The sequence below is a fragment of the Canis lupus genome, chromosome 10 (genome assembly GCF_048164855.1).
Source record: "Canis lupus baileyi chromosome 10, mCanLup2.hap1, whole genome shotgun sequence".
Lineage (NCBI taxonomy): Eukaryota > Metazoa > Chordata > Mammalia > Carnivora > Canidae > Canis > Canis lupus.
In genome coordinates, this window is record NC_132847.1 from 58,156,117 (window position 1) to 58,228,205 (window position 72,089).

At 44.5% G+C, this 72,089-nt stretch overlaps 2 long non-coding RNA genes across 4 annotated transcripts in view; one reads left to right on the forward strand and one right to left on the reverse strand.

Annotated features, from left to right (window-relative positions):
* The window catches only part of LOC140641753 (uncharacterized), an 11,085-nt gene extending 10,105 nt beyond the window's left edge, over nucleotides 1-980 (forward strand). For both annotated transcript variants that reach the window (XR_012038350.1, XR_012038348.1), the window contains exons 3-4: nucleotides 435-662; nucleotides 780-980. This is a non-coding gene — a long non-coding RNA (uncharacterized lncRNA). The remainder of the gene's footprint in view (nucleotides 1-434; nucleotides 663-779) is intronic.
* A 7,372-nt stretch (nucleotides 981-8,352) lies between these two features.
* LOC140641754 (uncharacterized) lies at nucleotides 8,353-40,469 on the reverse strand. 2 transcript variants are annotated; one of them, XR_012038352.1, is made up of 4 exons: nucleotides 39,979-40,469; nucleotides 39,023-39,560; nucleotides 23,105-23,169; nucleotides 8,353-20,660 (listed from the first exon to the last, which is right to left on the reverse strand). It is a non-coding gene; the product is annotated as an uncharacterized lncRNA (long non-coding RNA). The 2 variants fall into 2 exon arrangements; XR_012038351.1 differs by lacking the exon at nucleotides 39,023-39,560 and having other exon boundaries at nucleotides 39,979-40,465.
* Between the last annotated feature and the right edge of the window lie 31,620 nt (nucleotides 40,470-72,089).

Consider the following 72,089-nt stretch of genomic DNA (forward strand, 5'->3'; position numbering starts at 1 on the left):
TTTGAATTGCCTAGCCTGCTTCACAGAGTTCAGATAACATAGAATTTGTTTCATTTTGTTGTTGTTAGGGTTTGGGTTTGGTTTGATTTTCCTAAAAACTTATACAAACAAGCAAATCCAACCCTCCAGAGGGAAAATTAAAAAGCCAACCAGATGACCAAAGACAAGTAGACACTTTTGACAGAAAGTTAACAATTACATTTTCTAAAGTATTATTTATAAGAAAATAATCAAGTTCTTACTATAGGTAAATGAACAAAGGCCATAAGCATATTTTGCTCAATAAAAATATAACAAATGACATAACAAATGGATGGTCACCCTGACTAGTGAACAAAACCATCACAATATACACACAACTATGAGAAGTCCCAAATTCCAAGAATAGTTGTGAAACTGGTCAACTTCTGACAGCCTTGCTGGTATCTCTCTAGCGATACCCATCGAGAGACATCACTACTACTGTGACCCTTTCAGTTGTCTCCATTGGGGAAGTCAGCTGTGAAGATAACTCAGCAGAAGCAAAGGCTAAAGGAAAACAAAGACTAATTCCAGTATTTTCTCTGAGTGTAAGGAAAAAAGACCTGAAAAAAACCCAATGACTGACCGAGTAGGAATGAATGGAAAGTAAGTTCTGGCACTCCAGCTTCATGGAATGCAAGGTAATGATTTAATCACAATTATGAGGACCACATCAAACTATGAGATATATTAATCATAAGATACCAAATGTAAAAGGATATGTAATCCTATTTCTGCTATGATTGTTGTGATTTCAGGGTAAAATAATACGTGCCTATGATCAGGGATGGAAGGGAAGAGAGAATGACAGCAATTGCATCTTGGTGAGGTGATAAATGATCCTCCTCCTTTCTTAAGCCTTTAAAAATATATACATTGTTTTGAGTGTGTGTTTCAATGAAAAGAAAGAAGATTTACATTTCTGCTCATCTCCATAAATAAAAATCTTCTAAATGTGAGATCCTGTGAAATTTGAGTTGATTTAATTCTGGTTTAGAAATAAAAAATGATTAAAAAATGACTGTGATCGGTTAATTAAATAAATATTTGTTGAGATTTGTGTTTGTTGTCTATGGCCGTGGTTTAGAAATCACCACAAACTGAGGGGCTTAAAACAACGCCTATGCATTATTTTATGGTACTGTAGGTCAAGAGTCACACATGGGCTCCCTGGCCTAAGATCAAGGTGCCAGCAGGGCTGTGTTCTTTCTGGACTCTCTGGGGGAGAATCCGTTTCCTTGCCTTTCCCAGTATCAAGGGGCTGCCTGCACTTCTTGGCTCGTAGCCCCTTCTGCCATTTTCACAGGCAGGTTGAGTCACATTACATCACTCTGACCCTCTCCTCTGCCTCTTCTTCTACCTTTAAGCACTCATGTGACTAGACTGGGCCCACCATGATAATCTCCCTATCTCCAGGTCAGCCAACTAGAACCCTCATTGTATCTGAAACCTCAATTCTGTTTTGCCAAGTGAGGTCACCTATGAATTGTTACTCTACCCAACAGAAGGTCCTATTCAGTTCTAGAGGTGGTGCTGGCAGATGTTGGGAAAGTGGGGAGAGGGTCCAAAAATGAAGCTCATGGTTAGGAGTTGAGAGTAGCCATGTAAAAGCAGAGCCTACAATACCCCTTGGGCAGTGATTAGGGTCGTGGTAAATTAGCACACAGACACTTGCGAGGGGAACTGGGTCTCGAGGGAGGTGTGTGGTGGTCTAATATTTGGGCTGAGCCTTGGAGAAAAGGGATTTGATACAGAAAGATGGCAGAAGAAGCCAATGGTATTTCAAGTAATAGATATTGAATCAAAGCCAATGAAATAGCCATTTTCGTAAGGGAAACATAGTCAAATATTGACTTTCTAGTTCAACCTCATACATCAAAGCCAAAGGCATGGAGGCAAAAGGCAGCAGTATGTGTCACAGGAAACATTCAAAAGGCCTCTTCCACCTCCTGTCTAACTAACTTGGTCAGAACTTCTTGTTCACTTATTTGTTTTATCAGCTGTTCATACTCTTATTTTTCCTTACACAGCTTCCAAGGTGCCAGTTATGTAGTTCCGTTCCGAGAAAAGTAGCCTCTTAGCAATTTTTTATGGCTTACAGAGCTTTAGGCTTTGAGCAGAACAACTTCTGCTGTTTTGATTGGACCAGATGGAGCTGAAGGCTGCCTACCAGAGAAAACTTCTATTTGGATGCCTATGATCCAGCCCTGTCGCATGGTACCTGCTGAGGGCAGTTGAGCAGGAAAGACCAAGAGAAAGCAGACACTGTAGGGGAGAGGCGGTGGGAGGTGAAGGAGGGAGGGAAGGAGAGAGAATTGCTATTGCAGTGTCCTTCCAATATGCTTCCATTATTGAAGGTTTTCTGAGCATGTATCTGTGTCTTGAAGTCAATGAAAATAGTGTTTGGGATGTTTTATGGGGGAATCACTTGGCCTCACCAAACCTCTGAGTCTGTTGTGCCTGTAGGTTATTTTGGTTATTAAGATTTCCAAGTTGATTTGATTATCTGTGAGCTGAAGACAGTCCTTCGGGTAGCCAGGTGCTTCTCTTTTGTACCTTATCACTTGTAGCTCTTCTTTACTGATTTTCAGATAATTAAATTACCCATAGAGTTTTTTTTCCTTCTGGATAGATTCTGTATCATATCACATCATATCACTTTATTGGTCTGGACTCTCAAGGGTGAGGATGCTCTTGTACCCCCATGTCTCAAATCCAAAGAAGATAGCACCTAGCGGATGGTGATATAGCCATGGACTCAGCCTCAATAATCAACTCTCTATGGCAAAAATGGAAAGATATGGTTAGAATGAATTACAAGCCTCTGCATTCACATTTGTCGCGTTTTTTTCCTCTCCAAAAATAGAATGCTATTAAAATTCAAAGCAGAGGAGGAGTCATGAGGGCCGCTGAGTTACAAGGCAGGCAAACCCCTAAAGAAAGAAAATAGTAGACTAGTTAATAAATTAATTCAGGAAAGGAAAAAAAAGGTGATTAAATGAAAACAGACACCTCCAGATGGTATTATTAGTAATTACTGTGATAAGATGGAATAAAATGGAAGAAAACAGGAAGGATAGAGAAAAGAAATGATTCACAAAGCATGTCTCAGAAATTCAGAAACAGGGAGATTTTGGATCAACCCCTTTTTATAATCACAAGCTTCAAGGAATTATAAAAAGGACATCAGAAACAATAACCAGCAAACTGGAAATTATTACCAGCCAACAGGAAGAAAAATTAGGTTCACAGAAAAGAGGGTCAAGACAGCCAGAGCCAAGAAATTCCACAGCCTGGCTTTCAAACAAGTGAGGGCCTTGAGGATTGGCAGAGGAGAGATGTTCCCCAAGGCATAGGTAAACTTGAAGGAAGTGAAAAAAGAAATAAGAAGAAAACACAGAAAAATTCCTGTAATACGGTTCCCAAAGAACTACAGTAGAAACAACTCAAGAATGTCTGCAAAAGGAAACCTCAAAAATAAAGATGCCCCCAGATAATTAGTGGCCGAAAATTCCTGAAGTCTGCGTGGAAAGAAAAGATCTTAACAACATATGGAAGAAGAAAAAAATGTCATCCTGTACAGCTCAATATAATAAAAATATGCCATAGTTAGCAACAGCCACTCCCGGAGAAAGCAAAATGTATGATTCCCGAGTATATACACCCTGGTAATACATCAGCCCAAATAAGAGCCCAGCCCCAGGTCTGGTTTCCAGCCAAAATACGTCGTCCCATTTAAAGAGATTTTCACACAGCTAGAAAGTCCACAAAAATTAATCAGTCTTGGTGCTGAAAGAAAACATTCAAAGCTCAGAAAAACATGTTATTCTCTTATTCCTGCCGGGGGCGGGAGGGGGGTGTTGTCAAGGCATGGACTGTGCTAGGTAAGGTCATCAACCATCCCGGTTAGGCTGGGACAGCAAGTTTCCTGAGATGTGGGACGGTGGGTTCTCCCCAGGTCTAGTCTCTTCCACATGACAACCCAGGTGAGCTAGTTGGGCTCAAATGGTCAGTAAAATTAAGATAGAGAATTGTCTAAACTCTTGCAGTACTGCAGTTTGGAATTTGTTGTTTTTCTCCTGCCTTCTAGGAAAATGTTCCTAAAAGATTCAGCATTTGGTGGTTCATTCACTCATCCAGTTAAATATTGATTGTGTGCTTTTGCATGCCTTGGGCTGGGTATGGAGTTACAATGACAAACAAGCCCCTGCCTTCATGGGGCTCAGAGGCAAAGTGGAGGGCAGGGTATGAGGGAAACAAACAGCTATGCATGTAATTGGAAATGTGATAGGTGGACTGAAGGAGAAAGACAGAGTTAATATGCTTGAGAATGCCATAGAACATGTAATTTCAACCCAAGGAGGGGAGTTCTAGTCAGGAAAGCCCCTCTGAGGAAGTGGTCTGAGAGCAGAGACCTGAAGGATGGGAGCGGGGGAGCCAGAGGAGGAGTCGGGCTGCAGTGGGGAAATGTGTGAGTGTGTGGAGATGGAGGGCAGAATGTTCCAGGTGGAAGCAGAACATGCAAAGGCCCTGAGGCAGGAAGGAGCCCGATGAGTTGATGGGGTTGAGGGAAGGCTGGAGTTTCTCTTCTGTTAAGGGGAAAGAGAAATGCTTTACCCTTCAGCTGGAAGAGCCAGGAGTACCGGGAATGATGGTGATAACAGTGGGCCAAGCAAAATTGGCAAGAGAGAGACAGAGACAGACAGAAGGGATGGGGGAGAGACCCAAAAAACAAAGCCTAAATATCAGTAGATGGTGACTTTGTGTGTGTGTGTGTGTGTCTGAACTCTTCTTATAACATCTAAAGAAATCAATATAACTGCCCTGGGGTCTCTCTGATGAACACACAGTATAAAAAGCTTTGGGACACAGATGGGAGCAGAAGCTCTGAAACAGAGCTGAAAACAAGAAATGACAGAGACTTAGGAGGATGAGTTGTGGAGGATAAAACCCTACTTAATCTGAGATTTGCAAAAAAAACAAGGAGAAAAAAAATTACAAAGGCTGTTTCTAGTTATGCTAAGCGCCAGAAGAAGGGGTATTAAAATATGAGCAACATTTTGTCTAGCAGATGGTCTCGTGCCAAGAAGACCCAGAAATGCCTAAATATTGCTTCACGGTCACCCTAAGAGGCCCCCAAATGAGAGACACCTGAGGGACTCTGACACAGGAAGGCGATTTCTTGCAGAGCTGCTTCTTCTGCTCCTCCTCCTCCTCCTCCTCCTTCTTCTTCTTCTTTTTAAAAAGCACAAAGGAATCCATAACTTGTTAATTACTCAGGCTGAACCTGTAGGGCGGATTTTTCTATGCTTCTAAACTCCATCTTTCGACCTATTGAATGTTCCAAGTAAAATCCCTGTGAAAATGTTGAAAATGCGTTTTACAGTTTTGAAGATGAAACAAAAGTGGGAGTCCTGTCTGCAATACTGGATTACAGAAATTCATAATCACATTGACAGGCTGGGAGGATGGGGTTTAGGGATGATAGGAGGAGCCAATGCAACCAAGAGGTGCTGGAAGGGACTTTTCTGGGCAAGAGCCCGGGCTCTGGCTGGTGGTGGGGCTGCCCAGGACCAGAGGGGCAGCCAAGGTGTGGGCGCAGACGTGGCCTCTGCCTGGGAGACGGTGTCCTGCAGTCCTCCAGCAGCCACTCCTCTACGTGAGGCTCATGTGTGTGCTCCCTGGGGCTGCAGGCCCGGGGCTTGGGGTGTAGGCGCTACTCCAGGTACTCATCCTTGTCTCTTCTGCTTCCAGAAGGTGCCACACAAGGTTCCATAAAATAATGACGAGAAACTCTCATTTCTGCCATTAACCGAATCTCTGGGTGTCTATGTGCCAAACAGCACGGGGAAACATTTAAAGGAAATGCCAGTTTCTAAACAGAAAAATTTCAGAAATGCTTTTAAGCCCAAGGAAGTCAATATATGGTGTGGGTTTTACAATGTAAGTTGAATGATATGGGAGTTTTTTTAAAATCCCAATTCTTGCCATAAAATTCCCACTAGGTTTTTAAATTTTATGTGCTTGAAAGAAATGTCATTTCTTGTGGTTTTATGTGGCAAGGAGGAATAAACAGAAAGCCACTGATGAAGTCAAAGACCAGAGAGGGGTGAGATTTGTCAGCATTATTGAAAAGCAGCCTGGGTCACATGGTGTTAATGTTAAATAGAGCAGAGCACACAGACTTTGGAGTTAGAAAGACCTGAGTTTATTTAATTTTTTTAAAGATTTTATTTATTCATGAGACACACACACACACACACAGAGAAAGAGAGAGAGAGAGAGAGAGGCAGAGACACAGGCAGAGGGAGAAGCAGGCTCCATGCAGGGAGCCCGATGCGGGACTCGATCCCAGGACTCCAGGATCAGGCCCTGGGCTGAAGATGGCACTAAACCGTTGAGCCACCAGGGCTACCCCAGAAAGACCTGAGTTTAAAGCACACTCTGTCACCTAGTGTCCTGGTTGGTGTTGTCATATGATAAAGGGGTTAGTGATACTTATTTTAGGAGGATTAAATGAGATGATGAATGCAGAGCATTTAGCACAGGGTCAGGCATATAATGAATCCTCAAATTTATGATTATTGCTGTTATTATTATTGCTATAATTTTAGGATGCATGAAATCATGGTGAGAATCCTCACTATCAACTGATTAAAAAAATCACTTTAATAATAGACCCAACAGGCAACCAAGCCGTTAAATTCACAGGCCTGGTAAATATCTTGAGAAGCCAGCCAATGAAGTAGCATCTAGTCAAATCATCTTTGTAAGTCCAGAGATGATTTCAGCATCAAACTAAAGTGTTATGGACTGAATCTTCGTGTCCCTGCCCTCCTCACCCCATGCGCATGTTGAAATCCTAACTCCCGATGTGATAGTACTGGGAGGTAAGGTGAGAGGTTCTACCCTCATGAATGGGAAGAGTGTCCTTATAAGGAGAGATGGGACACAGCTTGCTTCTCTCTCTCTGCTCTCTGCCAGGTGAGGATACAGTGAAAAGACAGCCCATCAACAAACCGGGAAGTGGGTCCTCACCAGACACTAGATCTGCCAACGCCTTGATCTTGGACTTCCCAGCCTCCAGAACTGTGAGAAGAAAATGTCATTTAAGCACCAGGTCTGCAGTAATTTCTTATAGTAGGCTGAACTGACAAAGACACTAAGACAGTAGGAATCTGAAAAATAAGAAGACAACAATACTGGCCCAGTTGCTTAGAGGTGATAAATTTATGCAGTATTTAAGTATGTAAGAAACAACACTAGATAATATCACCTACTTAGAATATGCAAAGCTAGAATGTCTCTGCCAAAAGGCAGACAACGACGAGGTTTTAATGAAAAGAACAAATGGGATAAGATGACAACAAGGAAAAAGAAAAAGCTAATAATAGATTAAGAATTAATCTCAAAAAAGATGATGTTCACATAAAAATAAGCTAAAAAATGCACACTATTTTCACGACCAGAGAAATTAAAATAATTTATTAAAAATATCGATAGCATCTAAAATCCTCCATGCCAGCAGAAGACATGCATGGGAGTATTGACAAGATTATACTTTTGAGAGATTTTTTTAAAGCCATTAACAAATAATAATAATAATAAACACAGAAACAATGTGACTAATAAGAATGGCAATCTCAAAAAAAAAAAAAAGAATGGCAATCTCGAATGTGTGGAAATAGGTCAGAAATGCACACAAATAACAGACATAACACAGCATATGTACCCATTTCTTTTTCTGTTTTGTTTTTTATACGTACTCATTTCCTAAGATGTACTTTTGTAGGAATTATGAATCCCAGAATTCAAGACAGAAATATAAAACCAAGAAAATGGATAACATTTGCAACAAGTTGGGTGGTGGTCTCTTTGGATTCATGACTTAATAAATTGCAGGCATTTTATCCTTTTGTTTGTTTTCTTTTGTTTTAAAGACTGCAAGACAATGACATAGAAATCTCAATATAAGATTTATATTGAGAGACTTGCTCACCTTTCCATTTGAAATCTGAAAGCTCTCCAGTGGATGCAGAAGAAAGTTTAAACTCTGAGGTTCACTGCTCGTCTCTGGCTAAGAGCAGATGCTCTGAATCAGGTTGCCTGGATTGAAATCCAGGCTTCATCACCAATGAATGCTAGTTGTGAGAACTGGAAAAAGTTACTCTTTAATCCTTAGTTGATTAATCTATGACGTGAGGACAGTTGTGTGTGATGACACAGTGCTTGGTGCATGGTGGTTGCACAGTCACTACCGATATCATGCGGTCCTCTCTCTGTGTGTTCAGTCTTCTTCCTGTATCCTTCTTTTAAAAATCTTTTAAACCATTTTATTTTTTATTTGATGGGGGGCAGAAGAAGGGAAACAATCTCAAGCAGATGCCATGCTGAACAAAGAGCCAGACATTGGGCTCAGTCCCAAACCTGAGCAGAAATCGAGTCAGACGCTCAACTAACTTACAGAGCCACCCAGATGCCCCTCTTCCTGTATCCTTCTTCCGGAAGAATAGCCATTTTCTGAAAACACTCTATCATCTTGCACCTCTGTCTTTAATCTGATGTATGTATGTATGTATGTATGTATGTATGTATTTTTAAAGATTTTATTTATTTATTTGAGATAGAGCGAACGGGAGAGAGAGAGCATGAGCAGAAGGGTGGGGGAGTGGCAGAGGGAGAGGGAGAAGCAGGCTCTCCCCTGAGCAGGGAGCCCCATGTGGGGCTGGATCCCAGGACCCTGGGGTCATGACCTGAGCTGGAGGCAGACGCTCAACCGACTGAGCCATCCAGGCCCTACTAATCTAATATTTTTAAAGGAAACTAAGGCTTTATAGGATCCCAAATACAGTAAGTATCAAAACCTGGATTTGAACTCAACTGTGTTGGATAGCTGACTCCTGCTTTACACCACTTCATATGCTCTTATACTCACTTCCACTTTGATGGGCAAGCTTGTATCACAACAATCCTCTTCCAAGAAAACTAGGGGAAAATACCTATTTAAAATTGTTGACAAGCTACCAAGAAACCAGGATTTGAAGTGTCAACGCCCTTGAAAGAAGGAAGACTCATTGAGATGAGCCTGTCATTCCACATTGCTTTTTCTCTTGAAGCATTTGCTGCTTCGTAAGAGAAACTAAGCAAGTGGAAGCCTATTCCACATTCATGGATTAGGAGACTCAATATTATCATTTCTCCACAAATTAGTTTATAGATTATTATAAGCCTAATCAAAATGTCAGCAGATGTGTGTGTGTGTGTGTGTGTGTCTGTGTGTATGGAAATTAACAAGCTACTTCCAAAATTTATATGAAGATACAAAGCACAGAAAATACCTAAGAATACCTAAGGCAATCTTGAAGAATGGAATTAGAAGATTTACATTTCCAGCTAAAACTATAGTAATTGCAAGTGTGTAATATTGGTAAAAGATATATAAACACACCAGTAGTATAGAATAGAAAATCCAGAGACAGACCAACACTCGTTGTCACCTGATTGATGACAACAAGAAAAAAATTATCTTCGATAAATGGTTCTGGAAGAATATTCATATGGAAGAAATTTGAATCTTGTTACCCACTTTACACTTTATACAAAAATTACCTCCATGTGCATTATAGCTACAAATGTGACAGTTAAAATTATAAAGCTTCTAGAAGTATGACATAGGAGATTATACTAATGACTTTGGAGTAGACAAAGAGTTCTTAAATATTAGGGCTGAAGCAGCACTAAACAAAAAGGAAAACATTAGAAAATTGGACTATAAGAAAACCAAGAACTTCTGTTCCTCAAATATACTATCTAGAAAGTGAAAAGCAAACCATCAAATGGGAGAAGACATTTGCAATAAATGTATTGACAAGGAACTTGTGTCCAGAATATAAAAGCAACATGCATAGGCAGTCCGAAAAAGAGAATTCAATGTTTTAAAAATGCAAGAAACCTTGAGTAGAACTTAAAAAAAAAAGATATGCAAATAGCCCAATAAGAATATGAAAAAGGTTCAGGATTATTAGTCATCATGAAAGTGGAAATTAAAATGAAAGAGAAAGAACACTGCACACTCACTAAACTGGCTAAATCGAAAATACTGATAATATCACACTTTGGGGAGGATGTGGAGCAACTGGAACTCTCACACGTTGCTGGTAGAGGTGTAAATTGGAGGTGGAGCCATTGAAATTACTACTATTCAGCTTTCATTTGCAAAAACTATAATTTCCTTGGGTTCGAGTAAATACAACCACTTTGGAAAACTGCTTATCAGTGATTGCTAAAGCTGAATATACACAGTTTGTGACCCAGTGGCAGTTTCTCTCTTAGGTATAAATCCAACAGAAATGTGTACATGTGGGTATTGGAAAACATGACCAGGAATGTTCACAGTAGCATTATCTGTAGTAGCCCAAACCCACAAACCACTCAAATACCTATCGTCATTTGAACAATGACCACCAAAAAAAAAAAAAAAAAAAAAAGTAGAGAAATTGTGACATTGATTCACTAGAATACTCTCCAACAATTAAAATAAACTATAGATATGGGTGACAACAGAAATGAATAGAACATACATAATATTGAGTGAAAGAAACCAGACACAAAAGAATGATGTTGAATAAAGTTCAAAAACAGGCCAAACTAATGCATGGCACTAGAAGACACAAGAGTGGTTACCTCTGTGAAGGGGTTCTGGGGTGCTAGGAATGGCCCATTTCCGGATCTGTGTAGATATGAAAATCCATCCAACTGTGCGTTTGTGCTTTGTGCATTCAAAAAATGAATTAAATTAATATTATTTAATTACAAATCAGGGCTGACAGAGAGCCTAGATAAGGCTGTAGCCCCAGAACAGTGGGGGTGGGGACGGGTGCTCCAGTCATGGTCAGGGCCTCTGGAAGAAAATGGCCCTATGGTTATTTTGAGCCCCACAGGTCCACTATAGAAGAGTAGATGTGGACGCAGGGCGAGTTTAGGCAGAGAGGACTGGAGGAAGCAGTGCACCGTCCCTTCCAGCTCTCCATGCCTGCGTGTCCTTTGGAGGAAAGGACATGTGCCCCTGAGCTCCAGTGGAGGATTCAGAGCTGCCAGAAAAAGCCACGTTACTTCCTGTTCTTACTCGCATCCTGCATTCTATCTGCTCAGGTGGATGCTAAAAACTGAGACCTCTCAACAAACAACCAACCAAACAACTGAGCCCTCTAAGATTCGGCTCTTTTGAACCCATACATTTTTCTCCTCCACCCAAATCTTTGCTTTTGTAAGTGAAATTCCTGATTCTCCAGTTTTAAGATCCTAATTTGGGAGTTAAAGGTTGAACTAACATCTTTTCTATTTGCATTCCAGCTTTCACAATCCTTATCCTCCTCAAGGCAATGGCCCTCCGGTTGAAAAGGACAAATCTGATGTACAAGGATGTGGGGAAAAGCAAAGCACAGTAAAACACTTTACAGCATTGTGTTGGCACGTTAACTTTCATTTTCATCCAATAATAAGCGGTGATAAAATAAATTATAAAATAATTTTTTTAAACAGCTATTTCGGAAAGTCAACAAGACAACATAAATAGGTGACATTGAGGATTGTGTTGTCCAGAACGAGGAAGATCATCTACTGTTTTTCCATTGTTCTGTGGCCAGATTTTGGGTTCATACTCTAAGTGGATCATTTATGATCCTGAGAGGTTCAGGTACAAAGAATAGATAGATATTGTGTTAGTCTGTTCGGGCTGCTATAACAAAAATACCATTGACTGGGTTTCTTAAACAACAAATAGTTATTTCTCATAGTTCTGGAGGCTGGGAAATCCAAGATCAAGACCCTGGTAGATTTGACATCTGGTGAAGACCAGCTTCCTGCTTGGTACATGGTGGCAAGGGGAAGGGAGCTTTCTAGGGTCTCTTTTATTAGGGTAGTAATCCCTTTCATGAGCCTCCACCCTCGTGATCTAATAACCTCCCAGACAGCACCTCCAAATACCATCACATTGGAGGTTAGGCTTTCAACATATGAATTTTCGAGGGACACAAACATTCAGTCCATAACAGGTAGTGACACCACAATGTGTGGGGTATGGTTAATAAAGCTGTGTGTTTAGTTAAAACAAAACAAAACAAAACAAAACACCCAATACCAATAAAACCCAAAACCTCGGGAGATTTTATCAGTTGACTTCAAATATCTACAAGGCTTTCTTTTCTCAGTATTTTAAATTACACTTCACATGTGTTTTGGGTTGTATTACTTCATGTACATTTTTGGATAAGGATGGATAGTAATACATTTCTAAGCAAATACAGTTCAGTTCTTTATGTTGATCAGATTGACCTGTTCAACAAAGTCCTTTAAGTTACAAATTTGTATATTTCATTTCCAAATAAAATTTCAAATCAAATAGAAACAGAAGCTCATTTTATTAAGGCAACTATATGTGTATTGCTGAAGAATTTATTGCTGAAAAGCAGATTACAAAAGCTTGTTTGCTTCTTTAAATGACTTTCCATAATAGTGGTTTTCTGCCCAGCACAGAAAATACATCCTTAAAATTTAATATGTAGAATTGGAGACCATTCACAGTCCATATTTGCTTCAATCAACTTTGGAAAATAAAATATCCACATTGAATTTTTTTGATGAAGTTGCAAAGTGGATTGGGATAAAAAGACAATAAAAGTCCATGAAAATGTGCATTTATATGATAAAAATAAAACCTTTATCTATCTGAATCATGGAAAAAAAGAATTATGGTTCTTTTATATGGAAATAATCTCCCTCTTATAGAAAGAAATGTGTATTGGTTACTTGCATTTGTCTGGCTAGTGCTTTCCCTCATAAAATTGACCAGGTATAGATCAAATTCTCCAAGTGATCACAAGTTCAAGGATAGGACAGAGACCAACTTTGGTGCATGTTCAGTTGAAGTTATTAAAACTTAAAACATCTTTAAGTTTGGCTTCACAGACTTTGCACAAGAACATTATGTGAATCTCCATTTAGCTACTTAAATAACACCCACCCTGATGTCCAATTATTTGCAGCAAAATTTCTAATCAATACTTTAGTAGATCACTCAAAAATACCTGTAACACTTTCTTACAAAATTCTTATGTTTGAGAGACAGAAGACACACGATGCTTTTAAGATGTCATCTGAGCATAAAGTCTTGGCATTTGATGTTTTTATCATTATTTAGCACAGGTGTCCCAGTTCCATTCTGTCTGTCCCATTCCATCTCATCCCATTCCAACCCTCTCTACTTTGTCCTATTTGTTCCATTAAGAGTCACTGATCTCTGGCCCTCTACCGTGCACATTGACATTTCAGCATGGAGTGTCCCTCTTCAATAGGGAATTATGGGTCAGAGCAGTGGCAGTGCTGGTGGTCAACGTTTCTGAAACTATTTCATCAGGAGTAGTGTTCTCTCTACTGGAAACAGTTTTATGGCTTATCATTCAAACTTCAGTCTATTTGATTTCAGGTAAGAAGACGAGTCTCATTTAGGGAAGATAAATCTGTTTCTTGTCAAAACTCATTCACTCACACAGCCACACATTTTAAAGTTTAGTCTTTTATTTTAGAGACTAATATAATTCTGAGATCTGGAAGGTCTCTGGGTATCTTGGTAGCAGTGGCTTTAGAAAGAGGCTTTGAGCATGACATTCTTTCATTCACTCATCAATACGCTATTATATGAGTATTTATTGTGCATCGGACACAGTGCTAGATGTGAGGGAAATGGTGGTAAGACACAAGATCTCTGACCTCTTCACCATCCTTTGGGTGCTAAGAACATTTCCTTCCACTTTCCTCCTTTTTCTTTTGTTTTGTTTTCAGCCCATTTGTAGTTTTCCCCAATTATCAGCTCTTAACAAATGAGTAGAGGCCCAGATTCCAATTCCGTGCAAAGCACATACATTGGGTGAGACTAGCCATATGCCTCAATTGGCACATACTCCTTTTTTTTTCAAGAAAGAATTTTGTTATGTCTTTAATAAAGATTTAAAAAATAGATGCAGTTTTTATTCTATCACACAATGGAAATATTTCTGCAGTTCATTAGGGAAAATTAACATGGGCCATTTGACACTGAGTTGGGGCATAGGGATGCCAGATGAAATATAGTATTTGGGACATACTTATTAAAAATTTGTCGTTTATCTGAAATTAAAATTTAACTGGGCATTTCCCCTCCTAAACCTAGCCATATTATTTGGGCATCCTAAATTTTATAAAGCGAGTCAGGTCCACAGTTCATCTTTCAGTAAAATCCAGTCCAAACACTGTTAAATAGAATTGGACATAAAAAAAGGGCTGGAGATCCTTTAGTATCTAAGAAAATTCTGTTCTGACCTTACCAAAAAGTTACCAAGATTATGTCAAGATTAGCAGACTCTAACAAGAGTCCTTAAATGGAGAGTAACACAGGCTTTAGAAATGAGGTAAAATGGCCAAGAACCAGGGGCCTTCTGAAGGCCTTCCTACATGCGATGCTAGAAAGGAATTCATAGATGTGAAGCTGCTCTGTAGAGGGCATGATAGTACTTCAGGTGAATCCCTGGGTTCACGGCATAAACACTCCTTTACATAATGTTTATCTCAGAGACTAGAACAGTTCCAAAAGAACTTCTCTCACTTGCCAAGAAAGATCTATTTTTAAAAACCCTTATTATAAAAAAAACCCTATTTAAATATCATGGCAATAATCCCTGAGGAAAGGTGTAGTATTATAAAGAAAATTGTAAGATAAAAAGATTTCGGAAGGAACTCTTAGGGAAAATTCTCTCTTCCCAGCAGAGACTTTCTGAACTCACATACCCGAATAACTCCAAATAGATTTGCTACTCAGTATTTTTAAGTTATTTGTACATGAATATTTTATAGTGATTTTAAAGAACAGATGTTCTTGTATTTTCCCCTCTTACAAATTTTGAAAATAATCTTTTAAAATGTCTTCAATATTCCAAAGTGCTTAACCTTTGCTCTGAGGTAATTACAGGTAAACATCTTGTTACCCAGTAGGTGGGTTTTTCAAGGATTTCCTAAATCATCTATGAGTTGTGTTCAAATGTTTCTGGCACCTGGTAGAGTCTACCAAAGAGTAGGGTGAGGATCAACACAAATGTCCAGCATTGTCACTGACAATAGTTGATACTTCTTTCCTAATTCCCTCATGACCCAGCTGCGCACTAGAAATAAATTGAAATCAGCCATAGATGAAAGAGAAGAATTGTGGGACGGCTAGGCTGCAAAAGACAGAAGACAAGAAAGCTTCATCTAGGCTCTGAAATGCTATCAAGAGGAAGAGATTAGGTTGGTTGTGTGTGGCCCTGGAGGCTAGAGCTAGGATCCCTAGGAGAAACTGAGGGAAGGTAGATTTCTCATCTGTGCTGTAGAAGAACTTCTAATGATGAGAGCTTCCACTTCTTTGCTCCATCAGAGGGGACTGAAATGTTAGCAGGATTTCTAGATGAAGGTCTCCTTTTCGATTCTATGATTCTGGGGTGGGTCACAAAAGTCAGCAACAGTGAAGCCAGAATGTGCTCCTTCAAATCTGTACATTGGGGAATCTTCTTTGAATCTGAATCTCAGCTCTAGCTGAGTGACCTTGGGTAAGCTGCTTAGAATCTCTATCTACTGCAAAACATTGTGGGAATTGAACAGCATATGAATAATACCTGGCATATACCAGGCACACTGTAAAATGCCCAGTTTTTAAAACAACAACAACAACAACAACCCCACATCCCTAAACAGCTACATCAATAAGATGGTTTCACCTGGGCTGGGCTTTTTCTGAGGTCTGGGTCTTTTTTGATGAACTCACAAACACCGATGGGAGAAAAGAGTGGACTATCCCCAAAGTTTAGTGGGGTTGAAAAGGTAAGTAGCCTGGCCCTTGGTGGGTTCCTTGGAAGAAGCTTGCAGTTTTCACAAGTTTTCACAACCTAGGTAGATGCCTGAACCATCATGACCTCCTTTCAAAGGGCCATTTTGGCCTGCAGAGCACTGGGCAAGTAAGACTTTTCTGCAGGAAATAGCAGCCCACAGATGGTGGGATACCTGGTATGGATGGTGGAGATACTGGATGGATTGGAGGGGACACCGGGTAGATGGTAGGGGCCACTGGGCAGATAGTGGGGATACTGGATGGATGGTGGGGATCACTGGATAGATGGTGGGGATCACTGGATAGATAGTGAGGGTTACTAAATGGAGGTGGAGGACACTGAACAGATGGTAGGGAGCACTGGATGGATGGTGGGAGACACTGGGTGGATGGTGAGAGACATTGGGTGAATGATGGAGGACACTGAACGAATGATAAGGAGCATTAATTAGATGGATGGTAGGGAACACTGGACAGATGGTAGGGGATTAGTTCCAATATCCGTGCAAAGGGTTTCTTTCCTGTTCAACAAGAGTTTCTAAATGTATGAGTCCTTGGAGTTTTCATACAATCTAGGGGAGGGGAGGGAGCCATGAGGATAAGACACTGGACCTTCTGCTTTTGGTAGACAGGGCCATGAAACATCTCTAATTTAATCTTCAGAATAAATTAACATGCCCTTCCTTGCATCCTTAGTGAGTGGAGCACCCCTGCTTTTCCCTGGTGCTTTCCCATATCAGTGCCCAGTCCATGCCTTACTCAGTCTGGAGTCTCTCAGAACACTCTCTTCAGACTGCAAGCATCTACCTTGGGGCTACATTTCTGTACTATTTTTCCCTTTGTTTTTTCAATGTTAGAGTTATGGAGACATCAGGGAGGAGATTTCTTGTTTATAATACTGACTGTTTGTCTTTACATAGTTCAAAAAAGTAAACTGAGTAAAGCACTTTGCCTGCTATCTTCTTGAAATGCAGGGGTCAGAATCTGTAAGATTTTTCCTAGTTCAAAAGTCCTGCAATCTTTGATAGAGTTGGGAAGTTCTATTCGGTCATATTTGCAGTAACAGAGACAAAAACAGAACTGCTATGATACATTTGGGTATTTCCATTTCTGTGGCTACCACTCCCATGTCCATACTGACTGTGGGAAACGGGCGTGTTGTCCTTGGAGAGACACAGGCTCCATTCTCATACTCAGAAGCACCTCTGGAGAAACTGGTTTCTAACCTCAAAACGCCTAAACACAGAAGTTCAATGTTAGCCCTTACCTCTCAGTATGCACTTTCTTGGAAGCCTTATTCAAAGGCAAATATTAAAACATTTTGACTTAAGAAGTAATCATCAACAGTGTAATCACTCTAAAAATACTCCTATGGTCCCTTCCATTTTCTACCAGAATCCTCCACATCTTTCTGCATAAAATCGAGGTGATTGCTTGTGTGATTAATTGAGACAAGGTGTAAATGGTGCCTTCCGTGGTTGCTGTGAACAGAGAGGTTCTTGAGTACAGTCAGTGGCAGTCCTAATAGAAGGTATTGATTGCTCTTATATTTGGGCTCTTACGTTCGCCATTTCATTCACACCACTGAGAGGTCAGGACTTCATTTTTGCTCCTATTGCTCTGGAAGGATCCTGAAAGTATCTTTTATGAGGAATCAGATTTTCCAGCTGTGAACACAACAAATCCAGGGGAATTGTCAATCTAGTGATCCATCTCTTTGGAACTCTACTTGCATGATTTTCCATATTTAATGACATTCCACCAGCAGGATAAACATACATGCAAGGTTGAATCATTGTTTCTTTCCCCTTGGATCAGGAATCCAGGAAAACAGGTGCAGAAAGCAGGTGGAAACTCTGGTGAGCAGGCTGCTTCTGCCATTCTTATGCTGTTCAATGGCCCCATGGGGGATGTGGGTGGAGGGAGTGAGAGGACTCTTTGGCTGACTAGGGGTTCACCTCTGTAAAATATGGCAGATCTGCACAGAAGGGGCAGGGTGTGGGGATGTCCAAAAGTGGTTCTCCTAGAAGCCCTTTCAAACAAGACTAGAAAGAGGCAGTTTTCATGGCAGTGGTTGCGAGAGTTTCGATGGGAACCACATCACTCTGGAGGTTTGTTTAAAGATCTAGGGCATAAGGCCTGGCCATGAAGGAAGAGAACTAATTGTGTCTCTGATGAGTGCCATTTGCTCTCCTGGCTAGAGGAAAAGAGAAAGGCTTCAAAAAGTATCTCTTTTTGACCTCATTTAGAGAATAGAAGAGTTTCCAGATTGGATGAGAGAAATGACAGAAGAGAAAATGAAAAATGAAAATACTTCCAAAGAGATGAACAGACATCAAAGTTTAGAGGGACAAGTGGAAGAAGGAGGCATTTTAAAATTTACATGTGTATTCCTCACCTTATTCCACAGCAGGCTTGAAGCAATTTGCAGGACACAGAACACAGAAGGGTAAGAACTAAATGAAAGGATTTGGGCTTCCAAAGGTGAATTCTGGTGAAAGGTGGTAACATAAAGGCATTGTTAGTTCCCCTCCTTTCCTAGACACCCACTGAAAATGAGTAAAAAAGGGGGGGGGGTGGGGAGAAGGAAACCCATCATCTTATATAAAACAAGGAAAAAGCCACAAATTGTGATGCCTACCTACCAAATACTGTGAAATCTGGAGGAAAATGGGAGAGGATTGGAAACCACCTCAGGACTTGACCAAGCAGGAGGCTTCCTAAATGTGAGGATTCCCACCCTGACAGCAAACTGTGATTAGAATGGCATGGCCTAGGTTGGATGAGTCATCAGATTAATTGGAATGTCTCTGTAGAGGACAACCTGCCTCCCTGAGAGCAACTGCAAAATTGGTGCTGAAGGCAGAAATCACAGACTTCCTCATACCCATTGTCTGAGACCGACTCCTGGTCCAGGAGTCAACTGGCTGAGGTGAGGTGAGGTGCGGGGAAAGAGGTTGAGGAAACTGCTTTTGCTATTTGCCAGACAGCCTATGGCTTAAAAGTCTTTGTTGTGAACAGTGCAGGCCAAAATATGAAAGGAAAGAAGCATCCAAATGCAAAGAAAATAATGGATTTGATGAAGGGAGGTTTTGAGACCAGAATCCCAAACCCAAGTTTCAGACCTCGCCAGCTCACTTCCCCTGCCCTTCTCCAAAGGAAATTCCAATAAACAGCTGATCTCCAGAAGAGTCAGTAAGGAGCATAAAAGAACCCACAGATAACTTACATATAGATCCTGCAAAGAAAGAAGACATATGACTAATAAAGAGAGGCAAAAGCATAAGAGACATCTTGATTATGTTTGAAATATCCAAGATTATTCACTCTGGTGTGTCTGGTGATGCCAAATTAAAGTATTATTTCTGTTGTGAAAAAAATAGACTTGGTCGTGGACTTGAGTTAGCCAAGTAAATATTTTCTTGGCAGTGTACAACATCAGTGCAAAATGCCTATTTATGCATAGACTATAATTATAGCATTCAATTAACATTCTTAAGTGATTCTTATTTCTGGCCTCCTGGTGGTTGGGACTTGGGAGATAGAAGTTCTGCCTGGCATCTTCGCCTGGAAACCACCGACTGATACTTGAGTTTGGAGATTTGAAGTGGACATACTTGCATGGAGGATAGAGGGGGACGTATGAGCTGGGCCACGTTCACATCTCAACTTGTTGCAACTTGGTGTCCAATCTTTGGAGTGAAATGGATCTTACTAAGGTGAGAAAAAAGGCCCAGTTTCCAATCCAATAGACACTTTTAAATATTAGTTTACTTGACTTACTTCCAGGGTACGCAGCATGTCCATCATCCTTTTCCCAAGGATTAGAAAGGCAGCAGAGAATACATTATGCCTCCCCTGTACACAGGAGGCCAGTGGTTTATTGAGTGCCTATTATGAGCAATCTGCAATTATTTCTCAAGTTTACAGTCACCCTGAGTAGAAAATGGCATTGTTCCCACTTTACAGATGAGAACACTGATTTGGAGACATCAAGTCATCGGTTCAAACTCACGCAGGCAGTAGTTGGAGGAGCGGAGATTCAAACCCAATGGTGAGAGAATAAGTATTCGCTTCAAAAGGATCATGGTAATGAGCATTCCCCAGTCAGAAATGTTTCTTAAAAGAAACCTACCTAACTTAAAAACTTTGGTGGGATATAAGATGGAATACAAATATATGCATTTTGCACCCCTCTCATGCAAAATGTCATTAAAAGTCCAAAGGAATGTAGTGTGACGGGAAATGTGCAGGAAAATGGGGAAGGATCTTTCCATTTGCCAAAGACCACAGGTCCTTTCTGCAGGATTCAGCGGAGCCATACATGTCTGGACCCAGCAGGGTGGTGCTGGGGGCTGATCAGGAACACTGGGTCACATTTCAATACCATCTTCTGGCTCAGTGCTGGGCTGGAGATGGGAGTGGACCATGGAGCTTCCAGAAGTTTATTAGAGCAAGAAGGCTACCCAGATGCATTCTCCAGCCTCACTTGACCTTTGTGGTGACCGGGCAAGGCGAAGATTCTATTTTTCACCAGCTTCTAATGCAGGCTGTACCTGACCCCGGCAAGTGGCAGAGTCAGGGCTTGAATCTTCTCTGGGATTCAGCACATTTACACTTGCGAGGCTGTTTGTCCAGTGGGCGCTGGGGACACTGAGATGAATTCAGTAAGTCCTTATCTTCCACGAGTCACAATCTTTTGTGGGATGCAGAGTACACTGAGCTATGACAAATGACAGGGAAACTCCTAAGGGCAGAGAAGGGAGAAACCGTGATTGGAAAGGGGCTTCCTTGCAAAAGATGACACTGAGGTAGACTTCAGGGTTGATGAAGTAATTTTTAATCTAAGGTGAAGGCATCTCTGAATGAATGGAAGTATATGAGGAGGAAATGACCGCATGGAACAGTGATAGCAAATCTTGGGAAAATGGAAGAGATTGGCCAAAACACCCACACTCCCGCGCACCTCTAGGGGGCCCACTTCCAGGCCTATGAGGAAAGTTTGCAGAGAGGTGCCTAAGCAGGAGAGTGGGCAGGGCTTTGGAAGGTTCTGTAATAGTCCTGTGTGCTCTGGCAGGGATCCCCATGGGGGTAGTTCAGAGAAGAGGTAGGGATTGCTGCTCTTTATGGCGGAAGGAGACTTCCTACCAGAGCGGGGAATAACATGACTTTGTACTTGTATCTAAGGTAGAGCATTTGATTATGGCACATCTCTGGGTCTCAACAAATAGGACTGAGAAGCAAAATAGTCACACTAGTATTGATACTCACTGAGCATCAGTGTCCCCATCTGTAACCGGGGACATGTAATAATTCCTCCTTCATTCTTCTCTGTGTAACTGAGCCTGCCACATGCAGTATAAGCTCTGGAAGCTTAAATGCAATCATTATTTTTCAGAGTTATTCCTGTTCCAAATCCAACACTTCTCCTAGTCAACAATGGCCTCTTATGGAAAGCAAACAAGCAGAGAAGGAAGCACATTTAAATTTCATTTGTAGAACATCTTAAAATTTGCCAGTTTCCTTCTTTCTATGTCTTTGGCCATGCTTTTTTCATGCCATCTCAGTCCATGGCTCTGCACACGTTGTTCCTTCAGTCTGAAGCATCCTTCCTTGTTATTTCCCCAACTGACTTACTCTTCAACACTCAGCTCAGCCATCGCTTCTGCCCCTGCCTCTACTCTACGTGTCCCTCCTATGACACACCTCTCTCATGGTGTACCTTCAATCCAGATTACAACCACCTGGACGTTTGTCTTCCTTGATAGACAGTGTGGTCCTGAGGACAGGGGCTGTTTTAGTTCTCCTTACCTAACACCTAGCTATGTAGTAAGCCTGACTAAATGTTTGTTGAAAGATTGTCTTGAAGCAGCATCCATAAAATATTGGAGGAAAATGCATTTTTTAACCACTTGGCATTGAGTTATTGTGTGTGTGTGTGTGTGTGTGTGTGTGTGTGTGAAAGAGAGAGAGAGAGGGGGGAAGAGAGAGGGAGAGGGAGAGAGAGAAGTTGTAAAATTAGATAAACTCTCATGATTCATTAATTTAAACAATTTTTCCTCGAGGACTCCTCTATCTGGCATTGTTCCAGGCTCTAGGATACAAAGGTGAGTAAGAGAGTCAGTTTCTGCACCCACACTGAGTATGATGTCAGAGCTCCACATCAGGTATTCCGGAGGTGGAGCCAAGGATGTCTCAGCACGGTGGGGTGCTGGGATTGTAAGCTGCTACCTGACACCTGTAGCTGTCCTCTGGTGCTCTATTAAAAACAGTTGGTCTAGTAATGAGATAAGGAAGCATGGAGCTGTTGGATTCAGGCCCCCACAGTAGGGGTAGAAATAGATGTGGAAAGAGCAGCAGCGGTCCAGGGGGACAAGAGAACGGGTTCTTGTGTGAAGTTTGCCATCAAAGGTTGCATGACTTTGGGCAACTTGCTCCCTCTCCTTTGAGAGAGAGCTTTCAAACTTTTGTAAGTTTCCATTTACACAAAAAAAGAGTGGGATGAGATAATCTCTAAGGTTTCTTCCAGGAAGCTTGGATCTATGACAGCTTGAAGCAGGCTCTGAAATCCATCAGCAGGAGCACTTTGATTGGGAAGATACCCCACAGCCCACAAATTGGGTCTTCCCTCTTCCCAGCTGTGTGATTGGCGTCTCACCAATATGGTCACAGCATCTGGTTTAGAGAACCAGCGCACTGACTCGCAACTCTCAGAGCCTACTGTCCATCGGTTAAAGTCATCTTAATGTCTAAATGCAAGTCCATGAACTAGATTAACCAAGTGACCTCAGAAAGGAGGGAATGGGATTCTGAGTGTAGAGAGGTGAGTCTGTTTATTTTCTAATTCTAATTAGAGAAAGGAAAAGAGTGTCAGGAGTCTTTAGTGATTCACATCTTAATAGCCTGGTTATAATTTATTAATCCCTTTCATCAAATTTTCAGCATCTCTTTCCCCAGGAGTCTAAGACTGACTCAAATGTATTTATTGTTTCTAGGTGGGGTGTCATTAAATATTTGGCATCTCCTAAAGCTGGTTGGGAAACTGGATTATATATTATGTGAAGGCACAATTTCTGAAGGGAAAGGCATGAACTGATGAGACATTTTTAGGCAGAATGAGTGATATATGCGTATACACATATGTTTATTTTTTAAAATATTAATGACTTCATATTTATCTCCAATACTTACAATGCAGGTCTGGCATTTCACTTTTTTCCTGTACTTTCCTTTCACCAGCAAATTCAGTGGTTTTCCTTAAAGTGGAATATCAATTGAATAGTAAATATGTCATGCTTTTAAAAATTTGATATATGTAAATGTTGTAAAATGATTACCACAATAAAATTAGTTAACACATTCATTATCTTGGGCAGTTACCATTCACGCGTGCACGCGCATGTGTGTGTGTGTCGAAAACATTTAATACCCACCAAATTTAATACTCAATAAATTCCAAATATGCATTACAGTGTTGTTACCTCAGGTCACCATACTGGACACTAGGTCCTCAGAACTTATTTATCTTATAACTGAAAGTTTGTACCTATTGACAAGCATCTCCTCATTTTCCCCCACTCCCAGCCCCTGGTAATTACCATTTACTTTCTGATTCTATGAGTTCAACTTTTTTTAGATTCCACATATCAGTGAGGTCATAGAGTATTGATCTTTCTCTGTCTGACTTATTTCATTTAGCATAATGCCCTCAAATTTCATCCCTGTTGTCACAAATGGTAGGATTTCCTTTTTTTTTTTTTTTTTTTTTTATTGGTGTTCAATTTACTAACATACAGAATAACCCCCAGTGCCCGTCACACATTCAGGATTTCCTTTTTTTATGATTGGATAATATCCCATGATATGTCTGTATATACATACATATACGTAGATACCATATATATACACCACATATATACACACACACATATATATATGCACACGCATACATACATCCATATATACACCATATATATATCTGTATCTACATGTAGAGATGTATATGTATGTTTGTACATCTATAGACCTATATGACTCTGTATATACATTATCTATCTCTATCTAGGGGTGTGTGTGTATGTGTGTGTGTGTATGTGCCTGTGTCTATCTCACATCTTCTTTATCCATTCATCTGCTGATAGACACTTAGGTTGTTTTCACATCTTGGCTATTATAAATGATGCTATAATGTACATGAGAGTGTAGATAATCTCTTCGAGATAGTGGTTTTGTTTCTTTTATATATATTCCCTGAGGTAGGATCACTGGATCATGATAGTTCTATTTTTAATTTCTATAAGCACCTCCATACTGCCTCTCATAGTTCACATAACCATCAATAATGTACAACAGTTCTCTGTTTTCCACATTCTTTCTAATACTTATTATCTCCTGTTTCTTTGATAATAGCCATTCCAACAGATCTGAGGTGATATGTCATTGAGGTTTTGGTTCTCATTTCTCTGATGATTAGTGATATTGGGCATCTTTCATATCTATTGGCTATTTGGATGTATTCTTCAAGAAACATCCCTTCAGGTGATTATTTGGTTTTTTTTGCTGTTGAGTTGTATGAATTCCTTATATATTTTGGATATATAATATATATATATATTCTTATCAGATATAAGGTTTACAAATCTTTTCTTGCATTCCATGGGGTTGCTCTTTTATTCTGTTGATTTTTCCATTGCTGTGCAGAAGCTTTTTAGTTTCATGTAGTCTCACTTGTTTACTCTTGCTTTTGTTGCTTATGCTTTGGGGATCATATCTCAAAATATCATTGCCAATACCATGGCCAATTTTCCCATTTGCTTTTTCTCTAAGAGTCATGGTTTCTCACATTTAAGTCTTTAATCCATTGTGAGTTAATTTTTGTGAGTGGTATAAGAAAGGAGTCCAATTTCATTCTTTTGTATGAATATCCAGTTTTCCCAATAGTATTTATGGGAGAGAGTGTTCTTCCCCCATTGTGCATTTTTGGTGCCCTTGTCAAATATTAATTGGCCTTATACGCATGGGTTTATTTCTTGTCTCTTAATTCTGTTCTATTGGTGTGTGTCTGCTTTTATGCTAGTACCATACATATTTTGATTACATAGCTTAGTAATATAATTAAAATCAGAAAGTGAGATGTCTCCAGTTTTATTCTTTTTTTTTTTTCCTAAATATTTTATTTTATTCACAAGAGACACAGAGAGAGAGGCAGAGACACAGGCAGAGGGAGGAGAAGCAGGCTCCATGCAGGGAGCCCGACTTGGGACTCCATCCTGGGACCCCAGGATCACGCCCTGAGACAAAGGCAGGCGCTTAACCACTGAACTACCCAGGTGTCCCCAGTTTTATTCTTCTTTCTCAGGATTATTTTGGCTACTTTGGGTCTTCTGCGGTTTTATATGAATTTTAGGATTTTTTTTCTGTTTCTATGAAAAATGCCATTGAAATATCGATAGGCATTGCTTTGAATTTATAGATCACTTTGGGTAGTATGGACATTTTAACAATATTCATACTCCCAATCCACAAGCATGAGATATCTTTCCATTTGTCTTCACTTTTTTTTCATAATTGTCTTATAGTTTTCAGTGTATAGATCTCTTAGTTTCTCAGTTGAGTTCATTTGCAAGTATTTTACTGTTTTTTGACACTATTGTAAATGAGATTGTTTTATTTCTTTTTCAGATAGTTCATTGTTAGTGTATAGAAATGAAACTGATTTTTGTATACTGCTTTTGAGTTTTGCAACTTTACTGAATTTTTTTATTAATTTGAACAATTTTTTGATGAAGTCTTTAGGGTTTCCCATGTATAAAATCATGTCATTTGCAACCAGATGATTTTACTTCTTCCTTTCTGATTTGGATTTCTTTTATTTACTTTTGTTAATTCTTCCAGCTATGTTCAATAGATGTGGTGAGAGTGGGCACCCTTGTCTTGTTTCTGATCTTAGAAGAAAAGCTTTCAGTTTTTACAACAGGAGTATGATGTTAGCTGTGGGCTCTTCATATATGTTTTGGTTAAGCCATGGATATGGCCTTGGTTATGTTGAGGTACATTACTTCTAGACCTAATTTGTTGAAAGTTTTAAATCACAAAATGATGATGAACTTTGTCAAATCCTTTTTTTTTTTTTTTGGGGGCATCTATTGAGATGATCATAAAAATTTTATTCATTATTCTGTTAATGTGGTGTATGTATCACATTTATTGTTTTGTGTATGTTCGACTATCTTTGCATCCCAATAATTAATTCTATTTAACCATGATTCTTTTAATGTGCTGTTGAATTCAGTTTGCTAGAATTTTTCATCATATTCACCCCAGGATATTGGCCTGCAATTTTCTTTTCTTGTAGAGTTCTTACCTAGTGTTGATGTCAGAATGAGGCTGGCCTCAAAAGAATTTGAAAGTGTTCTCTCCTCTTCAAGCTTGGAAGAGCTTGAGAAGGATTGGCATTAATTCTTCATTAAATGTTTAGTAGAATCACCAGTGAAGCTGTGTGGCTCTGGGATTTCTTTCTTTCTTTCTTTTTTTTTAGATAGAAGGTTTTGCTTACAAATAAGTAAGCTAAATAGCTAAAGAGCTAAATAAATAAATAAATAAATAAATAAATAAATAAATAAATAAATAAAATCTCCTTACTTGTTACTGACCTGTTAAGATTTTGTATCTTCATGATTCAATCTTGCTATTGTATATTTCCAGGAATTTAAACATTTCTTCTAGACTACCCAATCTGTTGATGTATAATGGCTCATACTAGTCTCTTACCATCTTTTGTATTTCTGTGATATTTGTTGTACCATCTCCTCTGTCATTTATTTTATTTATTTGAGTCATCTTTCTTTTTCTTGGTTAGTATAGTTAAAGGTTTGCTAATTTTGTTTGTCTTTTCAAAAAACAAACTCTTAGTTTCATTGCTCTTTTCTATTCTCTATTTCACTTATTTCTGCTCTAATCTGTTTCTTACTTCTATCAACTTTGGGTTTAATCTGTTCTTTTTTTTTCCAGTTCCTTTGGTGTGTAAAGTTTTTTTTTTTATTTGAGATCTTTATTTTTTCTTAATGCAGTTATTTACAGCTATATATCTTCGGTTCTGTTAATATTTGCTTTATATATTTAAGTGCTCTTTATAATTCTTTTATCTTCCTGATGGATTCACCACTTTGTGCCAATATAATGATTTTTTTTCTCTCTTGTGATCATTTCTGACTTTAAGTATATTTTGTTTGATATAATTATAGCCACCTCCTGCTCTCTTTTGGTTACCATTTACTTGGAATATCTTTTCTGTTCCTTCACTTCCAGCCTATTAATAGAGTGAGTCTCTTATAGGTACATATTATCAGGTCTTGTTTTTTATTCATTCAGCTATTCTGTGTCTTCTGATTGGAAAACAAGTTCAGTTATGTTAAAATAGTTATTGGTTTTTATATACTTACTACTGCCATTTTCTTCACTGTTTTCTGACTGTTTTGTAGTTTATTTGTTTCTTCCTCTCTTGCTGTTTTCTGTTGTGATTTGATATTTTTTTCTTGTGGTTTGCTTTGGATTTCTTTCTCTTAATCTTTAATTTTTCCACTACAAACTTTTCCTTTGTGGTTACCATGAGACTTACATAAAATATCTTATAGTTGTAACTTCCTATTTTAAGTTAATAACAACTTAACTTTGATTGCATACAAAAGCTATACTTTTATTTCTCTTGGCCTTCAGTTACTTCTTTTACTTCTGTCTCCCTCACAATTTAGATTATTGGTGTTATAATTTACACCTTATTTACATTGCGTACCAATAGCAATTATTAAGTTATAGTTATTTTTAGTATGTTTACATTGTGATTTGAAAGTTTGAAATTGGTTTACATATCTCCATTACAATATTAGATAATTCTGACTTTATTTATATATTTACATTTACTGGTAAAAAATATTTTAAAATGCATTCATATATTGTTAATTGGTGTCCTTTTCTTTCACCTTGAAGAATTCTCTTTAGCTCATTTTATAAGACTCAGCTTTTGTTTGTCATATTTTTATTCATTTTGTTCTTTTCATTCACAATGCATCAAACTATGTGGCAACATTATGAAGGGTCTATTATTATCGCAGAGCAGGAAAGGTACTGAGAAGTCATTTTAAAGATCTGTAAATTGAAGCCTGGAGTGGTGAAGTGACTCAAAACCATAATTCTAAAGATGAAAAGGGACCTAACAGATCTATCCTCTTTTGAGGCTGTAAACTCTTCTACAGCATTTCCACTAAAAGTTGTCAGTTCTTGGCTAGTTCCTCTCCAGAGACAGAGAGCTGACAATCTTCAGAGGTAGCTTTGCTATCAAGGAAAGCTTGACCATTAGAAAGTTCCTCTTTATTCAGCTAAAATATTCCTCCCTCTACCTTCTCCTCTGTGGTCTTCAGTTTGCCTTGAAAACATCCCTTGCCCTTAGTGAGCAATGGCCGAGCAATGGAAGAATATTTATTTTTATTTTTATTTATTTTTATTTTTTTATTTTTTTGCAATGGAAGAATCTTAAGGCAGGGACAGCCAAGCCTGACACTAACTCCAGCAACCCCAGGTGCATCTATCTCAGATGGGAGAGTTCTCTGGATACAGTGAAACATTATTCATATGGCTTGTCCTGATTAGGAAAAGGAATCCTTCCACATGGTCTAGCTCGGCTTCTTAGAATTCTATAACAGATTTTAATTCTAAAGCCTTAGCTGACAATGTCTTGTTTTGGTGCTTTTGAGCATAAATGTCTCCTTTGGACTCCTTATGGGGAAGAAAGTGATTGGGAGTTTAGGCAGAATTTAGGATATACCTCGTTCTCCCGGCCATATCCCATTTTCTTATCATCTTTCAAATGTATGATTTCTTATAAAGTGAACATTGACATTGTATGCCCTTTGGCTCACATAAATTATCCTTTTAATTCATACATCCTTAGGCTTAGGCATCCTTAGGCTTACACTGCACATTCTCAGACTCCTTTCCTGGCTGCCTATATTTCTTTGGCCCCATCTCATGGTGTCATTGATGTCTTTGGGCCTTCCGCTTTTGAGTTCCTCCTCTTCCTGTAAAACTAGAAACATCTACTTTTAACATCTTTAAGCCAACATTTATTTACTTAGTTCAGAGCCTGGCCAGCACCCCCAGATTTCTTGTCTATAAAAGTTTTCTGTAGAGAATAGGGCCTTCAGCATCTTTATTGGCATATCTTGAAAGCACACAGAATTATAACATGGCCTTTTTCCTTCTCTACCAATAGGCAGCTTATAAACCTAACTGACCCAAATCTACAAATCCCATATTTACATTTGTTCTTAATAATGTAAACCACTTCCTTCTCAAAAGCTCTCTCATCCACACTGTCTCATGGTAATGGCAAGGTGACTACTTTCACAGAAGGAGCTAGGACACATCCCCCCTGCTCAGCTTCTAGCTATCCTGAAGACAGCTTGCCAGGGGGCCTCAAGGTTTCCCAAATGGTTGGATACACCACATTTGGAGTCTGTGAGCATCTCACATCCAGCCCACTGATGAGCAAGTATTTTGTGGGGAAGCTCACCCTGGACCTCTAGAATGTTTTTAAAGAAAGAAATAATGAAAACCTCTCAACGTACAAGTCCTAGGAAGCAAAGTGACTGACATAAAACTTTCCATTATATTTGAAAGCATTCATTTGAACAATAAGGCATAGGATGGAATTTGTGTTGAATTTCTTACTAATGGATCTTTGGAGGAGAAATGCACTGTCTGCTGTTGTCCAGATATTTTCTCGAGAGAATTACCCATCACCAAACTACATATCACTTTGGTCAAAAATAAAATCGAGGAAAAATTTGGTCTTCAAGTGACAATCATTATTATAATAATAATAGTAATAGCTAACTATGTAAAAGTTAGCTGAGTTGTAGGCACTTTGTATATATTATCTTTAGTCCTTACATCTCCAGGAAAATATGAATTATCAGTAGTAGTGATAAGATGGCAAAATGTTTTGCTGAGATCCAAATCCATGAGTCTTTTATCAGTCTCCTGCCTTCTCTGACACCAGCCTTACCAGCTCCATGGGCAATGTACAAATGGACAAAGGTAGGCAGAGGAAAACCGTTTATAACTATAGAGAAAGCTGTGGCACCAAGTCTTCTCACCTTGGGGAGAAAAGCTAGACTGGGTCTGATTCATAAGGGCCTACTCTGTGCTCCTGGATGGACTAAGACCTACATGAGAAACAATCCTAGTTCTTTCTGAGAGCTATCATTCCCATGAGCAGAACCAAGGAAGGACACACCCAAGAGAAAAAGCATAAAGGGAAAGAGTGTTTTCCTATGATTTAGTGCAATAGCTTTCAATCTTCCACCCTATCCACCTTTACAAGATTAATGGTAGAAGGGGGCAGCCTCATAAGCTAGGGGAACTCTTCTTAGCCAACTAGAATTACAGACATAATCATTTCCAAAATGAAAAATGAATCCATTAGGGTATACTGTGAAGAAAGAAGAATTTTATTTTATTTTATTTATTTATTTAGAAAGAAGAATTTTAAAAATTCTTTTTTTCCTCCTACTAAAAGCTCATCTTGTTAGTATAGAAATGGCAAAGTACTGAGATGAGTGCAGATACCCTCAGCTCCTGAACCATGGCCAACATCCTAAATCAATGATGGCCCTCATTCTTGCCAAACCTAGAATTTTTCTCAACATCATGTCCTAAGCAGCTATATTAGATGACTAAGATTGGCAAGTGCTTAAAATCCTTTTACCATCATTATCTTAGCACCCCAGTAGAGCACTGCCTATCACCCATGTCAGAAAATTTCTGTTTATGGGTATGGTATGTGAGAGGTGCTTTAGCTTTCCTCCCCAGAAGTTGTAATCTGCAGCCAACATACCCACTATTCTGATCTGTATTTTTTACTCAGAGATGTGGCTTTGGGCCACAAAAATCAAGAGTATCAGAAAAGTCTTGCTTGATTCTTCAAGAGACCTCTTCTCCAATCCTTGCCTCTTCTCTTATGTTTAGTTTTAGAGTTAATGAATGAGCAGCTCAGCCTATTTTCCTCATGTTTACCTGCTACTTAGATCCCCTAATCTCACCTGTTCTACCCTTCATTTAGAAATATGCTTAGCCACTTTGATAACCAAGTTCACCAGACAGATTTATACAGTGTGCACCAGAGAATGCAGTAACTCCCACAAAAATAAAAAGAACATACAAACATCCTGGAAAAATGCTAAAGCAGATGGCAAGTGAGGGCAACAGGCATAAACTAGGACTTTATTCAGTGAATCTGAGTGTAAAGCCACCTTAGTCAATAGCATCTGTAAGAAGTGCACAATAATAGTCCCATACCCAGACAATATAGAAATCACAAGCATATCTCAGGATCAGTATGACTCCACATTTATACCTCAGCCTAATATCTAGACTTGATACAGACCAAGTAACTCTCTGGTCCCATTTTCTTACTTCCCAAATGAAAAATACCCTGGGATATTTTTTTTAAAATACATATGGCATGTGATACACCTCCTCCACAAGTAAAACAGGGCTGCTCCAGAAATGGAGATAAGATGAAGTGAATTCTGGCCATTTAGATGCTCTTCAATCTCTAGAGGTAGGCTCTAGGGAAGAGTTTTTAAATTCCATTTAATTCCAGGTCTTTTATGTCCTAGAAACTGACATATATGGATGGCATTTGGCTTTGGGATCTGTATTTTCCAGATGCTGCAAGTGAGTCTTAGTGTAGCAATTTGTTTTGTTGACCCTTTGGAACTTTGGAGAAGTGGAACACATTAGAGAGCTGGCATTGAATGGACCAGCTGGGGGACATGTTGAAGTTGCTGAAGTAGAAGATGCCATCTGTAGCTACTGAAGAAGAGATCTAGTTTCTGTCCCAGCTCCTTTGGCTCCCATGGCTCCTGCTGCTGGGATCAAGCAGAACAGGAAGAGAGAAGGTACACACACACTCTTATATTTACTGCTGCATTATTTACAATAGCCAAACTATGGAAGCAGCCCAAGGGTCCACCAATAGATGAATGGATAAAGAAGATGTGGCATATACACACACAAGAATAATACTCATTCATAAAAAAAAAAGAGTGACATCCTGCCATTTGCAATAAGTGGATGGAACTGGAGAGTACAATGCTAAGTGAGATAGTCAGAGAAAGACAAATACCATATGATTTCACTCATATGTGGAATTTAAGAAACAAAACATATTAGCAAAAGAAAAAAGAGAGAGAGAGAGAGAGACAAACAAGAAAAAGACTTTTAACTATAGAGAACAAACTGATGGTTACCAGAGGGGAGGTGGGTGGGGGGATGGCCGTAATAAGTGATGAGGACCAAGAGTACACTTATCATGATGAGCACTGAGTAACGTACAGAATTGTTGAATTGCTCTATTGTACACCTGCACCTAATAGCACAGTGTATGCTAACTATACTGGATTTAACATAAAAAACTTAATTTTAAAAAAGCATATTAAAAAAAGAAGGTGCAAAGGGAGCTTCTGACATAATTTGAGAATTTGAGAAATTTGTTTCTCCTTGGCAAAGGGGGCACTGATTAAAATAGGAGGGTTTACACTACAATAACTTGACAGTGTGGTGGCAAATGTGGGTGTTTCCGTTGCAGTCACAGCTTGTTGCTCTTGGATGTCCATTATGTAGTCTTCCTTCAGCTTGTTAGCCTTGTGGTGAATATGAGAGAACACAACATGTAGAGAGAATGTGGGGCAGCATGAAAAAGGCATTTGTAAAGCCCTTGGGAACATGAGCTCCCATCTCAGTGGTCTCATGAAGGGCTGAGTAGGACATGGGAGTAGTGAAAAGGATTAGAGATACAGCACTGCCAAGATACTACTAGGGCTTTTCTGATAATTCATGATTTTCTCTCTAGCTGGGGACATCTCTGCCTCTGGTGGGTCTGGTCCTGAGCGCACTGGACTAACTGGTGATTAACAAAAAGAATGGCCTCTAGAGGGCGCGGTAGGTTTCACCTGTGGTGGAAATCAAGTCAAGGGCACGCTTGGATTAGAGTTCTCCAGATGAGAGGCAGGTTGAAAAATTCTGGTATCTGAGTAGCAGGTTCTGCTTAGACCCTCTTCCCTTTCCATCTTCTGTGTTGAGGATCCTACTTTGAGCCTTCTCATCTCCTAAATAAAGAGTGGCTAAGCAGCCAGCCACTGTTTGCACTTGAAAGGCCAGTGGGAACTGAAGTGTGGCATATGTAGTTTAAAAAAAAAAAAAAAAGCGTGGGTAGGTGGCTTGTTCAGGCTGCCCTAACTTCAGAGAGTGGCTAACTTCCTGTCCCAGAATTAGGGCAGAGGAAAGTGTACCTTAGAGCGCAGTTAGCCTGCTTCTGACCAAGGATTTAAGCCAAATGGAATTCCAGGCTCACATATCATCTATCCCAAACTGCCAAGACATTTATTAGGGTTTGGGGCCATGATTAGTAATGAAAAGCGTGGGCATCTGCCTGCCTTCGTTCACCCTTCAAGGACCTCACAGGTCCAAGAAAGCAGCTATGCAAGATGCAGAGGTCCGATGGCCTCTGGGCGGCTCAGTTAGTTGAGTGTCCAGCTCTTGATTTTGGCTCAGGTCATGATCTCATGGGACATGGAATTGAACCCTACATCAGGCTCCATGCTCAGTGGGGTGTCTGCTTAAGGATTCTCTCTCTCCCTCTCCCTCTGCCCCTCTGAGCTGTCTTCTCTAAATAAATAAGTAAATAAATAAATCTTTAAAAAAGAAATCTTAAAACAAAACAAGCAAACAAACTCACAAAAGATCCAGAGGTACGATCCTGGTTTCTTACAGACACAATCGGCCATTATCATCTTTAGTGTACAGATGAGGCCATATGGCTTAGGGGTAGCAGGACGAAGCATGACCCTTCCCTCAGACCCTCCTTCCCACTGCATCCCTGGTGTGGGAGTCAGGACACACACATTTCAGCCCTATCTCTGCCTCCTTGAAAGGGACTCCAGGAAAGGTGCTCCCTGAGTCTCAGTTCTCTCATCTGACAAATGTATGGCTCACACTAGGCCTTCTTCAAATCTGACATTTAATGATTTGCCACATTATTACAGCTCTTACTGTTTTGATTGAGGGACTTGGCATTTTCATCTTCTTAAAAAAAAAAAAAAAGGCATCAAATCAGGAATTCAAGCCTGCAGCCAATGAACTTTCCGCCCCCGTTATGAGAAACAATCCTCAGAATCCCAAGGAAACCGAGGTCCAGGATTTCCCCTGGGGGAGGACTCTGCATGCGCACAACTTATTTTGCCTTGTAAAAAACAAAAACTCTTGTGACGTCCTTCTCCCCAGTAAAGTCAATGACTTTCAACTTCCCTTCCCTTTCCTACTCTTCTCCGAGTCCTAGGCAAATTAAAGCAGGAGCATTTAATCTTCTCCCCAGATGTTTTGATCACAGAAGGGCCACATATGTGCACAACATTCCTGGATATTTTTAGATATTTACAGGCTCCAAAGTTCGAGCTGCTTTCTTGCTCTGCGCTTTGTGGCCGCTGCGGGTCGCTCTGCCAGAGCAGCCGAGGCAGGGCTGCCGGAATAGGGCCTGGCACAGGGAGGTTCTGGAAGCCTCTCTGCTCAGCCAGGCTCCCAGAAGTTGCTCTGAGCGATCATTGCAGGCTGTAAGGCTGCAGGCCCTGAGTCCTCTCTGGTCACCAAGAGCAAACAGATTACTGCCATTTAAGAATTATGCGTTACACGGACTCCCTCCTGGAGTGTTCTGGCTGCAAGTCCCCCCCCAGACATACCAAAACCAAATAAAGAGGTAGCAAGGTGGACAGAAGGTCAGGAGATGTGCTTCTGGTTGGCTATATGACCAGTCACTTTTCTTTACTGGGCCTTAGTTTCTCTATCTGGACAATGGGATGCATTATATGTGCTGCACAGAGGTCTGCAAACTGTGGTCTACAGATTGGCTGCCTGTTTTTGTGATATAGTCATGTTGGGACAAAGTCAGTGCCATCCTGTCATGTATTACCTGTGGTCAAGCTGACTGGTTGCAACAGAAACCACATGGCCCACACATCTAAAATATCGACTCTCTGGCCCTTTAAGAAATAGCTTGCTGACTCCTGATGAAGTTCATCACTCTGGGTTGTGCCAAAAGCCCTACTGCCAGCAGCTGGGACTCTCCTTTCTCTTGAGGGTGGGGCTGATAGAAGTTAATGCCCCCAGGATCCGGAGCAGCCCTTAGCCAATGACAGATGGAAGTTGGTGGTGGTGGTGGTGGGGGGGCTGTAAACCATCCCTCCTTCCTTACCTCAAAGGTGGGAAAATCCTCTGATGGGTTTCATATTGTCTTCTAGATGTTCCCAGTAGGATGGCCCCCCAGATACCTACAAGAGTAGCCTCCTCCTCACTAGACCCTGGGTCAGCTTCCTTCCTTTCCCAGTCCTCTCTCTCCTATCCTACTGGTGCTGCCGGGGTTCCATTCCCCCAGAGCCCCTAGTACTCAAATCATGGACTCAGGCTCTGCTTCTGAGGGTATGCAGCCTAAGTCAGGACATAGGTCTTGTGCACCTTCTTCTTTTTCTCCCTTAGCTGGCATCCCACCAGGTATATGCTGCCTGTTGACTTCTGGCCTTAGATGAAATGCCACAGAGCAGGATGTGGGCTGAATTTTCTCAATGGCCACCACAGTGCTGGATGACTCACCCTGGAAGTGTAGTTTGTTCTCCATGGGGTAGACCTTGACCATAGGAGGAAAACTGACAGACACATGTCCCCTACTGTCCTTTGCCTTGGGCTTCCGTCAAGTGTGTCTTCTCTTTGCAAAACTTCTAGGGAAATTCTGTGTGCTGAGAAAGCATGCTTGCCAAGAGACCTACTGTGTTTCTTTGGTGCCTTGTTGAGTGGTTGCGTGGCGGAGAACCCGTGCATCTTCCCTCGTGTCACTTCCTAGTTTTTTCCTAATACTAACCACCCTGTGTTTGCACTTCCCAAGTAAAGTCTCAGTACTAAAATCCTTGCCTCAGGCTCTGCTTTCCAGAGGCCTTGAGCCAAGGCATGGTATTGATTTAAATAACTCTAAGGACTCTTTCAGTTCTAAAGCACTAGACTTGCACTAAATTCCATTCTTTACATACCTAGGGATTAAAAAAATGCATATCTACCTTTCTGTCCATGAAACACCATTTAATTCCCCTAAAGACTAGTTTCTGAGGTATGCCAGGGGTCTTGATAATTACAATTCAAATCAGACCAACAGAAGGTGTTATAATAATAATTGTTTATAATAGTTTTCAAGTTCTATATGCTAGTTTTAAAGTATTTGATCTTCATTTAAACCTTATTGGGTTCTATTATTACCCTCATTTTGCACAAAAGGAAAACGAAGTCGGAGAGAGTAAGCCACTTCATCCTAAGTTGCTCAGTAAGTGGCCAAGCCAGGATGGGAAACCATGACTAGATTCCAAGGGATATGGTCAAAATCAGATGCTTTACTCTATCTACTAGAAACAAATACAATACTCTTTCAAAACTTCGTCTTCGAATAGACACTCCACCAATGAAAATATATGGATGGCAGATAAGCACATGGACAGATGCTCAACGTCCTTAGTCATTAGGAAACATAAAACCACAATAAGCTATCACTACACCGCACTAGGATGGCTTAGTTAAAAAGACAGGCCATACTGAGTGTCAGTGAGGATGTGAAGGAACTGGATTCCTATACGCTGCTGGTGGGAAGGTAGAGTGGCACAACTAATTTGGAAAACAATTTGGCAGCTTCTCAAAAAAAATGAAACATAAACTGACCATGTGACGGAGGCAATCCACATCTAGGTATTTACCCAGAAACAATGAAGACATATGCTCACACAGAGACTTGTCCATGAATGCTCATGGCTACTTTATTTGTAATAGCCCCAAACTGAAAACAACCCAAATGTCCATTGGCAGGTGAATGGATAAACAAATTGCGGTCCCCTATCCATAAAATGGAATGCCACTCAGTAATAAAAAGGAATGAACTTTTGATATATGCAACAACCGGGACAAATCTCAAAATAACTATGAAAGAAGCCACATAAAAACGAGTTCATGTACATACTGTATGATCCCATTAAGATAAATTCTAGAAAATGTAGTAATAGCAGGAAGTAGTAACTCTGTGGTTGCCTCTGTGTGTGTGTGTGTGTGTGTGTGTGCAAGGAAACTTTTAGGGGCAGTGGGTATGTACACTGTCTCAAGTATGATGGTTTCATGGGAGTGTACATATGTCAAATCTCATCAAATCCTGTGTTTTAAATATATGCAGTTTATTATAGGTCAATTATATCACAAAGCTGCAAAGAACAAAAATCCTGTGGATAACTGAACACTGAAGATATGGCTTTGGAGAAATGCTCTTTTTTTTTTTTTTAATTTTTATCCATTTACTTATGATAGTCACAGAGAGAGAGAGAGGCAGAGACACAGGCAGAGGGAGAAGCAGGCTCCATGCACCGGGAGCCTGATATGGGATTCGATCCCGGGTCTCCAGGATCGCGCCCTGGGCCAAAGGCAGGCGCCAAACCGCTGCGCCACCCAGGGATCCCGAGAAATGCTCTTTTAAATTGGCTTTTGGGATTGTCCATGGAACTCAAACCCATGGTGAAGGAATGAGCTGATTGATCTTGTCTTGGCTGACTCAAAATGGTGCGGCCCAAAGAGAGAGGGTGGGGATGCAGTACTTTACCTCTGTGAGCCTCAACATCCTCATAGATAAAATGGGAATATCTTCAATTGCCCTGCATTCCCCATGAAACTAATTTGAGGAAAAGTAAGTGAGTTTGCTTTCAGGTGTGAATGACCAAACTTCTTCATCCATACACCATGCCCCTGCCAAGCACTTGGTGGCAATCCCAGTCCTGGGTGTCACTGGCCTACCCTGGCGGGGGGGGGGGGGGGCGTGCGGCAGTGTGCTGGGACCTTACAGCCCCCGCCTCTGGAATCAGCACAGATCATCTCCCTTTTAGTCTCTCAGGCTGACTGCTCCTCTGTGACTGTTCCCAGACCCTGTGCAGCTGGTCCCTTAGGACTCATTTCATGTCCTTGCTTCCCAGCTGCTTTGATGGCCCAGTTGGCCTCACATCTCCCTCTGCACATTCTCCAGTTCCTCATGTATTTTCTGCTGTTGAGGGCCAATAGGCTGGACCTGCTCACCCACCTAAGAGTGGCTCTCATTGTTCAAGGCGTCCCCAGAGCCTGGGCAGACAGACCTGACACTAAGAGAACCACAGTCTGGTGGGAGAAACAGACACAGGTCTACTGTGCCAGCACCTATCCTGTGTGATGCTCTACGGTAGAGGTGCCCTGTGTCGTCCCAGGGACAGTGGGGTGGGGAGGTGCAGGGTAGCAATGGGCCTGGAGGGGGACTCAGATGAGGAAATGGCTCAAGTGGACCCAGAAGATTGGGTGAGGACTTTTGAGATGGAAGTCAAAAGACAGCATTTCAGACACAGGATGTGGGATCCCCTTCCACAAGGACAAAGGTCTTGGGGTATGGGAACCCTGAATAGTTCGGTGTTACTAAGACCCAGCAGAAGGTGAGGCTACAGGGTAAATGAGGGCCAGATCCTGGAAGGAAGACTAGCCATGTGTGCCCAGAGGTTTGGGTCCAAACCCGTGGGAACTGAGCAGCTGCTGAAGGACTCTGAGCCTGAGGGTGACAGTCACAATGTACACTAGGAGGGCAGAAGTGTTCGTTTGTGAGTCCCTGCTCAAATCCTCCCCAGGATAGTTAGTTTCTCTCTATAATGGAGTTTCTATTGGCATTTGGGGTTGGATAAGCCTTTGTCATGGGCGGCTGCTCAGTGCCTCGTAGGATGTCTAGGAACAGCTTCTCTGACCTCTACCCACTGGATGCCAGTAGTGCTCCTCCAGTTGTGACAACCGAAAATGCCTCCAGACATTGGCCCTGGGGTGACAAATTGCTCTCTATTGAGAACCACTGCTCTGAAGTTTTTTTCTCATTTGTTTGTCTGTATTTGAGTATGTTTACGGATGGCCCTCCCCGTGTCTGCCCTCTTCCCTCCTCCCAACACCTGGCTTCCAGCCTTTCCATAAGGTACACACCTGGATGGTGCTCTTGGCTCCTCGCACAGCCTTGTTTTACACCTTGTCTCCAGTGGCCAAGCTCCCTGTTCGTGGGGGCTCTGGTTGGGGCTGGCTGCAGGATCCGGCTGCAAATAGCTCCATCCACGTCTGCAGCCAGCCAGTGGGGCACCTACTTCTCAGTGGGGCACCCCACGTGGTGTGGAGGAGACTACTGGATGGGGTCCCACCTTCAGGTCAGCTAGGACCAGAACCGTCCAAGCCTGTTGGCCCTGAAACCTCGGTCCCTCCGTCCTGCTATCTGCCAAGCTTACAGCCTGGAGGGACAAGGGAAGCCGGCCAGGGAGAGGGCACTGGGCTGGGGACAGAGGGCAGGTGGTGGCAGCTGGAGGCCATGTGACCGCTGGAGGCTATGTGTGTCACAGGGCAGAGCTGGGCCACTGGCTCGTTCCTGTGCTCAATCTGAGAAGGCCTCACATGACTTCTCTGTGGGAGCAGGCAGGCGTGTGGGGGCGGGAGAGGAGGTGGGAGGGAGGAGGAAGTGATTTTAGGATCCACGCTGGAAATACAAAATACATTTGTGAATCACAAGCAGATATTCATCATATGACCCCATTGGCTTTGCCAATGCAGACATCAGGCTAAAGGTACCAAAAAATGCATCCTACCCCCTGCTCTGTGCAGGCCACGGTAGCCTGGGGGGTAAGGGGGGGCACTAGCATTAGAATAGAAGATGAAGGAGCCAGCCAGGGGACTCACACTGTCAGCAAAAGCAGGCACAAATCAGCCCCCCAATTCTGAGTCATTCCATGCACTCATTCATATGTTAATCTCACAACAGCACCCCCTTCCCAGTGAGAAAACCAAGAGCAGAAGATTCCTCTACATTCCCTTTTCTCCCTTCCTCAGAACTTCCAGGGTTTGCTCTGGTTTTGGTTTCGGTTTTGGTTTTGTACCCCCACCATCAGCTTCCCTACCTCTCACCACGATGGCAGGTCCTTCTTGTTGACAGGACGAGGTGAGGCCCCCTAAAATCACCGCACCTCCGTGGAACAGGCCTCTGTGCTGCTGGGGTTACAGGATCCCCGGCAGCGGGGTCAGAAACGCAGGAGACTGGATTCAGGCAAGTTCTGGAGACAGGGCGAGAATGCCCTGGAGGCTCCCCCACCCCCACCCCAGGAATGAGGGGAAAGCCCCAGGGCTCCTCCAGCAGCCCCACCTCCAGGCCCTCGGTACGCCAGGAGCTTTATTTAGTTGCGCTGAAACCCCAGGGCCTGGATCAGGACTCCTAAGCCTGTGTCCTTACCGTCAGAGAGGACAAAATCTTGTGAGCAGGCTCTGTCCCTCCGGGCAAAGAGCCACCTCTCTCGTGCTTGCTGAATGTTTCACCTCTGCGCTTATCACTTTCAAGATCATATTTAATAGATTTAATCTGATTACATAAGCAAGACATGTTCAGTGCAGGATATCTGGGAAACCCAGAAACGTGTAAAGAAGGAGATTAAGAATTCACCACCAGCTCACCAATCGGAGACCGCCTCTTCGAAAATGTTGGTATATAGCTTTCTCATCTATTCTTGAGTCCTGGGTATGCCCGTAACTATAAAAAGTAAAGCCAGAGTAATAGCTTAGATAAATTTTTTAAAAAAATATTGAGGCCTAACATACATAGTAAAAGGCACAAGTCTTTTTTTAAAATATTTTATTTATTATTTATTTGAGAGAGAGAGAGGCAGAGACATAGGCAGAGGGAGAAGCAGGCTCCATGCACCGGGAGCCCGACGCGGGACTCGATCCCGGGTCTCCAGGATCGCGCCCTGGGCCAAAGGCAGGCGCCAAACCGCTGAGCCACCCAGGGATTCCCAAAAGGCACAAGTCTTAAGTGTACAGCTCAATATATTTTTACATATTATTGTACCCATGAAACCATCACTCAGATCAAGACAGGGAACATCTCCAGATCCCAGAAAACTCACTCCTGTCCTTTCTTAGTCAATAATTACGCTCTGCTTCCAAGATGTAGCCAGGATTCTGAACTTCGACCCTTCCAGATTAGACTTGCCTCTTCTTGAGTATCCCCGGAATGGGCTCACATAGTATTTATGCTCTTGTGTCTGGTTTTGCTCACCCAATCTGCAGCATCTACCACAAGGCCTGGCCTAGCAAAGGCACTCAACGCTGGCACCCGAAATGGACGTTGGATGCATGTGAAGTCATTGAATGAGTGAGGAAATAGGCTTTGGTTATGGGGTAGTCTCCTGTGTGTTTTGGTCACCATGTGGTGGTCTGTGTGGAGAAAGGAGAGCAGTCAGGTGGCTGGCGTAATTATCCTGGTGGGATTAGATGAGCCTGAGCTACAGGGGTGGCTGTGGGGAGGGGGAGGAGGGAGCAGGTTGTGCATGCTTGTCTGCTTGGCACTCACGAGGGTTGGGCCGGTGCCCTGTGAGCAGCAGACCGGGAGTATTTTTAGAAACCCCATCACAGCAGCCACTTGACTTGGTGGCTGCCTCACTGTCACAGTGTCCCATGGCTCTATGTGGAGCGCCCACCCTGGGTCAACCCCCAGTGCTGTGAGTCACACAGCATATAGTGTGCTACTGCCCCCAGTTGGGAATCACACTCAGCAGTGGCTTGAGGTGATGAACAAGAACATGGCAAGGGGCCCCAGGTGTCCCTGAAGAATCCTCCCCTGGCAAATGCAATTACGTGGCTCCTGAAGAAATGGGTGCTGTGGTCCTGCACCCCAAGGAAGAGATGTTTACTCTCTAGATCAGAATCATGGCAGGGCTCCCAGTCACTGTAGCCCCCTTTATAATTTCAAGGCCTCAATATTAAAAAGGATCCCTCTCCTGCCCCATGCCCCATGGGAGGCTTGAACCTTTCTTCTTCTTTCTTCTTCTTCTTCTTCTTCTTCTTCTTCTTCTTCTTCTTCTTCTTCTTCTTCTTCTTCTTCTTCTTCTTTCTTCTTCTTCTTCTTCCTCTTCCTCTTCTTCTTCTTTTTGTTAAATATTTTATTTATTTATTCGTGAGAAACGCACAGAGAGGCAGATACCTAGGCAGAGGGAGAGGCAGGCTCCCTGCGGGGATCCTGATGAGGGACTTGATCCCAGGACCCCGGAATCATGACCTGAGCCAAAGGCAGATGCCCAACCAGTGAGCCATCCAGGTGCCCCTTCCCAACACAAGCTCAGCTCCCTTTGTGCTTCTCTGCAGTTGCCTCTCTGGGCCCATCCACCATCATCGCTCAGCTGCCTGTGCCAGGCACCTCCTTCCTCCATCTGCTCCACGTCCTGCTATCTGTTCAGTTCTGCAGCCAGGGGTCAGGCACTCTCCACAGCTGTGGCCTTGACAAAGTGGCTGGAAGCCTCAGGAGAAGGAGCAACATCAAACATTACTGGGGAGGCATGGAACCGTGGTCACAAGAGAGAGCTGCTGGGTCATGCGGGTGGGGGAAGGACTCAGGTGTGGCTGGGACTGAGAGGTTGATGGGGCGGGCCAGGGTGGGCAGTGCTGACCGGACATGGGTGGCCTGAGACCAGGCAGGATTTGACTATTTTATTAAACGTTGACCTTGGTTCCTTTCCTTGGGCTTGTGGGGTGTGTGGAGATGAGGCAGGGGGAGGTGCTAGGTTCTTCCATTTTTTTTTTTTTCTGTATCACTGGGGAGATGGCAATGGTTTGGAAATGTAGGAAATCGGTTTTCCATGAGCTTATGAACTATTGGGGTGGAAGATTGTCATGTTATAAACTTAAACCACAGACAAGCAGGCCTTGAACAAGCTGTTACAATCAACAGAGTTGATGATTAAGAGTGTATAGCATGTGACCTGGCATGGCTGTGATGCTGTCCCCGAGAACAGCGACATTTCAGGTCAGCAGTATTTGGGGGTTCTACTTGGAGACAACGACCCCTCAGCTGACCGGTGCTGTCCTCGTCCAGTGATTTAGTGGTCAGACTTGCTCAGCTGAAGGGGAGCAGGGTCATGACAAGGCACCTGTGCCCATCTGCCAGTTCAGATGAAGGGCTGAATCACAGGGTCAGTAAAGCCTCCTGGCCAGGGGACATGAGCCGAGCAGCTGTCCCCGACATGCTGGCCAGGAGAGGTCCTCTTACCAAGGCGACCAGGTCACCACGGGGAGGGTGAGTCCCCTGTGGTCAGAGGGGGTATGAGTGGCAGGGCTATGGTCAGAGGGAGGCAGGGAGCCTGTTCAGCCATGAATCCAGGAAGCTGGAAAGGAGGCCTTTAGGCCAGGATGGAGGACAGCCTGGCACTCTCTGTGGCCAGAGGGGTGGGTGCTTGGTGCACACATGGGGACAGCTGGGAGAAGGGACTGGAACCCAGTGTGTGGCAGTTAAGTAATTCCTAGACTGCGGAACATCTCCTGAGCTTCATCTTCCTCTTTTGTAGAATGCATAAAATGAGATGAGGGGTGCAAATTCCCCATAAGTGGAATGGTTTTATATAAATCTGGGGCATTATTTGCCCCAGAAATTTTTGCATTTAATATTTTTATCAGCAAGTTGGAGGAAGGAACCGATCCAGGCTTCTCAGATGGGTACAGAAAATAAAGCTGGGGAGAGTGGCTGAGACAGGTAAGGGAGACCTTGAATGGCAGGATCTGCATCCCTTGGTTTCTCTCCCCTGACCGCCCCCTCTGTGTGACCCTCAGAAAACCCAGTGCCCCTGAAGGAGCTCCACGCTTTGGGATATGGCCACCACCTCTCTCTAGCTCAGGGTTTCCCAATCTTGGCACTATTGCCATCGTGAACTAGATCACTCCTTGCTGTGGGGGCTGCCCTGAGCGTTGTAGGATGTTTAGCAGTATCTCTGGCCTTCACCCACTAGATGCCAGTGGCGCCACCCCTCCTCCCCCTGTGACAACCAAACGTCCCTGGGGGACAAAATCACCCTGGTTGAAACCACTCCATTACCCTCAATCCTTGCACATCCCCGCGTACATCAGATGTGGCTCTGGTCACACCAAAGTACACGTGGCTCCTTAAATAAAGCTTCTCCACATCCTTCCCACACCTTTGCATACACAGATCCCTCCCTCCATCATCCCTTCCCACTCCTGCCTTTGGAGCTTCATAAAATCCAGCTCATCTTTGAAAACTCATCTTAACTATGTCTCCTTTGAGGACACTGTCCTTGAGGCTCCCGGACAGCTCGTGGACTCACAGCATAGTTCTTCTGGAGCCCTGGCTACACGGATGTTCACGTTTTTTTTGGCTTGTGATTGTCTCTCCCATTGGACTGTAAACTTCATGAGGGCAAATCCTGGATCTCGTTCATCTTTGCTCCCTAGTGCCTGGTACATGGCCTGGCACAGCGTGGGACTGGGCAAATCCTAGCTGAGTAATCTCATTTAATGCCTTGCTACTTGCTGGCCACAGGATGTAGAATGCTGCAGTCCAAATGGGAACAGTTTCTGGATCTTAACAAAGCAGAGTCTAGTAGTGCATCCTCAGGCAGCACAACACAACCTTCCTCATCTCTTATGCAGAGAAAAACCAACTTATTATTGTTTTAATCTCCAGGATGCTAGAGAGGTTTGGGGGAGTTGCCTCCTGTGACTCTACCCTTAAGAAGACACTGGCGTGGCTGCAGGAGGTAGCACTTTCCCTTTGAAAGATGCTGAGGATAGATGCCAAGCCCCGCCAAACTTTTCTCCTTGCTTCCCTCCAAAGCAGGGGACTCCATCTCATCTTTCTTAAATGCAAATTTGATCCCTCCTGTCCAAGAGCTAAGCCCCGCCCTGCGGCTCCCAGCACCCTGGGCTGCGGGACTTTCTCCAGCTCTCCCCTCTGCATTGTCAAAACGGAAACAGACTGCGCAGAAGGAACGCGTTTGGTGCTGAGACCAGAGCCAGGGCAACAAGCGGCAGATCCAGACAATCTGCTCCGCTCCTCCCAAGGAGAGAGGAAAGGTTTTTATTCCTTTGCTGACAACCAAGTCAGCGATAGGAAAATCTCTGGGTGACCAAAGCTAAGCAAAGCAAGAGACGCACACCCTACGTTGGTGCGCCTTGAAAATTAAAGAGCCTCTGGCTTTAAGTGGCCAGGCTTCACTGTGTGTGTGTGTGTGTGTGTGTTGGGGGTGGGGGTGATGTGTATTACTAAAAGCAAAGTCCTGGACCATCTTGATATAAAAGCCATCAAGTGCCCCTTCCACCCAGGAGGGGACTGCATTGATGATTCTCCTCCCCACTTGCACACTCCCGTGACAGGGACCTCTCATGACCCTAGCCAATGTTGGCTAGCTCTAAGAGAAAGCTTTTGGTCACTCTGATGGTTCAGCCTTTTGTTCTAAGTCCAATTCTTTGTTCCACCTGGAGTTTGGTCAATGCTTCTTCCCCAGGAAAGATGTTCAGGGGCAACTCCTTTACCGCCCAGATCTGTTCTCCTGGAGGAACAGGCCCAGTTCTGTCCGCTGTCCTCTGCGTGGTGCAGTTTCGTCACCTCTCTTCCCGACCACATTTTTCTTGTTACCACGGTGGGTCACACAATACCCCAGTTTTCTGCAGTTCTCAGAGCGTGTTATTTGGGATGACAAGTTTTCTAGAGGGCTGAGGTGTTACCTCCTTAGCAACAAACTTTGGAAAAGCATGACAGCAAGAGTTGGAGCAGACAGGATACAGGTGCCTCTTACAGTGAGCACAGCCCTGCCAACTCGCTCTTCGATGTTTCTCTGATGAAGTCCCTCTGACTTCACTGCTTGCCAGTTCTTCCATTGCCTCCCAGCTCCTCTGTGCATCGCCCCCTCCAACCCCACTGGACATCCTGTGCCATCTCCGAAGGTTACCGGGGCCAAGGAGAGGCAGCCACAAGGAGTCAGATCACATAGGGCTGTGAGAAGCGCCTTCCAGTGGTTGTGCAGTTCAGACCTGGGAGGGGTGACACCCACTGGGAGCAAGCTCTCCATCTGAAGCAGAGGCACATGGCAGGGTTGTTCCTGAGGGGCCTCTACTCACTGGTCCGCTAAGGTTTGGACGAGGGGCCTCATAGTCTCTTTCAGCCCTATGATTTGTGCTGTGGACAAAGAATCCACGGTGGCGTTGAATGTGAAATGAGGGCTCCTGGGTGTCCTTGTGACAGTGGGAGGAGAGGGATAGAAAGCCAGTCCCTTCAGTTAAATATCTGTGGGGCAAGATGGAGCAGGTCTCAGCCCCAGGTTATGGCTGAGGTGGGCTCTTTGAGAAGAGGGACCTGCACACACAGTGTGGTGACAAACAAAAAGAAGGAGGCCATGAGTCTGTCCCCAGTGTTTAGAGGAATAAGGCACAGGGGTTTGAATGTTTCTGGGTCAGTTCTTCTTCTGGCCCTCTCTATGGGGCTGGGAGGTTCCTAACTGGTCCAGGAGGATGCACTGTTCTGAAAAGTACAGGGGTGGAGTCTGGGACAAATTTGGTGTCCAAATTGCTGGACACCAGAGAGGCCACTGGGCTTATCATAAATGTGAGATGTCAGTGGTTTTCATGGGATTTTGGAATTCAGGCTTTCATGCTCTTCCAGTCCAGACTCTGTCATCCAGCCTCTGCCACAGCACCCCAATGTTTGATTAAAGGAGGTGATCAATGGAAATTATCTGCCCCTGGCAGGTGGATAAATGTCTTCCTTCCCTTTTCTTCCTTTTGATGACAGGGAGCTCACTCACTCCATCTTTGGGTGGCTTTGACCTGTAATCTGTTTAGCTGGGTGCTCCATAGGACGTCTTCTTGTTAATCCTGTGTTATCTGGGGGAATCAGAAGTTATTTATTACTATTGGTTATGATAATGCTCATAGCAACTTCTTAATAAGTACTACCTTGTGCCAGACAGGAGGTTAAATAGTTTATAAACGAAACACAGATGTCTGGCTTATGGAAACTCCAAATCTCGCCAGGTCTCAGCTGGAAGAGCCAGAGGCCATTTAATCTAGCCTTCATGTTCCAGAGTGTGACATCTTAAGCCAGCAACACAAGGTCTCTCATGGGTAGGTGAAAACAGTCTCCTTAAAGAAGGCCATAGTTACAAAGATTCTTGGACATCTCAGTCTTCCTCCGAGTTTTCCAAGAAGCCAGTCCTGTAGTTAAGGTCTGTGGCTCCCCCGCCAGGGTCACCCAGAGAGCCTCCTTAGAACAGCCTGCCCATCCAATGCAAAGAGAATGGGCCAAAGACAGGTATTCTCCAGGGAAAGTGGAAGGCCTTCCCTGGCCACCCAGGACAGCAGGAAGAGGCAATGACAGTGTCGAGTCAGGTTCCCTAGAGGCAGAGCCTGAGATAAAGTACCTGTGGTTTATTGAGGGAGGGTCTTTAAAGAAAAATCAGCAAGGGAGGGAGTGGGGAAGCAGGAGAAGGAGAAGGAAAGAGATGAGCACAGAGATGTGGTTGAGGGTAAGGCTACCATATAAAATAGAGGATGTCCAATTACATCTGAATTTCAGATAAACAACAAGTAATTTTATTTTTTTTTACTACAAGTATGTTCTAAATATGGCGTGGATGTACTTATACTAAAAATATATGCTTTGTTTATCTGAAATGTGAATTTAACTGGATATCCTGGATTTTTATTTCCTAAATCTGGCCATCCAATCAAGGCTGACCAACTGGCTCCAACTACCCAGCATTGAAAGGTTTCTGGGACCTGGGACCTTCAGTGCTAAACCGGCTAGACAGCCTGGGATGGGAGGGCCCCCTGAGTTGGGGCCTCAGGTAAAGCCTGATCTTGGCCCGATCCTTGGGGAGGGAGTGGAAAGCAGGATGGACCCTGGAGCCTAAAACATGCTACAGAGTTGTCCCTCTGAAGGGAGGGGCCTGCATCCCCCTGGTGTCACTTGGTCATTGCCCTGCTGAGTGGGCTTGGGAGTAGGTATAGGAGAAAGCTGTAACCTCCTGGAGAGGCAGCTGGTTCCTGAAGGCAATTCTTCCAGGAAATGGGGCAGCTGTGAGGCAACAACAGGCAAACAGAGGGTGTGGACATAGGCCCCTCACAAGAGGACTGACTAGCTTGGGTACCACAGATTCTATTGCATTAACTAGGGCTCTCAGGCTGAGAGCTCTGCTCCATGCTCCAGAAGAAGGGGAGAGACGAAGCTTGACTCCAGTCCCGTTGATCAGCTGAGCACCTCCCCTGTTCTAGGCTGGGCACACAGACCTGCCCTGCCCTGCTCGGCCTGAGATGTGCTGCCCTGTTCTCCTAGGAGCTGCTGAAAGCCCAGAGAAGGGGCTCTCGTTATTCCAAACTGGGAGAGAGGACCAGAACAGATTTCACAGAGGGAATAATAGTTGCCCCAGACCTTGAAAAAGGGTGGGAATTTGCCAAGGGTCCCGGGGTGGGCAGGTCAAGTGGTGGTGGTGGGAAAGGTGTGGCCAGAGGCTTGAAGGTCACACCTTCCAGGGTCACGGAGGCCAGGTGTAGAGGTGTGGCAATGTAAAGAGGTCTTAACCTCAAGTCCACCAAGAAGCAACCATCGGGGATTTTAATTCCTTTTCTGCAAACCCCTCCTAAAGTTGGGTGAGCACAAGGCAGGTTTTGTCTGAGCTGACAAGACATCTGGTCCGTGCAAAGGGCTGGATGATTTATGATCTGACCCAAGCTAATGCTTTGGAAAAGTGCTGGCGGCCCTACTGACCTGGAGATGCCTGGGCACCTGGGGAACGTCCCAGCTCCTGGCGGGGGAGGCCCTGCCACCCGGCCCTGGCCCAGATCCAGGGGGAAGACAAGCTTCCTTCTCGCCTTTCCAGTATATCCTGAAACCAGAAGCCCCATGACACTGGCTCCTCTGTCACTGTTCTGGGATTTCGGTACTGGCCCAGGCAGGACACTCACACTGCTGAGAAGTCTGAGAAGCTGCTGGCACAAAGTGCAGGGAGGGTCAGCCGGGGAGAGCGATGGGACCCATCCCAGATCAGTGTCCCCATTTCTGAGCTGAACTTGGCCCAGCACTGGTAGAGCTCAGCACCTGAGGCTTCCACTGGCTCTGCAATTTTTTTTCAGCCCTTTGCAGAGAGACACAGGCCTATAAGCCCTTCTTTCAACCCCTTACTTGCTGTGTGACCTTGAACACATCACTTGGCTTTGTGGAGCCCTCTTTCACATCTCTACTAATGTTAAAAACATCAGCATTTGTAACTAATGGTCTTGTGGCATTTGCTAGCTTTCAAAGCGGTGCACTCATGTAAATTCTCTCGTTTGAACTTCTCTGCAGGTTGTGAAGCAGGTGAGTAGGTGAGGTGGTCTTAGGATCTCCATTTTGAGGGAGAAGAAATTAACTATTAGCAATGTGACTTGCCCTAATGTTAGAGTTGTTAGGCTTCTGGGCTTGGGTCTCCTGACTTGCAGGACACCAAGTAGATAAATAATCTCTTATCGGAGTCTCCAGAAAATGCTCGAGCCGGACAGAGTCAGCAATTTTAAAGTCTTGATGATGGCGACCCAGGGAGCATTTGGTTTGCATGGGTTTTCTGACACCATGGAAGTTGGGCTAAGGAGGGCAGGTGTCCTACAATGGGCTCCGTATTCTGTTCTGTTATCATCTGATGTGAATTCAAATGTCAAGACTCTTTGCTCTTAGAAAAACAACAAAAATATTTCCCTCTTGAGCCATAATCCAAATTGATTGTTGGAGGGATAAAATAAGATTTGACCACATGGTTTCTCTGGAACACTTGAGAATCTACGAGGTCTTTGCAGGGGGCCCTGGGCTGGGGTCCTTTTAGATTCCAATGTGTTTGTATTTCAGATCAGTCACTGCTCAGTATCTGAAGAAGGAGGGTTCTGAGGTGGGAAAGGTCTCTTCTAGCTGGGGTGGAGGGTGAGGAGGGAAGAAAGTACTCTTTCCTCTAGGGGCAGAAAGTAATAAAAGCAGCTTTAACGAAGACTTTATTTCACAGAGGTGAGAAGGAAGCAGTAGGTGTGAGACTTGGGGGCCAGCATAAGTCCCAGCTCAGTCACTTCCCAGCTAATTGAATTCAGAGCAGCTTCCAGATCTCTCTGGACCCCGTCTCCTCACCTGTAACCCTGGTGCAGGCAGGGCCAGCCCCTAGCACCCTTGTCAGGGTCAGGGCTGGACCACAGCAGGCACTGAGTACGTGCTAATTCCATGGACTTCTCCCCCCTTCCCACAAGTGGATGGTGCCTCTGGAAAGTACGAAATTTCTTTCATCAAAATAAACAAAAATTCTGTCTTTTTAGAAAAATCTGATAAAATTAACTTGTAAGCTGAAACAAGGTTCTGCATGAAGGAGGAAGCGGTTGGCTTGCTCTGACCTGGCTAGCTCCCTCCCCCCAAGACACACACAGGCAGATCTGGAACGCCACGGAGAAGGAAGGCCAGTCTGTGTCCCCGAGTCCTGCCCAGGGCAGTTGGGAGCCACGACGGAGCCCACGGAGCCCGGGCACTGGGGTCGGTGCTTGCCCCCGCCGCAGGCACCCAGGAAGTCCACAGGCCCGGGACTGAGCGTCCCCAGGAAAACTCTGGAAACACAGCCTGCCAAAGACCTCTCGCGTCCTGGTTTCCTCTTGGGGCAAGAAAGGAAGGAAAGGAAGGAGAAAGGAAGGAGACAGGAGAAACGAAAGCGAAATGATGGAGGGAAGGAGGGAAGGAAAGAAACCTGGTGCAAGTGTGAAATCAAAATAATAGACTCAGGATGGTGAGATGCATGTGAACGGAGTGTGACGCTGGCAACCCCCACAAATAGACCTTCTGTTAAAAATAGCCTTTGTCTAAATGTGGAAAGGGTGTAAATATAGTAGCGGTTTCGGCTTACTATGGAGCCGCCCCAGCTCCAAGTAACAGAGGCTTATTATAGGACCGTGCGTCAGCAGCAGGGGAGGGGCGGGCGGCAGACATCCCCGAGGGCGGGCGGCGGAGGGGGCGGTACAGTACCGCGGGGGGCGGCCCCCCACGGCCCCAGCGCTCCAGGCCCGGAGGGGAGGGAGCAGGGAGGGGAGGGGAGGGGAGGGGAGGGGAGGGGAGGGGAGGGAGGAGGGGAGGGGGAGGGGAGGGAGGAAGAAAGGAAGGGAGGAGGGAAGGGAGGGAGGGAGGGAGGAGGGAAGGGAGGGAGGGAGGGAGGGAGGAGGGAAGAGAGGGAGGGAGGAGGGAGGGGAGGAAGAGAGGGAGGGAGGAGGGAGGGGAGGAAGAGAGGGAGGGAGGAGGGAGGGGAGGGAGGAGGGAAGGGAGGGAGGGAGGAGGGAAGGGAGGGAGGGAGGAGGGAAGGGAGGGAGGAAAGAAGGAGGGAAGAGAGGGAGGGAGGAAGGAAGGGAGGAAGAGAGGGAGGGAGGAGGGAGGGGAGGGAAGGGAGGGAGGGAGGAAGGAGGGAAGGGAGGGAGAGAGGAAGGAAGGGAGGAAGGAAGGAAAGAAGGGAGAGAGGGAGGAGGAGGGAAAGGAGGGAGGGAGGAGGAGGGAAGGGAGGGAGGGGGGGAAGAAGGAAGGAAGGAAAGAAGGAAAGAAGGAAGGGAGGAAGGGAGGAAGGAAAGAAGGAAGGAAGGATGGAAGGAAGGAAGGAAAGATGGAAGGAAAGAAGGAAGGGAGGAGAAAGGAGGGGAGGGAGGAGGGAAAGGAGGAAGGAGGGAAGGGAGGGAGGGAAGGAGGGAGGGAGGAAGGAAGGGAAGAAGGAAGGAAGAGAAGGAAGGAAGGACAGAAGGACAGAAGGAAGGAAAGAAGGAAGGGAAGGAGGGAGGAAGGGAGGGAGGGAGAGAAGAAGGAAGGAAGGAAGGACAGAAGGATAGAAGGAAGGAAAGAAGGAAGGGAGGAAGGGAGGAAGGACGGAAGGAAGGGAAGAAGAAAGGGAGGGAGGGAAGAAGGAGGGACAGAAGGAAGGAAGGACAGAAGGAAGGAAAGAAGGAAGGGAGGAAGGGAGGAAGGACGGAAGGAAGGGAAGAAGGAAGGGAGGGAGGGAAGAAGGAAGGACAGAAGGAAGGAAGGACAGAAGGACAGAAGGAAGGAAACAAGGAAGGGAGGGAGGGAGAGAGGAAGGAAGGAAGGAAGGAATCGAGCGCCAAAAAGAATCTGGGGAGAGTGCCTTGGGAAGCCCCTCGCCCTCATCTGGGGTGTCACCAGCCAGTGCGTTCACTGTCCTGCAGGCTGGTGCTCCTGGCACCCCAGGGACTTTGTAAAGGAACCTCCTGGGGACGCCCGACTGCTGACAGACTGGTTCCCCGCAGACCTGAGCGCAGGGGACAGAGCCCCTAGAGACCCGTGGGAAGTGCCAGGAAGGACTTTGATTCAAGTCTCTAAGAAAAAGGCTTCATGGCTTAGTAGGTGTGTGGCCGAGGTGGCCGTGGCTGAGCGTGGGCGTGGCCGGGGTGCTGCTTCCCTGGTCGGAGACTCGACCGGGCGCATAGAGCAGTTCCGTGGGAAGCTCATGGCTCTCCGTTCTCTTGATGCAGGTGGTCAAGCGTTGCCTGCCCGCGTGGGTGCTAAGACCTCGAGGGTGTCTCCCACCCGACCCCGCGAGGCCCCTCGTTGTCCTCTTGGTCTGTCACCCTCTAGCCCAGGTCATATCTCCTCCGTGCTCTGCACATGTCCGTGTATGTATCACAGGTACGCACAGACAGCCCACCCCAACACGCACATGTCAACACACCAAGGTTCAGTCAGAGGTCTGAGGCCCATTTCTAGCAACAGCCCTCATACCCCTTGCTTCATCCTTCCCCTGGCCCCTTGCTCCACTGGCCCTGCTCTAGCACTCTGGAAGCTTTCCATCCCTAACCTTGACCTTGCTCTTTGGACCTAAGGTGGGCCAGGCTCCTCTGGGAGGAATCATCATCTTCTTCTCAGGGGCTTGCTGTCTGATTGTGCCCCCTCCGGCTCTGCTGGGCCTGGGTGACTGCCCCACTGACTTAGCTCTTACCCCAGGACTGATGCCCTTATCACTGCTCACCTACACCCCTACTAGAGACTGGTCCCATCTTGCCAGCCTCCCCCAGCATCATCCAAACTGCCCTGGAAACCATCCCCAAAATGCAGGCCCAGTGGTGTCACTGCCCCACTCGAAATGCCAGCAATGGCTCCCCAAGACCTATAGGACAAAGTCCAAACCGTGTGAGGCTCTGACCTGCCTCCCGTCTGCTTTTCCAGCTATGTCTCTTGCTATCCTGTATTATGTACTCAACCCACAGGCCGTGGAGATGAGCTCTTGTCCACTGGGCATATCCCCCATTCACGCCTCTGTCAGGGATCAGGCTGTTTCCTTAGGCTGATGTGCTTTACCAAATCTCTGCCCATCAAAATCCTACCCACCCTTCGAATTCCCAGCTCCAAAAAGGCCGTCTACCTCTTCTGAGAAGCCTTCTGGGACCTCTCTTCCCACAACCACCATGTCCTTTTTCATCCTACCCCAAATCCCAAGTCACTTTTGTATATTTAAGTGGAAAACGAATCAAGAGGCCCAGTAGCATGTCTACCTAGATGAGGTGTCCTCCCGTGTGCTCCAACAGAGACTTTGTGTCCCTCTCTCCAAATGCCTATCACTGTGTTGGAATTGCCTGTTTAACCATTGGTCTCCCTCCACTGGACTATGACTCTCACCGGGCAGTGTCTGGAGGCCTTGTTCACGCCATATCCCCAGGGCCTAGTACAGGGCCTGGTTTCACCGCATAACACTGTAGGGCTCTCTACTTCTGCTACGGACAGAATGTGCCCCAACCCCTGCACTGTCCCCAGTTTGTATGTCAAAACCCTAAATCCCTAATGTGTTGGTATTTGGAGATGGAGCCTTTGGGAGGTAATGAGATCATGAGGGTAGAGCCCACAGGATGGGGTCAGGGCTTTTCTGAGAAGAGGCAGGAGAGAGCTCCCTCTCTCTCTGCCATGTGAGGACACAGCAAGAAGACCACAAAACTGGAAGGAGGTTCTCACCAGAACCCGATTATACCAGTACTCTGATCTTAGGCTTCCAGCCCCCAGACTGTGAGAAGTAAATGTCTGCTATTTAAGCCGTGCAATCTATGGTATTGGTGTAGCAACCCAAGCTGACGGAGAAAACTTGGTCACCGACAAACTGAGTGCTCCCCCGATACCGGGGCCTTCGTTACAGCACTCACCCACTTCCAGCCATGCTCTGGAAGCCTGCCCAGAAGCCTGCGAGGTTGACTCCAGCTGTCATTTGGGCCCATAAGGATGTCCTAGAAAGCACTTTTGCCACCTCTCTGTGTTAACAGCTCAAAATCTCCAGGCACTTTTGGTTACCAGGACCCTTATGAGCATACAATGGTTTTCCTTCTCAAAATTCTTTTTTTTTTTTTTTTTTTTTTTTTTTTTTTTTTTTTTAAAGGAGGTTTGAATGGCAGTCAGGACTGGCAAAAGTTGGACTTTCATTGTGAGCTGAGGAAGGAGGCTGGGGAAGGAAATGGGAAGAAAGTGGATATGCTGATAGGCAGGCTGGTGCTTCTCCAGGTAAGTCTACCTGCCCTGGCCCCAAGCAGTCCCCTGGGTTTAGCTGGGCCTGCAGGCTCCCAGGATACAGCAGAACTAACAGCCTGGAACACCAAGTATCTGGGCAGATCAGATCGTCTGCCTAGAGGGGAGCAATACAGCAGGAAGAGCCCAGCTCCAGTCTCTGTTCTACCCCCTTCCTAACAGAGTAAACTAGTCCAAGCCTCCTGACATCCCAGAGCCTCAGTTCTTCATCTGTGAGGTGGGGATCAATCAGACAAGAACCAAAGTCAAAGTCAAATATGATTGTTAATCTACTTACCTGTGCTCAGTAGATGGTCATTGAGACTGGTTATAAACAGATTTCTATCGGCGAGCATCTCATACTGCCAGGAAATAAGCAAAGACCATTCAGAAAAATGAAGTGTCTTTGTTTTTTTCAGTAAACACCTCCCCATCAGAACAAAACAAGCCTGCAAGGCATGCTGAAAAACTTGCCATGATAGCAAGGGTTTGGAGGAAGGATAAGAAAAGAGATCTCCTGTAGGATTATACTAGAAGAACCAGAACCTCAAATTTCTTAAATGCTCCAAAATTTGTGCTATGGCCTATTATATAGAAATTCTTACAGCTAAGATCCAATATATATTTTCCAGATGACACACACTAGTAGAATCAAATTGTGTGTGTGTGTGGGGGGGGGCAGTGATTTTGGAACTATGTCCGTCTGTCAGTCATCTATTTATGAACAATCTATACTTCTCCCTTCTTTGTCTTCATTTTTCTTATATATGCACATATACGTGGTTTCGTGCAACAAATGGTCATATGACTAGGGGTGAGGGTGTAGTGGAGAGACAAGAGCTCAGATTTTGAAGAGACATATTCCTGGAACAATCCATGGCTCTGCCTTGTATTATCCAAGTGGCATGTCAGAGAAAACCTTTAGGCTGAAAAGAAGATGATACCTGGACACATATCTACTTATCTACCTCAAAGATGGTTGTGAAGATGAGAGACACTGTGTGTAAAATGCTTAGCAGAGTGCTAACCATATCACTGTATAAATTCACACACATACACATAAATATAAATGCTTATCCACATATGCAAATATAGTCATTCATATGCATGCACACTGATACGTAAGCATGCATACCTACACGTGTGTGCATTCAAGTACAGATAGAGACACAGGGTGTGTGCAGCGCTGCTATATGATCTAATCGAGAGGTGGGAACATAGTGTTTCCCCCAGAGTAGGGGTCCTGACACGTCACTGAGCTTGACTTCCTATAATATTCGGGGTGAGGAGACTGTGGGTAGGTGGTACGAGGCTCCTGGAGTAGAGGTGTGGGCCTGAGGCCAAGCACCTGATGTGGGTGGCCAAGTGGAAGATGTCAGAACATCTTCCTGCAAATACAACTAACTGGCAGACACAGAGCCAAACTGACCGAAGGCCCCAGGTGCTCTGCACTCATATTTGTGTTGAGGCCACACTTTCTATGGGGTGCTCCCAGTCAGTTGGTGACTGAGTATGGCAGAGAGGCTAGGTTGTAAGAGACAGGGGCTTCTCTGACAGGTGACTTTGACTGGAAGACTCCCTCCTGGCCTTGCTGACCCTTCCTGGGGCTCCTAGAAGCCTGGGACACTTCTGCCCAACATTCCTTCCCTCCCTCTTGCAGTTGGGTCAGACTTGCATGTGGTGTGATGGCTTTTCCAGCCTCTCCCCACCTCTCCCAGGTCCCTCCTCATTTTCTCTCAGGTGTTTCCCAAGTAAAACCCTTGTGTTTTTAATTCTGCCCTGGTGTGTGCTTCTGGCACCACAGGGGAGCATGGAATCCCAGGTCACAGAGGAGCCTTGGGTTCAGAAGTCCCAGGAGCCCAGAAGGGAGAGCACAGACTGGGTTCCCCGATCATGCATGCCCAACCTCCTTTCATTTGCACAACCACACAGCCAGGCGACACTAGTTAGCGCCCCTGTAAGGTTAGGACACTGACGTCTGGGAAGTTCTATGACTTACCCAAGGCCACAAGATCAGAAAGTAGCGCAGCCTGGTTGGGAACGCAGGTTTCCTGACCCCCACATCTCTGCTTTTTTTTTTTTTCTCTGTGCTGCCCATTGAGCATCTTCCTAAAAGCTTCCAGAAGCATGATGTCCTATCCTCAATTTCCCCTGTGATGAAGCAGAGTGAATTCATCACCTGCATTTCACAAATGACAAGCTGAGACTCAGAGAGGTGAGGTTAGTTGCCCAGGGCCGCTAGGCGAGCAAGTGACAGGGCAGGAATTATGACCCCAGTCTCCTGTCTCCCAGCCCAGGGCCACACATCTTGTGTCCCTCCTCCAAGCCACTTTGGTCCCTGCACAAAATCTGGGAGTTGCCCACTCTGCCTGCCACTCCCCACAAATTCTCATTTCCCCTCTCCTCCTGGAAGCACAAGTCCCAGATTGATGGACAGCTTGGCTGTACCAGGTACGCAGCAGCCTCGGGTCCGGCCCGGGCGTGTGGGGAAAAGCTCCTGCTCCCACCATTGGAAACCCGCCCGCTGAGCCTCCTTCCTTCTTGCTTAAAAGTGCTCTAGAGTTTCTGTGCTCACAATGCATCTCTTTGGAAGTCTGCCCTCCCAGGGTTGCCATGGTGACTATTTTGGTACTGCATGCTAGAAAAAGCCGAGGCACCTGCTGGTCACACCACCAAAACTTGTCTCTCTGAAAAATCAGCAGATGGCATTTGTCAGAAATTCCTACTTCTTGATTAATTTGGGAAAAAGAAGAGTGTGTGGTAGCACTGATATCCTTTAACCTGGACTGGCTGTTTTGGTCTTTTGGGGAAGATGTGAAATCGCTGTGCGCAAAGCCCAGGCACTTCCTCCGAAGTGGCGGGTCATCTAGTTTTCCCAGAGAGGCTAAAAAGTTTCATGGTTTTAATTCCAGCAGATGAAAACAAGAGGAAGACCATGATGTTGCTTTCATATTAAGAGGGGTTGGGATTTCAAGGCCAGTTCTAGAAAGGCCCATCCCTCACTTCTGGTGACCTCCACGAATTCTCAAACATGACACAGGCTGGGGCCGGCTTTTAATTTGTACGAAGGGAAAGAATTTGGAGTTTATTCCAGATCCCAGCTCTGCCATCTATTGATAGTGTGACCTGAGACCAGTCTCGGCCCATCCAAACCTCAGTTTGTCCATCTGTAACACAGTCATGATAATAGTGTTGATCTCACAGGACTGTAATGAGGATTATAAGAGCTGGTTACCATCCTCATCCTCATTATTCACGAGAATTAAATTTAGGCACAGAGGGATTGACCAATCTGTACGTTCGTGTGGTTTTTACACACAACTATGCTCATGAAAATCAATTAACTGGACTGTGTAAGCAGTGATATGACCATTAAAGCAACATTTAAAAATCCCCCCAAACTTCTGGGTGCCCATGGTATAATGTGTCTCTAACTTGATATCTTGTTCTGCTTTTCTAGGAACCTATTGCCTCCATTTCCCAGATCCTGGTTTTCACACAGCCTTTTCAGTTTGCCATCTGATTTGTTCCCAGTGTAACTATGACGGTGGGTGTGAGCCGGTTCCCCAGGCACATGGTGACTACCACCTCCTAAGGAGAACTGGTTGTGTCGTTTTCCACCCTTCTTCTGCCTTGGTTCTCTGTGGAGAGTGAGCCTTGGGTTTGCACCTACTCAGTGTGATTCTACAATGAGGCCTAGTAAATCAGGCCCCCTGCCCACCCCCCACCCTCGGGGCCTGGACTGTCGCTGCTAATCAACCACTGCGCTCTTCCCACGGCCCCCTCCCCCCCCCAACCTGGGAAGCTTCCTGAACACCGTGCTGAAGCCAGTCACTGCTGATTCATCAGCACAGCAAAGCAGGAAAGCTGATGCTAATCCCAGTTCTGCCTTGAACTAGCTGTGTGAACTTGGACGGATCATTTCCTTCTCTGAAGCTCAGTTTCCATATCTGAAATGAGAAAGGGAAGGAAGGAAGGAAGGAAGGAAGGAAGGAAGGAAGGAAGGAAGGAAGGAAGGAATTAAGAAAGAATAATCTTTAATTCCTTCTAGTTCTAAAAGTGTCCCTACCCTCAGCATCCGCCCTACCCCCTCCATGTACGCACACTCTCCCACCAGGTGGGCTTCCCACACCCAAAGCAGGCTCTGTTCTGTTCCTCTCCTGGGGCTTGTCCAAATGATCAGATTTTATCAAACATCCTGGGGTGGTTACGCACTAAATAAAACACTCTCAGATGCTCAGAATGATCAAATCACAGCATTTCTGAGCTGAAAGTCACCCCAGCGCACAGTAAACTGAATCCTCCACGTTAAAGATGAGGAAACTAGAACAAGAGAGATTTGGCGACTTCCCCGCAGGGACCACCCCATTAGCAAGTGGAGCTGGTCTCCCTCGGGGGAGCCAGAGGCTCTGAGATCTGGGCCGTCCCTCAGTCACATGACCTGGGCTCCACAATCAGATGTGCCTGTGGAAACATTCAGCTCAGAAGTGGAACAGGCGGTAGAGGGGTCGCCTGGCGCCCTCCCTTTGACCAGAGGAGCAGAGGAGGCCTGCAGCCTGGGTGGTATCAGAGCCTGAGGTTCTGGGGCGCGGTGCTCACTGTGTTCGGTGAAAGCTGTGGTGTCCATGACCAGGAGTTTTGCTGGTGGGAGGAGGAGGGTGGTGTCTTTGAAAGTGTAATCTCACTTCGTGGTTTGGGCATCTTCCTGGCTGGCTACCTTTGTGTTGCACTCTTTGGCTGTCCTGGAGAGTCTGTGAACTCTAAATATTCTTTAATAAATTCTCTTCTTACTGAAATGAGCTAGGGTGGGTTCTGTTGTTTATACCAAGAGTCCTGACTGGCACACCAACCCTTGAAAGGAAAGGAAATTCTAAATATAAATGCCACTTCACAGACACTTGTTAATCCTCTCTCTTCTCCTCCGCCCTCCTGCCTTTCCTCTGTCATGCCTGTCAAACTCATCAAGGCAGTGCATCATTGAAGCATTGTGGGACCTGAGAAGAGGGATATGTTGGATCTAATATTCCTACAAAGTGACACTGATTGTTTGAAAACGCTTACACAGAGGCACTGCTCCTCAATGGGGAGGAGGAAGAGTCACAAGGATTTGTGAAGAGTGCCCAGGGTGGCGGTCAAGGAGGGCACAGATGTCCCTATAACTCTTCATTTCCCATCTGCCCTGTTCTGGAGTTTAACATAATAGCCAGAATAATGTTGGAGCATTTTTCACTGCTTCATGTATGAATTCGAATTAGAGTTGCTTCCTAGCTTGACCATCCTGCTCTTTCCCCAGATCCCTCCTTGGAAAGCTTTGCCAGTTGCAAGATATACCTGCAGGTCCACTTGCTTGAAAGGACCTTTCATGCAATGATAAAGCAATTACAGATAATCCTACCAAACACAAAAGGGCAGAAGGGGAAATAAAGAACAGCATAGCAAAGGGGAGGCTGTGAACATCCGGAGTGAGTTCTCCTTACCCAAACTCTTCAAATGGCAGTTGTTCATACGCTCTTTTGGCCAGGAATCCTGACAGGCTGGTGATGGTAGTGTATGGAGCACGGACTCAGATCTGAGTTCAAGTGCCAACTCTGACACCCGTCAAGATGAATGACCTTGAGCTCCCTGGGTAAATACTTCATCCTCTCTGAGCCTTGGTTTCCTTTATTCTCTATACAGAATATATTTACAGTCTACACTGCATTTTCACTGTTTGTGATAGTTGTGGTCTATAAAGTCACTGGGAATGCAGCATTAACAAATATGGAACTGCAACTCCTAGGGGAACACAGGGCTGGGTTCCAGGGAGCCTCTGGTCGCAACACTTCTATCAACCATGAAACATGACCTTGTTTGGGTGTTTCTGCTTAAAGACATCTTATTTAATATTATTGTGGATTCATTCACATTGAACTCCTGGCCAATAGCACTCTAAGTCCTGGCTGCATGAAGCTCCACTAACGCACATTTTCTCTAGAAGGCACATCACAACTTCTTGTACGCTATGCTTGGGGACATTTTAAACAGCAAAATCACTAACAACAATAACAAAAAGCACAAAAATGTGAAAAACAGGGCATTAAATAGACCACAATAGGACACTTGTTTACATTATGAGAACTGAAACAAGACGGCAAAGCTTCACCTTGTTTGACCTTCTCTGGGAATGTGTACAACAGGCAACCCAAATTATTCATTGCTCTGCTCCTGTCTGCAAATAACAATAAAGGGCTGTGAGTGTTAATTTGGGGGTTACAAATAAATGCTAATGAGTAAGCAAATTTACATATACGGAATCTGTGAATGATAAGGATTGACTATACTGTACGTCAATGTATACATCGTTACCTCACTTCACATAGTTTTTCTCAGGACCAAATGCATAGGAGAATGCATCGCAAACCATGAGGCACAGTATAAGCGAATGTGGTGGTTACATAACACATGTGCCTGGAAGATCCTGGCTCGTTTTTCAAGCGTTACCTTTTCCCGGGAAGTCTTGTATTAAAGGCAAGGACCCCAATACAAACTAGAATGAGTTCTTGAGTCACCTGGTGGGGAGGAGGGAAAAGAAGGTCAAGAGGAAAACCCAGCTGTCTCATTCAACTTCTCACTTTTTCCAGTAACCTAGGTGCAAGGGCGCACATAGTCAAGTGGCAAAGTCAGGACTTGCATCTCTGATTCAGGATCTCTGACTCCGGAATTAGCAGCCTTAGCCTCTAGAATTTACTAGTAACACGTTTCATTACTTTATCATCAAAACAAAAGTACACCACCTAAAAATTCCTGGAGAGAACTCATAGACCTTTGAGGATACATCTCTGCACCCCCACTCCTTGCTGCCATTACAGAAACATGGATTTACTGGAGTCCTTTGGAAGTGTTCTAAAGGCTGTAAGCCCCCTTTCCTGCTCCCTTCACAATAGCACCCCACTGGTGACATGGTAGTTTCAAGATGGCAACTGCATGGGATGAAAACCTCCTGCATGGGATCGTGTAAGCTGAGAATGAGCTGGCTCCATGGAGGATTAAGGATGGACATGCGGGCTAGGAACTGACTAAGCACCAGCAGAGAATACTGAAGAGCTCCTATGATGGGGACACTCCCTTATGGCCTCACCTCAACTCATTTTCTCTCTGCTGCCTATGCCCTTATGGGGATAGGGGTTCCCTGAACAGAGGCAATATTTCCTGCAACTAGTAACCTAAGGAACTCATTCATTCTCTAAAATTTACCCAACAGGGTAAATCCCAGGATTTGTATAAATGGTGGGGTGTGCTGACATTAGTATTAGGATATAGTCATATCCTATTTACTTTAGGAGAGATAGTCAGGCCCAGTGGTCGAGAATATGTATACTGTGCCTCCGTTTCCTCATGTGTGAAATGAAAAAATCTTAGTCCTTACCTCATGAGTTGCTATGAAATGAAATAGGTTAATACATGTAAAGTTTTGGGTCAGTGCGTAGCGTGTAACAAGCTCTCACTAAATATTAGCTGTTGTTAAGTGACCTACTCTAAGAGAGAGAGAGAGAGAGAGAGGAGAGAGCTGTGCCAGTAAGTATATAAGCCATTTCTTTTAAAGTGCATATGCTTCTGATAGAAGGTGGGATTTTGAAGTATCATATTGATTAGGTGTGGACTTCACCTTGTGAACTTACCTGAGAAATTAGCCCCTGTAAGAGTAGCCCGTCATATTGGTAGCAACAGTAAGTACTTACTGAGCCAGGATGTATCAGGCCACAGTGCTAAGTGTTTTGCATGTGTTATTTAATCTAATTCACACAAAATCAGTACTATTTTTGTTTCCATTTTCAGGGGAGGAAACTATAAAGCAGTAAAGCAATGTGTCCAACGTTACAGCTGACATGCGGCCAGGTGAGGAGGTGAACTTGGGTTTTGTAAGTGCAAATGCTGCGCCTTAGCCGATAAGCTATATTGTCCTTGAGAGCTCACAGCCTCCTGGGGAAGCTGGCAGTTTGAAACAAATAATCACAGTAGGTTGGAAAAGTGCCGGAAGAGGTAGTATGGTGAGTCAGCTCTTCACAAACCTGTTCTCTTCCCTCCACTCTCTTGTTGGTGCCTAGATGGCAGGGACCAGATCTTACCCATCTTGGTTCGCCTTGCACCAGTGAGGTGCTCGGTAAATATTTGCTGATTTAGTTCGATTTGAATGAGATATAATGACTCTTTCAGATGGCTAATGATTTCTCTAGTGTGGATTACAAGCCCTAAGGGTATGTTATTGTTTCTGAAGTTGGAGCCAGAACTGACAGTCTCTGTTTAAGGATGTAAGAATGCTCAAAATAAGAATGATGTTTGTTGCAGGCAAATTTGCTAGATGTGGGTTCCTTTGGTTTCTGGGTCACTTACAGCTGGCTACCTTGGACTCTTATACATTCCAAAAAGCTCCTGGCTGTTCTGTTTCCCTGAGTCATGAATTGAAGATGCAAAATAAGAAGACAGATCTTATCTTTGCAATGAAAACCCCACACACTACATTTCGTCTGTAATAGCTCGCTCTGCGCCGATCTGACCCCTCCCCCAACTCTATGATCCTCCTGCCACTCAGGGGAAGGGAGATCATCACCATTCATTCCATCTTTGGGAAGTTCTAAGCCCCAGGAAGGGTCCTATTACTCAGTGAAACCTGCCTGCCTAGAGCTTCCTCCCACTCGTTCTGGCTCCCCCATCCTGGGGCCATGCGAAGCCCCACCAGCTTCCTTTGCCTCGAGACAATCTCTTGCTATAGCTGTCAAGACATATGGCCAGTTCTGCACAATAAGTAAGCATCAGTGGGGAACTGCTGTGAGTAGGGACACAAGAGAGATGAGCCTCTTTCTCCTTGCACAAGACCCTGATGTACAGACTGGATTCACGTGGCAAGAAGCAGAACCAGGAGGACAGGCCATTGGAGAAGGCCTTAAAAAAGGATATTGGCCCAAGGTTAGGATACTTGAGGTTGAAGCACATTATTCCATTTATCATGAAAGCAGAGGTGCCAACATCTCTGCTCACAGGGAGGAGATGTGACAAGGTCAAAGTGGCACATAGCCTAAATATGCTGGGTGACCAAGAAACACCAGTCCAGAAAGTCATGACAACCTATTTACATTTTTACTGAGGTCTCTTTGAGTGGTAAAACGGAAAGATTTCATTGAGTGAATCCTAGCAAATATCCTCTTCCCCTGTGCATCTATCTCTCCAAAGTTGGCCATGGTTTGATTGCTGTATACTTTCTCCCAGGTAGAAGTTCCTTTCTTCCTTTTCTCTCCTCTCAAACCTGTAATCCAACTTCTCTGATGGGGAGGATGGCCAGCAAAAGAAAACCAAACTCTTGATTCCCTGTATCCTTTCTTATTCCCACCTTTAACTGAGTTCTTCACATTTACTCCATTCTTCCAAGAGTTGTTTAAAAAGTTTTCAAAAGCATATATGATGCATGTTTCAATGGGAAGAGACTGAGCTTGTAGAGCAGTATTTACTCCTCGAAGCAAGTTAGCAATTTTGTCTCCTCCTACTTCTCAGTTCACACTGTAGGAGCCTGTAGGGGCTTGGGGTAGGGAGGGTGGGGGAGAGGGAGCGCACACAACCAAGCCTGGGTTCAAATTCAACCCCACCATTTGCTGCCAAAATAATCCTAGGCAAGTCATTTAACTTCCCCGAGCCTCAGTCTATCATCTGTAAAATGGGATGACATACCTACCAAGGCTTTGAAAAGATTAAATGTAAGGCATGTAGTATGTGCCTGGAAACAATATATCCTTTCCATAGCAAGTCACATCTAGTCAGAAACACTGTGCTGGGGCCCAGGGGAGGTGATCACATGCTCCAGGCTGAGTCTGTTCCCTGGAAAAATTTATGGGGTAGTAGGGGAGAAAAGAGGGGTACAGCAGTTCATGTAACAGAAAGTAGAGCATGCTGTGGGGGCCATGCAGGGCTGTGTGAGGCAGGCAGAGCCCAGAAGGCCCCGGGAAAGGTGGAGTGTGAATGGCTTATGGATGGATGGTCAGGTTTGGCCATAAAGGGAAACAGAGGAAAGGAAAGCATGGTATCTGTCCTGGGAAAGACAACTGGAGCACTGGAAAGCGGATGGAAAGTAGGTGGGTTGTCTGAATAAGGACGACTTTCTTGTCTCGGAGCTGGAGCTTCCAACAGGCCCTCCAAATGAAGTTTTGTACAGGTTCACAAGCAAACACTAGTCCAGAAAGCTTTAATGCTGTCTCCCACTCCCTCAAGACCACGTGGGGAGAGAGAGAAGGATTGCAAGGCAGGAGGGGGTGTCACTGTTTCTCACCGTTCTAGGTAGGTTTGGTGTCAATGACTCCAGTGGAAGATGGAAACATTCTGATGGCCTGGAACCCAGGAAGACGAGGTCCCTCTGCGTCCTCTCACTTGCCTGGAAGCAGGAGCAGGTGTGCAGCTCATCACTTCAGGCCTCTTGGATGGATGGTCATCAGCTCTTCTCATTTCCGAGGCCGACCGGGCATAGCTCTTTTGTTCAGTCATCGGCCACTCAGGCTTAGACTGTTTAGTCAAGAGTGACCGTGAGTTCTTTAACCGTGCGTAACTATTACCTGTCACACTATTACCATTTCTAGCATAGCATTGGCTCCTACATATAAACTGCTGATGGCATCTGTCATCTTTGTATTTAAGGCATATCTGCTTCAACCACTTTGGGATAGTGTTATCTGTTAATGGTCTCCAGGTCCCCCCAAAAGATTTTTCTCCAGGGCTCTTACCAAGATTTTGGAAGCCAGGTTCAGGCAGCTGGAGGGGCTTTCTGTGGGTTCAAGAGAAGGTCTGTGAGATGTAGGATGGGAACTAGATGTCCCTGGAAGAGGACAGCAGTGGCAGAAAGGCCACTGGGAAGAGGCCTGGGGCATACCATAATGACTCAGAGGAAAAGCAAGGGTTGGACCAGGCATGAGACAGAGGAGAGGATAGACTCAAGAAACAAAGTCAAGGGCAGACCATGACTCTAAAGAAGTGAGATGGTGCCAGCCACAGTTAGGGAGAAGGTGGATTGCCTCCTCCATGTCAGTGAGATAAGGGAGTTCCCTTCCAGTGTGTTGTATTTTCTCCGTGCAAGAGGAGAGCTCATTCTCTGGAGGTAGGATGCTGAGTTAGAGGTGGAAAGAGATGCCTGAGAGGCTTGGGCAGGGGGCACAGAGGCCATAAGGGCAGGAGTGGGCATTCAGAACTCTAGCAGGAGTGGCTCTGTCTCTTCACACCCTCTGCTCCCCATATCTCCCCATTGAAGACAAGTGCTAAGGACCAATTACCAACTGGACAACTGGAGACTCCTTGCCCTGGGGTCTTGAGGAGGCATAACCAATTGAAGTGATCATGGCCCTCTGAAAACTGGCAAGTTGGCCTCAGGAGACTGTTGGAAAATGATGGATGTGAAATGCCCAGTGGAGGAGCAGGCATGTGCTCAATGTCAATTCAGTATTTCCTTCTTTTTCCCCATTTTTAAAGGCATTTCCAACCTCAGAATGTTCACGCTGGAATGGGTCATGTGATCAAATCCTCACATTTGCCACAGGGAAAAGAGGCAAGTAAATAGTGGGATGGTGGGTGCTCCAACAGAACAGGCAGGGTCATATGGGAACACTAGTGAAGGACACTTAATCCTGCTCTGGGTGGGGGTGAACTCCCCAGGAGGCTCCCCACTTCACCCCCAGGCCCTGGCTCTTTGCTGGGCCCCTCCCACGCATGCAGGCACACACCCACACTGGCTTCCAGCCCTGGCTGCCCACTGGGAATGGTCTTACAGGGTGGAAAGCTCTTAGGATACTTTACTAGGACTAGAATATCATTGTGGAAAATCTCCCCAGGCTCCAACCGCTGACTCATCCCTTGAGCCTTGTCCAGGAAATCAGTCTCCAAGATTGCACAAACTCACATGCAGAACAGCTATCAATATGTTCGCATTTGTATCCATGTCAATCTCCTTCTCTTATTCCTTGATATAATGAGTTATCTAATTATGGTGACATCTGTTGAGGAGGAATCTAGCTTCCCTCTCCCTGCTCAGAACCCAGTCCAGGGCTCTTTTTTGGGGGGGGATCACATGCTTCAGGGGTTGTGGGGGGAGAGACAGAACCCCAACAGGAATCAGCCGTGGCGGCCACAGGACTTTTGCTATCCCTAGCAGCCAGCCCCTCCCTATCCCCAGCAGTGTGTCTGGGATGGGCAGACCTGCAGACTGAGCTGAGAGAGCCGTAGGCTCCGTGACCACAGGTCTCGTACTCCCAGCCCAGGCTGACTGAGATGTCAATAGGGAAGGCAGAAGAACGTGCCCTGCTTGCTTCACCTCTGTTTAATAATGAACACACTTGCTTTATTTTAACACTGGAACGAGTTCACATTGGTTAATCACCATGTGACCTGGAAATTAATGTATTCACAACTCTTCCTCTCTTGTTCCTCAAAGCCAGATTTTAAGTCTTGGCCAACCTTCCTTCCTTCCTTCCTTCCTTCCTTCCTTCCTTCCCTCATTCATTCATTCAACCCTTCAACAAATGCTTGTTGAGCACCTACTAGATACTAGGAGCACTGAGATAAATAAGCACAGTTTATTTATTAACATTAATGATGCAAATGATAGCCACAAAGGAAGATGATGCCTAAGACTTGAAGAGGGGGCTGAGAAAGACTTAGAAGAAGGGGCCACCTGAGCCAGAGTTCCCCCTTTGCCATCGCCCCAAAGTGTCTTTAGAAACCACAGAGTTCTCACCTCTCACACTGAGCCCCCAAAAGACTCACAATGGCACAGCCGACATGCCAAGCTAGGGATTCAGCTGGGACAATGATATTCCGTTGAACTTGGATTCATTTTGTTGGTCCTTCTCATTGTTCTTTTTCTCAGGAGAATTTTGAGCAAGTTTGATTCATGTTTTCAAGCTTCCTGTGTCTTCAGGGTAAATGTGACTGCTGTACATACTTCTGACAGAATTTCTTTTCTTGATATGTTAGTCCTAATTAAAGTGAGGGAACAGAGGATCCACCTCTCACACAGCCCTCACTAGGTTTGATAAGATCTTCCTCTATGCCCTAGTACTCAGTGCCCTTTGGAAGCATTTTTTCAATTAAAAAAAATTCTTCCACTCATTTTTCTAGGAAATTCCTAATGGTGTAGTCACTAAAAAGCAAAACTCTTGAGAATCTAATGATCCCAATAATAGAACCAGAGGGCTAGGTAGGACCTTCAAGATCATGTAATCAATTCTCTTCATTTTGTAGATGGGAAAATCAAGGCACAGAGTTGGGTTTTGAGAATACATATGGCAGGGTTTGCCCTGCACTCCTTCTGTACTCTGATTCTTAGGTTCTTGGCATTACCCACATAGTTTGTTTTTCCCTTTAAAGATCAAAGTATATTTGAATGTAAGTAATACTTTTTTTTAATAGTATCATAGTTAAATTACATTCTATAGGTTATATGTATTCTCCCATTTGATCATTATTGATTTATTCTATAAATACTTATTGAACATATACTACGTGAATGTATTTTGCTACTCACTGAGAAAAACACAAAAATGAATAAAACATAGTCTTTACCCTCAAAGACTCAAATCTATTATAGGAGATAAAACATGGACACAAATAACTTTAATATAGGGACAACTGAAAAAAGAAATATAGGGACAACTGGGTGGCTCAGTGGTTGAGTGTCTGCCTTCGATTCAGGGTGTGATCCTGGGATCTGGGATCAAGTCCCACATCAGGCTCCTTGTGAGGAGTCTGCTTCTTCCTCTGCCTATGTCTCTGCCTCTCTCTCTGTGTATCTCTCATGAATAAATAAATAAATCTTGGGTCGGGGGTGGGGGTGACTGGGTGACGGACACTGAGGTGGGCACTTGATGGGATGAGCACTGGGTGTTATGCTATATGTTGGCAAATTGAACTCCAATAAAAAAATAAAAAAATAAATAATAAAAAGAAATAGTGAAACAGATTATAGGGGAAAGGAGGGAAACTGAGTGGGAAAAATTAGAGAGAAGACAAACCATGAGAGACTCCTAACTCTGGGAAATGAACAAAGGGTTGGGGAAGGAGAGGTGGGTAGGGGGATGGGGTAGCTTGGTGACGGGCTCTGAGGAGGGCACTTGATGGGATGAGCACTGGGTGTCATAATATATGTTGGTAAATGGAATTTAAATAAAAATATATTTTTAAAGAAAAAATCTTTAAAAAAATTAAAAAACAAATAACTTTAATATAATAATAATAATAATAATAATAATAGCCATTGCTTATACAGAGCTCATTATACTCCAGGCACTGTTCTTAGCATATCACAAATGTTAACTCATTACATCCTTACAGTGACCTCAAGAGAAGGTATTATTATAATTATTATTATTATCCCTATTTTTATCAATGAGGAAATAGAGACCCAGGAAGGTGAGAGAACTTGCTCAAGGCCACAGAGCTAGCAAGTGGTAGAGCTGCTGTTCAAATCCAGACAAGCTGATTCTAAGATGAAAAACAATCACTGCAATTAGAGAGGAGCATTTGAAAAAGCATGAAAGCCCCAAGGGGAAAGATGCCTTCCACGTGGGGAGATTGGGGAAGTCTTCATGGAGGAAGGAAATGGCACTTGAGTGGGGTTGCCAGATTTAGCAAGTCAACATACCATGCCAACTTGGTGTGGAAGTGGACACAGGAGGTAATTGCATTAGGGCAATGTGAAGATGTGCAAAAGAAGGACATTCTTAGAAGCAGTGGATCAGGAGCACCTGGCTGGCTCTGTAGGTTAAGCATCTGCCTTTGGCTCAGGTCATGATCCTGGGGTTCTGGGATTGAGCCCCATGTCAGACTCCCTGCTCAGCAGGCAGTCAGCTTCTCCCTCTTCCTTTGCCCCTCTCCCCTGCTAGTGCTCTCACTCTCTCAAATAAATAAATAAGATCTTCAAAAAAAAAATTTCTCTCCCTCTTCCTTTGCCCCTCCCCACCACCACGCACACACACATTCTCTCATTCTCTAACCCCCCCCCCCCCAAAAAAAAAGAAGAAGCAGTGATCTGACTGGTCTCTTTATCATGAAGACTCTCCCACTCTTTCCAATACCCTTACCCATTTCATCTGAAAAAAGAGATGATCTTGTCACTCTTTACTTAAAACATTTCAGTGGTTCCCCAGTGCCTTCAGGGTTCAGTTCTGACACCTTTACCTGAGATTTGCCCCGCCTTGGTTTATTCACACCTGCTTGCTCATTTATCCCGTTCCTCAACCTTCTGGCAGAGGAAATTCTATCACCATAACAACCAACTGCTCAAAAGCCTCAGTGGTTTCTCAATGCCAAATGGTACCAGTTCTCCAGACTGGCATTCAGGGCTGTCCATAGTCCAGACCCTCATATCTACTTGCCTCTCCAGAAAGAAACATCTGCTATAACTGGGGTTTTCAGAATTCAGGAGCACATCCTGCTCTTGGCCAACCCCATGCCTTGGTCCGTCACATTTCAGAAAACCAGAGTCATTCTTTGATCAGGCCATACCTATTCCCTTTGACCCCACCCAGTTCCACCTCCCCGCCTCACAACACTTTCAGCCTCTGCTTTCCGCACCCAGCATCGTGGTGGATCCTAGATTCTGCTCCTGCAGAGCTGCAGCAGGCCCCTTTATTTCCATCAGGGCGTCTAAAGTGTCATTCCTAGGCCTTTGCTTGCAGAGATGATTATTTTATTTCGATGTGTTTTTGTTGGCAGCAGTCTGATGCATCACACATCCAACTCAATGTGCGATGTGCATCATACAGTGCTCTTACAAGAGGAGTAAACAGTGAGACGAGCAAGTGGCTGTCATTTGTCTCAAAATGTCTCCATTCTGAGAATTGCAGACTGCAGATAAGATCTGTCAATCACCAGTCATGAATATTGTTAAAACTGGCAAAGACACTTTTCGAACTTTTTTTAAAGAAGAAAGTCCAAATTCCTTAGCCAGCCTTCTAAAATCAGTTTTCCAAGCTCTCATTAATCAATCAATGAATTGATTAGTTAATTCAATAAATATTTATGGGCTGTCTACCACATGCCAGGCACTTTGGTAGGTGCCTCAGAGAGCATTGAACAAAAGGACAAAATCCTCACTCTCCTGAAACTTGCAGTTTGTTGGGAAAGTGAACAACAAATGCCTAAACCAGAGGTCAGCAGACTACGGCCTGTAGGTCAGTTCCAGTGTTGCCTCCTGTTTCTGTAAATAAAGTTTTATTGGAACACAGCCACACTCATTTATTTATGTACTGTCTATGGCTGCTTTCGCACTACAACGGCGGAGTTGAGCAGTTGTGATGGAGACCGTATGGCCTGCAAAGCCTAAAATATTTACCATCTGGCCTTTACAGAAAAGTTTGCCAACCTATGGCCTGGAAAAATAAGTATATAATACGTCAGGTGACAATTCATATCATGAAGGAAAATGAACAGGTGTGAAGGTACAAATGATAGAAAAGAGTGTCCATGGATGCACAGTCTGGTAATGTGGTCACTGAGGAGGAGAGACCCGAATGAAGGTAGGGAGCAAGCCACAGAAACAGGTAATCAACTGAGGCAAGGACTTGGAGAACAGAAACGCAAGTGCAAAGGTCACACCACGGATGCGTGCTTGGCACATTCCGAACATCAGGAAGGGGGTGGGCTTGAAGTCAAGTGAGCAAGGAGAAGAGAAACGGGTGTGGGATCAGAGCGTTAAGGAAGGGCCAGATCACCATGATGTGTGAAGGTGCGAAGCCAGTGTAAGATGGGGCAGAAAATGGTTTTGAGTTTTGAAGGATCTCTTTGACTGCTGTGTCAGAGAGAAGGGGACAGGTGTGGGGTCAAGGGTGGAAGCCAGAGAGGCCAGTGAAGAGGCTACCACAAGCCCAGGTGTGCTGGAGCAGGTCCCTAGGGGTGGCCCATGAGAGGGTGGGGGGGACTCTGATTTAGACTGCGGTTTGAAGGCAGAGCCAGTAGGATTCCCTGGTGGATTCTCTGGAGGGTAAGAGAGACTCCACAGTTTGGGGCCTGAGCAGCCTGATGAGATGGAGAAGGTTGAGGGAGACCAGACGGGGTAGTGAGTGGCTAGACCTGGAGATTTCTGCTGTGAATGTGTTATGTTGTGCGTTCATCATGTGACAACGTGAGAGAGGCAGCAACAGCCACTACTGCTCCCTGTCACTCACCTCCTCGTGGCCTGCGGGGCCCTGTGCCCTCCCACATCCATCCTGCCTGGGCCTCAGCTGTGGAGGCCTCTGCCTCTGGGGCAGGTCAGCCACCTTTCCTCCCCATGGTCCTCCTGGGTGTGGCTCCCCCGGACGCCCTCTCCCCACTTCCTTTCCTGCTGGCTACACGACCTCCTGCAGGTTGCAACTTAAATGTGACCTCCAGAGAAGAGGTCTTGCCGGCCACCCTACCTCAAGTTGGCCCCCTCCTGCTTCTTCTCAGCCCCCATGTCCTCCCAATGGAGTGCTTTTCCATGTTTTAAGTATTTTATTTATCTGTTTACTTGTCTTCTGACTGGGCCCTGGCCCCTCCCTTGTCCCACAAAACTGAAAACCATAGACAGTAAGTAAGCAGGCGAGGAGTCCTCGTGGGCCTTGTTCGTCATTGTATCCCCGGGGGCCTAGCGGCGTCTCCGTCTTGAAAAGCTCAACTTTTTCCTCTTCAGCATGAAAGCATCTCCTTCCACTCCAATCCTGGGCAGAAGTGCAG